The 72089-nt window shown below is 44.2% G+C and overlaps 1 protein-coding gene across 1 annotated transcript; it reads left to right on the forward strand.

Annotated features, from left to right (window-relative positions):
* The first annotated feature begins 3770 nt into the window (after nt 1-3770).
* Nucleotides 3771-45252, forward strand: LOC144681673 (ninjurin-1-like). The gene is made up of 4 exons (XM_078543492.1): nt 3771-3915; nt 35967-36192; nt 40718-40894; nt 45103-45252. Exons 1-3 carry the CDS (start codon nt 3847-3849, stop codon nt 40876-40878), a joined length of 456 nt encoding a protein of 151 aa, XP_078399618.1. The 5' UTR covers nt 3771-3846; the 3' UTR covers nt 40879-40894; nt 45103-45252.
* Nucleotides 45253-72089: the final 26837 nt, after the last annotated feature.

Here is a 72089-nt window from a genome sequence, read left to right on the forward strand (position 1 = left end):
ATACAAGATTAAGTCAGTTTGAAAAAAACCTACGTCCTTAGTTTATGTATCAAAATTAGGAGGATATAATATTCAGTAACACTGATTATCCAGCAGGGGGAGTGATATTTATGATTAGGAAGCAAACTTGCTGGATCTGGTGCTGGGGAATGAAGTGAGCCAAGTGGACCAAGTATCTGTGGGAGAACACTTGAGTATGAGTGATCATCATACCATATTTAAATTAATAATGGAGAACAGCAAAGGAACAATTTAAAGTCAAACATCTAAATTGGAAAAGGGCTAACTTCAATGAGATCTAATTAATCTAACCAGAGTAAAATGGAACCACAGTTTGACAGGAAAAGCTATCGTGGAGTAATGAATGATCTTTAAGGAGGTGTTTCAAGTACAGGCTAGGTACATGCCAACAAGAGGGACAGTCAGGGGAACCAAAGCCAGGGTTCCTTAAATGATGGCGGTGATCGAGAATATGATGAATCAAAAAAAAGGTGTATGATGTATGTCAGGTGAATTCTTCAACAAGAACCAGGCCAAATACAATAAGCTGGGAGGGGACGTGAAGAGGAAAATAAGACTGGCAAAGAGGAGAGAATGGCAGTTATCATGAAAGGTAACCCAAAAATCTCTACAGGCATATAAAAAGTAGATAGTAGTAATAGGCAGTATAGGTGTTATCAGGGGCAGAGGATAACATATGCTTAGAGGCAGCATGTACTGGAAGATTGGCTAGATACGTCATCTGGGTGGGTCGGGGGGGGGGGGGGGGGGGGGGACAGTTGGGTCGTGGTGGGAGGGTGTCTGGCTGGGCCCTGGGGGTGGTCAGGTCGGGCCCTGGTATGGGAGGTGTTGGCAGCCCGTGTGCATGCAGGGCGGGGGGGGGGTCGGGTCGGGTGGGATGAAAGTTGGGCAGGTGGGGGTGTTGGGGGAGAGTTGGCAGTCAGCCTGGCCCGGGGGGGGAGGGGGGGGGGATCACCATGGGGAGGTTTGTGGGGGGGAGGGGGGGGGATCACCATGGTGAGGTTTGTGGGGGGGGGTGCTGAGAGTTTACTGACTTGGGGGGGGTGGGGAAACAAGTTGGTGGGTGGGGGGAGGTCTTGGGTGGCAGCCTGGGTCTGTACAATAGTTACCCAGGAACCAGAAGTGGTTTTAATTTTTCAACTTTTTCTACGTAGCTTTTGATGCAACAAGAGAATCTAACAATCACCCCTTGACATTCAATTGCATTACCATTGAATTTCCCACTATCAACATCCTGTGGGTTACTATTGACCAGAAACTGAACTGGACTAGCCATATGAATACTGCCTCTACAAGAGCAGGTCAGAGGCTTGGAATCCTGCAGCGAGTAACTCACCTCCTGACTCCCCAAAGCCTGTCCACCATCTACAAGGCACAAGTCAGGAGTGATGAACATGATAGGGTCCCCTTGTCCTCACTTATCACCCCACCAGCCTCCGCATTCAAAGGATCATCCTCCGCCATTTCCACCAACTCCAGCATGATGCCACCACCAAACACATCTTCCCTTCACCCCCCCCCCGATGGCATTCCGTAGGGATCGTTCCCTCCGGGACACCCTGGTCCACTCCTCCATCACCCCCTACTCCTCAACCCCCACCTATGGCACCTCCCCATGCCCACGCAGAAGATGCAACACCTGCCCCTTCACTTCCTCTCTCCTCACCGTCCAAGGGCCCAAACACTCCTTTCAAGTGAAGCAGCATTTCACTTGCATTTCCCCTAACTTAGTCTACTGCATTCGTTGCTCCCAATGCAGTCTCCTCTACATTGGAGAGACAAAACGCAAACTGGGCGACCGCTTTGCAGAACACCTGCGGTCTGTCCGCAAGAAAGACCCAAACCTCCCTGTCGCTTGCCATTTTAACACTCCACCCTGTTCTCTTGCCCACATGTCTGTCCTTGGCTTGCTGCATTGTTCCAGTGAAGCCCAACGCAAACTGGAGGAACAGCACCTCATCTTCCGACTAGGCACTTTACAGCCTTCCGGGCTGAATATTGAATTCAACAACTTTAGATCTTAAACTCCCCTCCCCCCCATCCCCACCCCATTTCTTCCCCCTCCCTTTTTTTTTCCAATAATTTATATAGATTCTTCTTTTCCCACCTATTTCCATTATTTTTAAATCTAAAACTAAAACTTTGTTAGTCTTTCCACCCCACCCCTACTAGAGCTGTACCTTGAGTGTCCTGTCTTCCATTCTTAATTAGCACTTTTCTTAGACAATATCACCACCTTCAACACCTCTTTGATCCTTTTGTCTGTGACATCTTTTGATTATCTGCTCCTATCACTGCTTGCTTGTCCCTACAACCACCACCCCCCCCAACTTCTCTCCCCCCGCCCCCCCACCTTAAACCAGCTTATATTTCACCTTTGTCCTAACTATGCTTCAGTTCTGCCGAAGGGTCATGAAGACTCGAAACGTTAACTGATTTCTTCTCCACCGATGCTGCCAGACCTGCTGAGTTTTTCCAGGTAATTCTGTTTTTGTGATGGAATACTCCCCACTTGCCTGGATGAGTGCAGCTCCCACAACACTCGAAGCTTGACACCATCCAGAATAAAGCAGCCCACTCTATTGGCACCACATCCACAAGCATTCACTCCCTCCACCACTGATACACAGTGTGTACCATCTACAAGATGCACTGCAGAAACTCACCAAGGCTCCTTTGACAGCACTTTCCAAACCCAAGACCGCTACCATTGAGAATGACTGACTAGTGCAGCAGATAGATGGGAACACCACCACTTGGAAGTTCTCCTCCAAATCACTCACCATCCTGACTTGGAAATATATCCCCATTCCTTCACTGTCACTGAGTCAAAATCCTGGAACTCCCTTCCTAACAGCACTGTGGATGTAAGGACACCACATGGACTGCAGCGGTTCAAGAAGGCAACTAGGGATGGGCAATAAATGCTGGCCCAGCCAGTGAAATCTACACCCAGTGAATACAGTTGCAACCATCCAAAGTTTGTGATTTAAATTGCATTTTCAAGTGGTTCCCAGTGCAGGACAATTGCCCATCGGAAGTTTGCATTGCTCAGGCAATTGCTGTGCAAACCTTATCTGGGAACTTCGGCTTGGGGTAGGTGGATCCCTACGCATCTTTGAGGTTCTGCCCGCCCGCCAACAACAAAATTTGACGCTCCAGAGCTGGGAAGTTACGGCTCACACCGCCTCCCCGCAAGATTCCAGCTCTCCCTCCATCACCACCGAAAATTCGCTCCTTCTGCCGTTGCCCAGGACTAATACCCCCGAGCATTGGGTCCTTACCAAGGCTTTGAGCGACTGGCCAAAAAGGCAGGGACAACAACCACCACCCCCTCCCCGGTCTCGATTGACCTGTCTATCCTAAAAGGCACAGAACGTTATCCTAACGGTTTATTTCCCATTTTCAGACATGCGAATAGGTCAGAGGAATGATTCTGAATGACAGGCATGTTCTATAGGTTTGAGAAAGCACGATCCCTACAAGAGAGATTTGCATTTATATAGCGCTTTTCACGGGGACGACTCAAAGCAGTTTTTCAGCCCATGAAGTATTTTTTTTTAGGACGAGTGCAGTAGTTTAAGACTCACTAACTTCAGAAAAGTTTACACCGAGGCTTTATAACTTCGATTTGAAACTCAGTGGTGAACGGGAAGCTCCTGGTGGAATCGAGCCCACTAGGTGGAGTTTCCCTTTGGCGCTGGTCCGGCCACTGACTCCGGGGCCGCCCTCATCCTGTGGCCACGAGAGCGTTACTTTCCGGCCACTCGGGCGCCGAGCTTTTCCCTGCACGAGACACACATTCCCTGGGTCCCGGACAAAGCGATGGCAACTGAGAACCTGGAGCTGAACGGCGATGCTCTGAGCGGCAGCAGAGACGCGGCTGTGGGTGAGGTAGGAGCGGCGGAGTCACTGAGTACAACACACACACAGTCAGCCCGCTACACTGCGGCCGCAGCCAGAGCCCAGCGCAGCGCAGCCAGAGCCCTGCGGACCCACAGCCAACCCACTGCTGGTCACCGGCCGCACCACCACTGGCTGCTGCTGCTGGCCGAAGGTGGACATGTTTGGCTTTTGCTCCAAGAGTTAGGCCCCACTTCCTTCCATCCAATCTGCAAACGCTCCATTGTAATGTGCAGATTCTAAAAATAGCACCAGGGGGAATGTGAAAAACATACATGGAGACGCGTCCATAAAGTATTTCATTTGACACTCCAGAATGGACCAGTGGTGTTTGCATTCCAATCGGCTGACATTGGGAAGTACTTTCCCACATATCGGGGGTAAAGACAGTTATTGACCTCTCTGTCTCAATTTCTGGTGATAGACTGTCCACTAATATTCATTACAAGCCTACCGACTCCCACAGCTACCTGGACTCCAGCTCCTCACACCCCGCTTCCTGTAAGGACTCCATCCCATTCTCTCAGTTCCTTCACCTCCGTCGCATCTGTTCTGATGGTGCCACTTTCAAAAACAGTTCCTCTGACATGTCTTCCTTCTTCTTTAACCGAGGTTTTCCACCCACGGTGGTTGACAGGGCCCTCAACCGTGTCCGACCCATCTCCCATGCATCCGCCCTCACACCTTCCTCTCCCTCCCAGAACCATGATAGGGTCCCCCTTGTCTTCACTTATCAACCCACCAGCCTCCGCATTCAAAGGATCATCCTCCACCATTTCCACCAACTCCAGCATGATGCCACCACCAAACACATCTTCCCTTCACCCCCCCCGGTGGCATTCCACAGGGATCGTCCCTTCTGGTACACCCTGGTCCACTCCTCCATCACCCCCTACTCCTCAACCCCCTCCCATGGCACCTTCCCATGCAACCGCAGAAGGTGCAACACCTGCTCCTTTACTTCCTCTCCTCACTGTCCAAGGGCCCAAACACTCCTTTCAAGTGAAGCAGCATTTCACTTGCACTTCCCTCAATTTAGTCTACTGCATTCGTTGCTCCCAATGCGGTTTCCTCTACATTGGAGAGACCAAACGCAGGCTGGGTGACCGCTTTGCGGAACACCTTTGGTCTGTCCGCAAGCATGACCCAGACCTCCCTGTCGCTTGCCATTTCAATACTCCACCTTGCCCTCATGCCCACATGTCCGTCCTTGGCCTGCTGCATTGTTCCAGTGAAGCTCAACGCAAACTGGAGGAACAGCACCTCATCTTCCGACTAGGCACTTTACAGCCTTCTGGACTGAATATTGAGTTCAACAATTTTAGATCATGAACTCTCTCCTCCATCCCCACCCCCTTTCTGATCCCCCTTTTTTTCCCAATAGTTTATATAGATTTTTCTTTTCCCACCTATTTCCATTATTTTTAAATGTATTTCCATCCATTGTTTTATCTCTACCTTTTAGCCTATTTCGAACCCTCCCCCCCCCCCCCCCAAAACTAGGACTATCTGTACCTTGCTTGTCCTGCTTTCTACCCTTAATTAGCACATTCCTGATAATATCCCCACCTTCAACACCTCTTTGACCTTTTGTCTATGACATCTTTTGGCTATCTCCACCTATCACTGGCCCTCTATCCAGCTCTACCTGTCCCACCCCCCGCTTAATTTCACCTCTTTTCTATTTTTACTTAGTTCTGTTGAAAAGTCATACGGACTTGAAACGTTAACTGTGTTCCTCTCCGCAGATACTGCCGTACCTGCTGAGTTTTTCCAGGTATTTTTATTTTTGTTTTGGATTTCTAGCATCCGCAGTTTTTTGCTTTTATAAAGACAGTTATGTTGGTTAAGAATTGCTCATACTCCTGGTATGGAGTGAATGAATGAGGCTGAAAGCAAAATACTGCAGATGCTGGAAATCTGAAACAAAAACAGAAGATGCTGGAGAAACTCAGCAGGTCTAACATCTGTGGAGAGAAACAGTTAACATTTCGAGTCCATATGACTCCTCTTCAGAATTAAAGAGAAGTAAAAATGTGGTGAACTTTATACTGTTTAAAGATCAAAAATAGGATAAAAAGTGGGGATATAACATCTCTTCTCGACCCTCACCCCTTTTATCAATATTAATTTTAAAAAATTTTTATCCACTTATTTGTATTTATTTTCATTTTTATTCATTGTTTTATCCCCACCTTTTATCCTACTTTCAATATTTTCCCCCATCACTGTCCCCTCCCCCCACCCCACCCCCACAAGGGCTATGTGTCACTTGTTCATGTTGTTCTTTCCAGTTTGCTTACCCTTGTCCTGCTATTATCGCATTCTGCTTTCTTACCTTAATGCCACCATCAGCACCTCCTTTCACCAGTACCACTACCATTGACTCCCCTTTGTCCTTTTGTCCATGACATCTTTGTCAATCTCTCCTTTGTCCCCACCTATTGCTGGCCTTCTATCCAGCTTCACCTGCTCCAACCCCCCCCCGCCCCCCCACCTTAAACGGTATAAATTTCATCACATTTTTACTTCTCTTTAGCTCTGAGGAGGAGTCATACAGACTCGAAATGTTAACTCTGTTTCTCTCCACAGATGCTGTTAGACCTGCTGAGTTTTTCCAGCATTTTCTGTTGTAATGAATGAGGCTCATTTGGACAGCTTTGCTGAATACATTTCCATTTCTCACTAATTTCATCTGAAGTTTTAGGCAATTGATGAATGTTAACTGCAAACAATTCTTCCAAATTTGTGTAGATTTACATCACTAATTAATTTATTGTTGCATTATTTTGTATCTAAGGTATGAGGGCTTTTCAATAATACTTCTACTCGGCAGATCAATGCCGAATGGTCAGATAATATCGGATTAAGAATGCAAACCTGGAGATGTTTGAATCCTGAAAAATATTAATGATTCCTAGAAGTTGTTTTTTTTTTAAACAGTCCATATTCTGTGATCATAGCATTCAGATATCATTTTGTTGACAACAGGTGTCACAATGTGCATGTGATGTGTAGAATTATATTTTGATGCACTCAGGATGGGTGTGACTGGCAAATCTGGCATTTATTGCCCATCCCGAGTTACAACTGAGTGGCTTGCTAGTCACATACAGGTCAGACATGCAGCTAAGGACAGCAGGTTTCCTTTCCTGAAGGACATTAGTCAGCCAGTTTTTTTAAAAAATCATTTACCGGATGTGGGTGTCACTAGCTATTTGCCAAACGCTAATTGTCCTTGAGAAGGTGGTGGTGAGCCACCTTAAATTGGGAGGTCATTTCAGAGGGCAGTTAAGATTCAATCACATTGCTGAGAGTCTGGAGTTACATATAACCCAGGGAGGATCAGGATGGCCAATTCCCTTCCCTAAAGGACATTGGTGAACCAGATGAGTTTTTAATGACAATCAATAGTCACATAGTCATCATTACTGGTATTTACTTTTCATTTGAGATGTATAAATGAACTGAATTTAAATTCTGCAGCTGCAGTGCTGCTACTTAAATTCATGATCATTTTGTTCAAACCTCTGGATTACTAGTCCAGTTACATAACCACTGGTCACCATTCCCAGTGATCTAGCAATTTTATAACAATCTGACTGCTTCATAGTCACTTTTGCTGATAAGTTTTTTTTATTTCCAGATATGTTAAATTGAATTCAAATTTTTAAACTACCACATACTTGGGATTAATAGTCCAGGCTTCTGGATTACTAGCCAAGTGACATAATCTAAACAAAAGCACATCACAACCATACCCTGATCACAGTATGTTTAACCAAAGAATTTTGATTGTCATTCAATTGCTCCAACAGCACCTAGTAATCCACGAGTACCCAGTCAAAGAATAAAGTTGACACTTGTATAGAAAGGGACAACATGGAGTGATTCCAAGTAATACAGAACCATATGATTGAGTCCTGAAGAAGCCAAATTGCACTTGAAATGTTAACTGTTTCTCTCTCCAAATATGCTGCCAGACCTGCATGGACTTCAGTGGTTCAAGAAGGCAGGTCACGACCATCTTCTCAGGGGCAATTAGAAATGGGCAATAAATGCTGGCCCATCCTGTTAATGAAAAATGAAACCTGCTGTCCAGCACTTCCTGTTTTTATTTCCGATCTAGAATTCACAGTATTTTGCTTTTTTTAGCGATTGACTACAGTTAAAGGTCATGTGATCTTATGTTCTAACAGTATTGGGGACTCACAGATGAGATTGCAACCTCACAATTTTCTGAGTGAAGTGAATTATTTATAAATATGTGATTTGAATTTTGTGGGCATGGAGGTTTATTCTCTTCTGGTATTTTGATGACAGCAGCAATCCAGATCGCCGTCAAAAATCAGGGCAAAGGACTTCACCGACTATTCTGCAGGGGGAAGGGTGTGAGCCAGAAGTTGATGCACATCCGTACCAATGGCATAGGCAGGTCTTGAGGTCCTACAGTTAGACTTTCAGGAGCTAGGGAGGAAGTTTAAAAAGTGGGCCCTCTGGATTATTCCCACTGAGTTGAACTAGGAAGATAGGGAGGATCAATGCGTGACTTGAGGCATGGTGCAAGAAGGAGGGCTTCAGATTATGGGGTATTGGGATCAGTTCTGAAGCAGGAGGCACCTCAACAGGACTGGAACCGATGTCCTCCTGGGGAGGTTCACTAGTGTGATTGGGGAGGGTTTAAACTATATTGGAGGGGGTGGGCACCAGCATATAGAAGTAGAAAAATGGAAGAAGGTGCATAAAGAAGTGTGTTGGACAGTGCTAAAGAAGGAGATAGTACTATATTAGAACTAGGAGTAGGCAATTCAGCCCCTTGAGCCTGCCCTGCCATTCAATACAATCATGGCTGATCTCATTTTGGCCCCCACTCCAATTTCCCACTTTCTCTCCATAACCTTTCAACCTATTACTAATTAAAAATCTGTCTATCTCCTCCAATTTATTCCGTGTCCTGGCATCCACTGCACTCCTGAGGTCGTGAATTCCACGGATTCATGACCCTTTGAGAAAAGTAATTCCTCCTCATCTCTGAATTAAATCTACTGCCCCTTAGCCTAAAACTATGGCCTCTTGTTCTAGAATGGCCCACAAGGGGAAACATCTGCTCCACATCTGCTTTATTTATCCCCTTCAGCATCTTATATACCTCAATTAGATCTCCTCTCATCCTTCTAAACTCTAGCGAGTATAGCCCTAAACTGCTCAATCTCCTCAAGACAAGCCCCACATCTCTGGAATCAATCTAGTGAACCTCCTCTGAACCGCCTCCAATGCAACTACATCCTTCCTCAAGTAAGGGGACCAAAACTGTGCACAGTACTCCAGGTGATAGGACCAGAATGGTTATAAGCAACCCAAAGATAGATTTACAATGCGTGTATGTAAACAAAGTGTGGTGATAAGGTTGGTGAGCTACACACACAATGTGCATGGAAATATGAGGTAGTGGCAGTAGAGGAAACATGGCTTAAAAATTGTAAAGGCTGAGTGCTTAATATTTATGGATACAAAGTGTTCAGAAAAGATAGGGAAGGAAAAAAGGAGGTGGGGTGGCAGTACCGACGAGGAAAGATATTGTAGGGTTGGAAATACAGGATGTCCTTGAGGACACAAGGACAGAATCCATTTGTTTGGAGTTGAGAAGCAAGAAAGGTACGATCACACTACTGGGGATATTTTATAGGTCTCCAAATAGTGAAACTGATAGAGGAACAAATCTGCAGGGAAATCAGATGTGTAAGAACTATAAAGTGGTGATATTGGGTGACTTCAGTTGCCCAAATATTAATTGGGATCATGTTAGAGTAAGGAGGGGAGGGAATCTCTGAAAGCTGTTCAGAAGAACTTCCTTGACCGGTATGTTCTTGGTCCAACTAGGAAGAAGGCATTGCTGGGTCTGGTGCTGGGAAATGAGGTGGCTCAAATAGACCAAATGTTTTATAGGGGAGTCCTTGGGTAAGAGTGACCATTGTATCAGAAATTTTAGATAAATAATAAAGAGCAAGGAACAATCTAAAGTAGAACATCAAAATTAGAGGGCTAACTTCAGTGGGTTGAGAGGGGATCTAGCCAGAGTAAGATGGAACCGAAGAATGATGGGAAGAACCAGCAGAACAATGGGTGATCATTAAGGAGCAGATACAGGAGGTACATTTTCAACAATTTGGAAAGGTAGAACAATCAAAGCCAGGGCTCCATGGATGATAAAGGAGATAAAGAATATGATGAAACAAAAAATGGCACATGATGCATTTGAGGCAAATTCTTCAAGCGAGAACCAGGCCAAATATTATGGACAGCTGTAATTATTATGAACGGTGAGCATTAAGATCCACTTAATTCATCACTACTGCAATCCAACCTCCAGCTCAAAACATTCTGTCCAGACAAAATCCAGACTTGTAAGAAAAAAAAACTAAAACAGTGCTGCTGGGTGTTATTAACAGATCAATGAATGTAGTCTAAACATCTGGTATGCCCACAACTGTGCTTTACTAAACTCCCAGTGACATAATTGGATGAGATCCTAATTGCCAGCAAAAAATGACCCTCATCTGCAGAGTCAGGACTGAATTGAACATATGTTCCAAGGTGAAAAGACGACATTACTTAACCACTGCAGCATTTAATTCCCCAATAAGCTTCAGTTGAATAATAAGAGAGGCCTTAGTCAATTTGCAAAACCTAAATCTTTCAATGTACAAACTTTGCAGTGATGTAAAGAGAATAATTATTTAAAATGATGCAATAAACAAAGACCTCTATTTTATTACACTCCTTTTACAATGCACAGAATATCCATTATACTAGAAAAAATGTGCCGGGATAGAAAATGTTAGTGAATACACAAGATTAAAAGGAGAATTATTTCATATTAAACCAACTTCAAAAAGGTGCAGAAAGTTTGGTTTACATATGGGCTGAGGGGTGCTAATGATGGGAATGAAATACTTTACATTTTTTGACACCTTTAGAGAGCAACCCTTCCTATGCTAGTGATCATTTTTCACACCAGGCATTCTGTGACCTGAGTGAACTTCAAGCTATTTTGTTTATGCCGTTTATGCCAGTAGCAATTGTACTAACACTGCTCAAGTTTATATCAAATTAAGGTGATAGCGTAAACTTTCATCTCACCAATCTAGATGGGATGTGATCCAAAGTGCCAGGCTGAGTGTTCAACCAACTGTGCTAATAGATGCTGTCTATTAAATAACATTTGTCCAGCAAAAATAACAAAAATTGTGCACAGCATCGTGAATGCTGCAAAAAGAACTTTGGTTGATATTTTTTGGAGATGACAGTTCAACTGCCAGGGCCAAAAGGGGTTGGCAAGGGGTGGGGGTGGGGTGAGTGGCAACCCTGCATCAGTTGGCAGGAAGTTCTCGGCCACGTTTTACAAGCAACAGCCAATCAAATGGTTGCTGTCCCAATCAGAGGGCCCGCAGCCTCCGCAGTGTCACTGCTACAGGTGACCACTGCTCTGTTGCTTAGGACGCATCAGTGGAGATGCGCCCTCACAGACAGGTAAATGGGGGCACAAGGGCCAGTCAGGCAGGCCTTGGCCAAGTTGTTGCTGTGACCAGGCGGTGCTAATGCCGCAGGGGGCCAATTGCTGTTTGCTTTGTGGTGGGGGGGGGCCTTTGTGGGCCAAAGAGTGCTCAAGAAGGAGGGACCCTCCAGGAGCCTACTAGGAGGCTTCCAGGATTTACCTGGCAGTCTTTCCGCATGGCGAATCCTCACACCCCACAGGCTCCATTGGCTCAGTTGAGCTCCAGGTGGGTTCGGCCATCTGCCATCTTTCTCACCACAGAAAAAACTTGTATGGCAAAGGAAAGTGTCAGGAATGCCACCTGATGCCTTCTTGCCTCTGGTCTGTCCCCAAAGGCTCCGTAAAATTCCAACCTTTGATCCAGAATATAGATGATCGTAGAAACAAGCAGTATTACTGTTAAATGTGACTTTCTTTGGACATTTATGATCATATAATCAAAGGGAAAACATTGGAACATCAATATTTATATTATTTTAGACTCTGGAACGCAATGTAGAATAGAAATTTCAAGCTAATCAAACTTCCCTAAAATCAGCAGGACGATAACATACTAGCAGTAAAAGCCACATGATAATGTGAACAATTTCGCACTTCTGCAGTTTCAAACAGCTTTTTATTCACAGACAAATCTGGATGTTTAATGAAAGTTGTCTTTGAGACAAAATACTTCCTTGCGTCGTAAGCCACAAACTTGCTGCCAAGATAGTTGTACAGTCTTACCAGCATGCAATTATAAAATATAAAAATGTACAGGAGAAAGTATTAATATGGTTACAAGATTAAATAGGAAACCTGGACAGCTTTTCATTCCCAGATGCGGGTGAATATGGAGGTGGGAGTGCATGGAAATCCATGCCACTGGCCAGCATTTGCCGGCACCATCCCACCACAGGCCATTTTCCCGAGGGCAGGAAAAGGGTTAGCAGGATAGATAGCTAGTTAAAGGCCTAGTAAGGCCTATTGACTCTGGTCTTCACGAGGCACAGGGGACGAAGCCAACTGCCTGAAGGCGGCTCCTGGTAGTGAACTGCGGAGGGATGGGTGCCATCCTCCAGGCAGGCTTTGGGCCCTTCCCAGTTGCTTGACTTCAGCTGCAGCTGGAGACCACATTGTGGAAGGGTTCTAATGGGGAGCTGAATGATGGAAGTGCGCTCTCTCTCTCTCTTGCCTGAAAAGGCAGGCTGCTATTTCCTCTAAGCTGAAGGGCCCTAATTGGCCAATTTGAGAAAACTTACTGCCTGGTGACTCTTTCCTTCACAGTGCAAGTTTGCGACCCCCATTGTCCCCCAACATTGGGGTCGAGATCCAAAATCCTGTCCCATATTTCAATCGAAGGGGAAATAATTTTAGCCAGAATATTAAATCAAATGAATATTTTAAGTTTTTAAGCTGCTGTAGGCAAATTGCTACTTTGGTTCAAAAAGTCAACTTCACACAATATGTTGATATGAAAGGATTTACAGAATGTTTATAAATAACTATTTTGTCATGTTGGACTCTGGCATGAGGTTGGAGGAATATTTTGCAACTCCACATATAAAGTTAAGATAGAAGAAAAATAAGTGTAGTGGATGTTTGCAGTTTGTCTGTATGCCTACTCATGTAATGTCTTAATGTAACTAACTAACATAATGGGGATAAAGTCATAGGTCATTACCGGCCTGTCTCCTCCACGTCTGCATCGTTACCTCTGGAATTGATCTATGCTTGGCCCCCTCCAATTTCTCAGCTATCTGCTGTCCTCAGTGACATCTTCTGGGGACACAAAGCAACGTTTTACATGCATGCTGACAATACCCTGTTGTACCTCAACATCACAATTCTCAATCCTTCCAGTGCCTCTGTGTTGCCAGTCTGCTTGTCCAACCTGGGATTTTTTCCAGGTAAACATTAGGAAGACCAAATACATTTCCTTTAGCTCCAGCCACAAACTCCATTCCCTAGCCATCAATTGTGTCCCCCTCTGGTTCAGCCTGAGACAGTGGCCACAAACTGCTTTATGGCTTCACTGTCCTATTTGACTGAGAGCCAAGCTTCTGATCATATTCTGTCCATCACAAAGCCTGCTTTCTTCCACCTTCGTGATGTCATCCTCAGTATTTACCCCTGCCTCAGGTCATCTGCTTCTGAAACTCTTATCTCGTCTTTTGTTACCTCCAGATTCAACTATTCCAGTATTATTCTGACCAGCCTCTGATTTTCCATCCTCGAGTTTTGAACACATCCATAAGTCGTCTTCTTCTGCCCATATCCTAATTGGCTGTAAGTTCATCCCTGTATGTTGGCTCCAGGTTCAGCAATGTTTCAAATTTAAAATTCTCATCCTTTTTAAATCCCTCCACAGCCTCGTCCCTCCCTATCTCTCTAAGGTCCTCCAGCTGTACAACTCCCCAAGACCTTAGTGCTCTCCAGTTCCAGCCTCTGGACCAATCTCTTATTTTCCTTCATCCCACCTATGGCAGTTGGCCCTTCAGCTGCCAAGGTCATCAGCTTAGATTCCTTTCCTAAACCTCCCTTCCTCTCCAACCCTTTCCTCCTTGATAAGACATTTCAGAAAATATACCTCTTTGACCAAGCTTTAGGTTACTGTACCTCCCTTATGTGAACTTGGGGCAAATTCTGCCAGATAATGGTCCTGTGAAGTACCAAGGGACATTTTACTTTGTTAAAAGCACTATATATAAATGCAAGTTGTTATTGGTTTTGAAATTCTCACTTCCCATCCCTGTCTTCAAATCCTTCCATGGTCTCATTGACAAAGTCCCGCCCCCACTCCTCCAGCCCTAGACCCTCCCAGAACTCTGCCTTTTTCCAACTCTGGCTGTGGCTGGCGAGCATTTCTTCAGCTATCTCAGCCCAAATCTCTGGACTTCCCATTCCAAACCACTTTCCTCTTCCCTTAAGACTCTGCTGAAAACCTGCTTATTTGACCAAGCACAAAAGCAAAGTACTGCAGATGCTGGAAATCTGAAATCATAAACAGAAAATGCTAGAATCACTCAACAGGCCAGGCAGCGTCCATGGAGAGAAAGAGAATTCACTTTTCAGGTCACAATCCTCTGAGAACTTGAAACATAGGGTGGAATTTTCCAGCCTCACCCACCACCGGGATCGTCTGTTCCTGCCAGAAACCAATGGACTTTTTGCTGGGCTGCCGGATCTTCTGCAGTGGGTCCTTTCATGACAGGGCCAGAAAATCCTGGCCCTCGACTCTATTTCTATCTTTACATCTGTTGCCTGACCTGAGTATTTCCAGCATTTTCTCTTTGACTTGACTAAACATTTGGTCATCTAATCTACTGTCTCCTTCTTTGGCTCAGTATTAATTTTTATTTATTCTTGCTGCTGCTGTGAAATGTCTTGGATGTTTTGCAATGTTAAAGGTGCTATACAAATGCAAATTGTTATTAGTATACAAATGCACTTATTACTCATTAATTCATTGAACTAATTTACAATGCCTGAATTTAATTTGTTGCTAATCATTTCAGAAGAGAGATATAATTAACACTTTAGGTTACCAGGGTTTTAAATGTCTTGACAGCTTGAAAGCTCCCTATGTCAGGTGCTTTTGACAGGTCCTCTTGGCAGTTTTGACAGGTCTGTTGACCGTCCCAATGAGCTTGACAGTTAATAAGTTTATGCACTTTTACACATTCCTACTTTTAGCAATCCCAAAGGACACCTTACCTCCCCCAAAGGGTACCTGATCTACCCCAAAGGTTTTTGGGGACCAGATTGAAAAGTGCACCTCCTCAAAAAGGCTATCCAAAGATGCGTGTAAAAGTTCAGACCTGCTGTTACCAGGTCTACTCTGCACACTTCGGGCTTCACACTCCTGGGCTAACAAATTCCGACTTGAGTGCAGGCAACTGATGCTTTAAATAGCCAGCTGCTTCTGTGAACTGTGCATGTGCGAATTGAGAACCACCCCTATTCCTGCCTCCACGAAAATGGGCAGTGCCGCGTTCGGGGGCGGGACTTGCGATTTCTAAGCGTACCCGCTTTTTTCGCCACAACAGAGAAGCACTCTGTCGTGGCAAAAATCCATTCTGTAGTCTAATATTCTGACAATACCTCCCAGTATTTCACACTGACTAGACACACTCAGCAATTGTCCCCAAATCATTGTGGAAGTGCAAGATTTAATTCAAAGATATTCCAGCATCGGTGCTCTTCTGTGGCTTTAGGCACTATCTGGGTGGGAATTTCTTCAAACAGATTTAGGAAAGTTTTTTCTATGAATTGGCCAGCATATGCTGCAGTATAAAAATGAATGGATGTAAAAGAAGCAGTTATGAACATAGGCAACTAGGGCCTAAGGAACTAAAAAATATGCCTTCAGTTCCTCTTTATCTTCTTAAAAGAAAATTAAGTTTGAAGCATCTTCTCTGCAGAGTAAGAAAGAGGAATTTTGGAAACTTTTGACTTTTTAAAGTAGCAGATTCTGATTCTATTTAATTTTAAAAAAATCAAAGATGTAGCAAATACAGAGCTGGCCTCAGTAGGGAGAAATGCTGAGAGAAAAACACTAGCAATAGTGACTTTGGATTATGCTGCACCTAAACATATGGACGTAAGTGTTCCTTCTGTTCAGATTGGACGTATCTGCAGGAAATGTGCATTCTCAGGTCTTTTGTATGGTGGCACTATATCTCAATCAGCTAGGTGATTTTTCAGCAGATGTAACTCAGGGACGGTACAAATGATCAAGGAGATTAGTGAGTAGTGAGGTTCTGGTGTAAATCTGGCTTAAGTCACCTGCAGTGCGACACATCTCTTACACCAATCTTGACTAAAAATCATAAGAAAATCTGAACCTACTTGGCTAATTTTACAGAATTGCTTTCTCAGGAGAGCTTACCTATCTGGAGAACATAATAGAAAATTGCAGATGAGATCCCCTTGATTTAAAATGAATGGACAGAGGAACATGGAGAGCACCCCCTTATTTTCCTGACTTGCACTTTTTGCTGGGAGCATGATTTTGAAAACTCCACCTTTTACACTTTGGAGATACAAAGTCAGATTAAAGAATACTTTGTGAACTTCATTTGAACCATCTTGAAGAGAAAGTGGGAATTAGCAAGATATAGTATTCCTCTGCAACACTTATATGGCATCAAACCCCTTTCAAAGCTTTCAGCAAGCAACTTGCTGCAGAGTTATAGGGACAGGCAGCTTTATCAATGCAATCTGAGTTTTGTTAAAATGCCTGCATATCATTATAATTCAATTACAGAAGTGCATATTTATCTTTGGTTTTAAGATAGGAAATAAATGGGTTTTTCCTCCAGCAGGCATCATTTGTTTTTCCATGAAAATGTATAAATAGCCTTTAGCGCAGAAAGAATTTGGAAAACACTATCTATGAAGAAATGTTATTCCCACTGTGACTGGCTTTCATGGTTGCCAAATGTCCGTAGTTTTAAGTTTGTTAAATTGTTTGCTTCAAATCTGTTAGCAAAGCCAGGTGTTTCTGTTGTTCTGACAGATTTACCTCCACCTTGACATGGAAAACAGCAATTTTCAGAAAGTAGGATTAACTTGTATTTATGAACTTTTCATGAACTTCCTGAAGCACTTCACAGTAATGAGGCCAATGAGTGATGTGGAAAACCACTGAATTTGATCTACTTGCTGAATACTCCATGAAATAAATGTAATTCTGTGTAGCAAAGGAAGATACCCTACGAGAGATTAGGTAGCCTGGTGATGCAACAAGCTTGGGAAGTATTAGTACAATGGAGGTCATCGTTTTGGATTTTTATTACAAGGAGAGCGTTGTGAATCAATAGCACAGGGATGTAAATTTAATGGACCATTTGGTAGCTTTTTCACAAAATTTTATTGTACGGAATGATAACAGCTGCCAGAATAGTTCCACGAAAAGAAATCGTTATACTGTGTCGGCGACATATTAATTGTGTGAAGGGCTTTCTCATGGAGAGGTAGAAAGATGGGCTGGTGGAAAGCAAGCCAGTGCACTGTTGTGCCTTCTGCTAGCTGGATGCAGAGCACCATGGAAAAAGATTTGCATTTATAAAGCAAACTCAACACCCCAAACGTTTTACAGCAAATTGAGTTCTTTTTTGAAACGTAGTCACTTTTAATATAGGAAGCTTGGAGCCAACTTGGGCACAGCAAGTTCCTATAACCAGCAACATGACTGGTAGAAGCTGGGGTCAATTTGCTGTTCTGCTTTCTTCACTGAAGGCAAACTTGTATTAGCTGTTGACATGGGAGCTTTAAAGCTTGGGAAAATTAAGAAAACCTAAAACAAGAGCAAATGTCATGCACAGAGTCTTGCAAAAAGAGGTGGAGTTTCACAGCCCTTCCCACCGGCAGGATCTCCTGATCCCGCCGAAGTCAATGGACTCTTGAATGGCTTGCCGCATTTTACTGCCCTGCCCGCCTCCCTCATCCCATGACAGGGCTGTAAAATTCCACCCAAGGTTTCAAAGTAAGAGATTCACTTCAGTCTAACAAGAGAGGCAGATTATATGGAGTTGCATCAACAATTCTATTGGGCAGTGAGTTTAATATCTCCCAGAGGATGAGCTGACACAGGATAGCTTTCTATGTAAATCATACCAGAAAGCTCAAGGAACTAGATCAAAAAATATAACAGTATCTCTACAGTGATAAAATCTTAAAAATGACGCATAAATTGCAATAACAAAGTTTATTGAGATATCAAGTAAAGTATCAGCAAAATTAATCATTTTGTTCCACTGACACCATATAGCCTTTGAACTTGTGGATCATTTCCTTGTCTGGCTTGCATTGTAGAAACAAGGGCTAATGTTTCTCAGTAGTAACCGAACCCACTGATGATACCAGCGGTTCATTCCAACTCATTGTGTAGGGGGCAATTCTCAATGCTTTTGTTCTCTTATTTATATATAGTGGTAGTGATATTATAGGAATAGCAGAGATTTCTGTTACAATCTCTGTCGAGATTGATAACATTTTTAAAAAAAACTCAAACATCCAGTTAAAAAGATGACACAAGATTTCATGTTGTAAAATTTTTACTGAAACAAATAACCAAAAACACTATAGACTACATTTCTTTTTGGTAGGCAACTTATACTTTAAAATACAAAAAGGAATCTTCCCCTTTATACTTACACCAATTGCACTCTCCACAGAATTACAGGCCTCTTAGCAAACAGTCTACATTTGTTCCCAGTTTCCAATGGGTTCCTGTTCTGCTGTATATTAACTTTGAATGGCCGTCTCCACAGTTTTCTTCAGTTTTCAGAGAGTCCCTTAAATCCAGCAATAAAGCCCGTACTGATGATTCTTCTTCCCTGACCATGCCAGGATGAATCTCCTGGAATCTGTAGAAGGCTACAGGATGCGTCTCATCGACTAGAGACCGTCTCCTTCGTGCAGCTGACTGTGGTAGTTCAGAAAGCCATAAACAGCTTCTTTTCTCTATTCTTGACCCCAACACTCTTTCATTTTAGAAGTAAATGGACAATTTACAGCATATTGTTCACAACCCAATACCTATAACACCTTTCTGGAACTTTGGGAGATACAGTGTACCCATTGTGAACTCAGACTGCTGCCATTGTCTCCAAGCATAAATACCTTGCATCTTGCAGTTAAACAATCTGAGCCTTCCTTTGATCTCTAATGATCAAACCACCTAGGATTACTGTCAGGCAGACTTCAGGTCACTTGAACCCCTTTATTTATTTATAAATTTAAAGATACAGTTCTGAAACATCATAACTTATAAACCTTAAAATTGTAACACTTTTTGATTAGTAAGAGGGAGCCACCTCATCTTGGTTAGGGTGCTGCTGCTACGGGATAGGGCTTCTGCCCACCCTGGAGATACAGCATTCCCAATGCTGGCTCCAATTACAACCCTGGGGTCAATTACATGTGGCAGACAAACTGAGTGAAGAGACTCAGTAGACTTGTCAGGCCTCAGGTGACACACAGGCAGCCTGTGAGTTGTCCATAACACATTTTCACTTGCTGATGGGACCTGCACTTTTACAGGCCTTATGCCCTGAGGGCTCAGCTGCCAACTCTGAGCGCTAAACATGTTACAGAACAGCCCCGGCCCCAGCATTTGAAGGCTGCAAATGCCAGAGAATATGGCAGAGGCTACACTTCCTATATTTATATGTCACTATATGCCTGCCAACCTTTTGATGGGACTGGTCCCCAGAATATGCCTGCAAGTTATCTAGAGTAGCTTTCTGCTTCTGCTCCCATCAGAACTGTTTTTTAAAAAAAGTTGGTTTAGGGGGGAGTGGAGAACGGGGGACGTGCGTGATTTTGGTAGAGGCAGAAAGCCTCAAATCAAAAAGAACCTTGTATTCCACAATACTTTGGGAAGACCCTGATAGCCCTACTTGTAAATGTTAATGGTTAGTGATCTAAGCAATAGAATTCTGTAACCCTGTTTCATGATTTGCAGAAAACCTCTTTTTGCTTCTGGATTCAGTACAGTCCAAAGTTGTACAGATGAATGAACTTAACAGTTACCTGCTGCCAAAATTACTCTTACCTCTTGCAGAAATTTGGCAAGACTCTTTTAATGGAGATGACCTAAAGAAACACAAATGGCTAGAGCGCCAGACAAATCATATGTATCCCAGAAACATGAGCTTCTGTGGCTTCCCCTCAATGCCATTCATAGCAATGAGTCAACAACAGTTTTCTTTATTCTGGAAGATGCATATATAGTTAACCAATGCCTATGAACCAAGGGTTGTTGGAGTAGAGGTTGCACTCTGTGAGGTCTGTGAGTTGTCTGTTGCAATTCCAGTACAATTCCTCCCAAGTCATATTATGCTCCCAATTACTGACACAGTAAAGTTTGTGAGATGTCAGTATTCATCTCCATATGCAGTTCAATGAGGCTGTGCTGTCTAAAAAAAAATAAATTTTTGTTGCATATTTTATTGAGTTTTATATTTTATTGAGTAGTTGATTTCCCATTGCATTGCTCATGGAAAATTGTGCATCTTTCACTCAGTGAAACTGTGCTTCTCTCCCATTCTGTAATTCTTTGTTTTCTGCTCTTTCCAACTACTTTTCTCTCTCTCTCTTTTAAAACATCACCATGTTTCTCTGATAATTTTTCACTCTTGGGCAAATGCTGCTTAACTCCAACTTCTCTTTTACCCTCTCTTTCTGCATATGTCTCAGATTTTTTTTCTACTTTTGAGAGGTATTTCATTCCCTCAATAAATAAAGTGTCCCCATGTTTACAGCTTTTATTAACTTTCTTCCACATTGCATTAAGTAGCTACTGAATGAGCATGATATTTATCTGCCCTTCAAGGGGACCTGTATAAGTTGCATATAAACAAGTTGATCACATTAAAGTTCAGAACAAAAACAGAATTACCTGGAAAAACTCAGCAGGTCTGGCAGCATCGGTGGAGAAGAAAACAGTTGACGTTTCGAGTCCTCATGACCCTTCGGCAGAACTGAAGTATAGTTAGGAGAGAGGTGAAATATAAGCTGGTCTAAGATGGGGGGGCGTGGGGAGAGAGAAGTTGAGGGTGGGGTGGCTGTAGGGATAAGCACGCAGTGATAGGAGCAGATAATCGCTTTTTGTTTTTATTACATTAAAGTTCAGGCCTGGTCCCATGTTTGACAATTAAACCAAGAGAATCTCCCTTATAAAATTTAGACCATTGTCTACATGGCCTTTATTTAAGCTGCATGAAACACAATGAGAACCAACAGATACTTAAACTCATCAATCATTCATGATGGCATTAGAATTTAAAGAGGCCTCATTTCTTTTGGGTCTGCTGCTAATGGAAACCACAAGGCAGTATTGCTAGAGGAAGTAAGGACATTTAGCGTTCTTAAGAACATGAATGGGTAAAACAAAAAAGATTTAAATTCCAAAGCTAAGTCTTGAGACCAGAGTTTCCTTATATATTCTAAAATGATTTTTTTAAAGTTGGACATACAAAAATAAACACATTCCAGAATTACCATTACTTGTATTAACGTTTGAGGTGAGGGATGTTAGTGTCAGAGAATAGAATTTTTTTTACTTCATACGTCCAGTGACAATATCAAACTGACCACAGAGGCTTGTGCCACTGAGGGTTGAAGCTCGTCAAACTCGTATGGTTTCTTTCAGCCAGAGGGAAAGAGCCTGGACAGAAATTTCACCTAGAACATAAAGCAAATATTTGAGGCAGGAAGGAAAGTGGAAAAGAAGCGTGTCCCCTCTCAGTTTTATTAGGCACAACTTACGTCTTCATTTTCCCACCCCTCACCCTGTAAGCTGCTGAATTGCCCCAAAATATTCACCCCAAATTAGATAGGTGATGTAGCAGATTTGCATGCTACAGTTTAATATCTGGGAATGTGTCTTTGAATCTACTCAAAATAAATAAAAGAAGGGTTTAAACTAAAATGGCAGGGGGATGGGAACCTATGCAAGGAGTCAGAGGAGGGGGAATCATGGACAAGAACAAAAGACAGAAAGGGGAATAAGAAAAGTGATAGGCAGAGAAATCAAGGACAAGAATCAAACAGGGCCTCAGTGAAAATAAGTGGGAACGGGACAAGTAATGTTAAAAAGACAAGACTTAAGGCTTTGTGCCTTAACGCGAGGAGCATTCGCAATAAAGTGGATGAATTAACCACGCAAATAGATGTAAACAGGTATGATATAGTCGGGATTATGGAGACATGGCTGCAGGGTGACCAGGGATGGGAACTGAACATCCAGGGGTATTCAGTATTTAGGAAGGACAGACAAAAAGGAAAAGGCGGTGGAGTTGAATTGCTGGTTAAAGAGGAAATTAATGCAATAGTGAGGAAAGATATTAACTCCGACGTGGAATCTGTATGGGTTCTGAAAAACACTAAGGGGCAAAAAAATTGTTTATTCCTGTCTGGCGCAAAAGTTAAACAGGAAACGTGGCCAAACCATGGCTTACAAGGGAAATTAGACATAGTAGTAGATCCAAGGAAGGGGCATACAAATTGGCCAGAGAAAACAACAGACCTGAGGATTGGGAGCAGTTTAGAATTCAGCAAGGGATTGATTAAGAAGGGGAAAATAAGAGTATGAGAGTAAGTTTGCAGGGAACATAAAAACTGACTATAAAAGTTTCTATAGGTATGTGAAAAGAAAGAGATTGGTGAAGACAAATGTAGGTCCCTTACAGTCAAGAAACAGGAATTTATAATGGGGAACAAAGAAATGGCTGACCAACTAAATACATACTTTGGCTCTGCCTTCACAAAGGAGGACACAAATAACATACCAGAAATGTTGGGGAATGCAGGATTTAGTGAGAGGGAGGAACTGAAAGAAATCAGTATTAGTAGGGAAATGGTGTTGGGGAAATTGATGGGATTGAAGGCCGATAAATCCCCAGGGCTTGATAATCTACATCCCAGAGTACTTAAGGAAGTGGCCCTAGAAATAGTGGATGCATTGGTGGTCATCTTCTGAGATTCTATAGACTCTGGAACAGTTCCTACAGATTGGAGGGTAGCTAATGTAACCCCACTATTTAAAAAGGGAGGTAGAGAGAAAACAGGGAACTATAGACCAGTCAGCCCGACGTCGGTAGTGGGGAAAATTCTAGAGTCCATTATAAAAGATTTAATAGCCGAGCACGTGGAAAACAGTGGCAGAATCGGACAGAGTCAGCATGGATATACGAAAGGGAAATCATGCTTGACAAATCTACTGGAATTTTTCGAGAATGTAACTAGTAGGGTTGATGAGGGGGGGCCAGTGGATGTGGTTTATTTGGACTTTCAGAAGGCTTTCGACAAAGTCCCACATAAGAGATTGGCGTGTAAAATTAAAGCACATGGGATTGGAGATAGTGTATTGAGATGGATAGAAAACTGGTTGACAGACAGGAAACAAAGAGTAGGAATAAACGGGTCTTTTTCCGAATGGCAGGCAGTGACTAGTAGGGTACCACAGGGATCGGTGCTGGGACCCCAACTATTCACAATATATATTAATGATTTAGATGAGCGAACTAAATAAAATATCTCCAACTTTGTAGATGACACAAAGCTGGGTGGGAGGGTGAGCTGTGAGGAGGATGCAGCGATACTTCAGTGTGATTTGGACAAGCTGAGTGAGTGGGCAAATGCATGGCAGATGCAGTATAATGTGGATAAATGTGAGGTTATCCACTTTGGTGGCAAAAACAGGAAGGCAGATTATTATCTGAATGGCTATAAATTGAGAGAGGGGAATGTGCAATGAGACCTGGGTGTCCTCGTACACCAGTCGCTGAAGGTGAGCATGCAGGTGCAGCAGGCGGTAAAGAAGGCAAATGGTATGTTGGCGTTCATAGCGAGAGGATTCGAGTACAGGAGCAGGGATGTCTTGCTGCAAGTATACAGGGCCTTGGTGAGACCACACCTGGAATATTGTGTGCAGTTTTGGTCTCCTTATCTGAGGGAGGATGTTCTTTCTATAGAGGGAGTGCAGCGAAGGTTTACCAGACTGATTTCTGGGATGGCGGGGCTGACATATGAGTAGAGATTAAGTCGGTTAGGATTATATTCGCTGGAGTTCAGAAGAATGAGGGGGGATCTCATAGAAACCTATAAAATTCTAACAGGACTGGACAGGGTAGATGCAGGAAGGATGTTCCTGTTGGTGGGGGAGTCCAGAACCAGGGGTCACAGCCTGAGGATACGGGGTAGACCATTTAGGACTGAGATGAGGAGAAATTTCTTCACCCAGAGAGTGGTGAGCCTGTGGAATTCGCTACCACAGAAAGTATTTGAGGCCAAAACACTGAGGGCAGAATTTTTCCGTTGGGGGTGGGGCCCGCTCGCCGACGCGGGATGATGTCGGGGGGAATCCCCAATGTCATCCCGCCCCATTTAAATATTCAGGAAGGCGGGGGCACAGCGCGATCAGCTGTCCGCCCGCCGACTTGTCAAAGGCCAATTGAGGCCATTGACAGGGTAGTTAACTCAATTAAAGGCCCTGCCCGTCCAACCTTAAGGTTGGCGGCAGGCCAGGAGCCCCAGCGGGCTTCTGATACATGAAACCTCATCCACTGGAGAGATGAGGTTTCATGTCGGTTTTAAAAAACTTTAATAAAGTTTTTGTGATATTTATTAACAGGTCCCATCTCATGTAACATTGTCACATGAGGGGGACATGTTAATGAATTTTTTATTGTTCTATTTTTAAAGTTTCAAGAACTTTCAATGATCTCCCTGAGGCAGCACTTAGTCTCAGGGAGATGTGCTCTCTTTCACGCGGAAGTGCGCACTCTCGCATTTGGGGAATCCCCCCACACCCCCGCCCCCCCCACCCCGGTTCGCACAGGAGGCGCATAGCGCTTCCTGTCGGGCAGCCGACTGGGCGGGCCTTAATTGGCCCACCCACTTAAAATGGCGGCGGGGCCCATTTCAGCGGCTGGGATCGGCTGCCCGCCCGACTGTCAAGGGTAAAATTCTGCCCTGTATGTTTTCGAGAAGGAGTTAGATATAGCTCTTGGGGCGAAAGGGATCAAAGGATATGGGGAGAAAGTGGGAGCAGGCTATTGAGTTGGATGATCAGCCATGGTCATAATGAATGGCGGAGCAGGCTCGAAGGGCCAAATGGCCTACTCCTGCTCCTATTTTCTATGTAAGGCCTTCTCTCTCTACTTGCTTTAAGGATCATACATGAGCTAGTTGTCTGAACCAATTTCCTAGTGATGTGGACACTAACTGCTCTAATTCGCACGAATTGGTAAACCCACTTAATAACTGCTTTGGGAAATTAAACTGCCAGAAAGTGCAGAAAGGTATACTCTTATTGTTGGGCATTGCATCTAATTACTTTTGTGCTTTATTCAACACCTTTTTGGCTCTTGTTAATTGATAAAGACTAATATTTTATATTTTGTAAATATATATATAAAAAAGAGAAGTGAAAACCTAACCTGTATTAGCCAGAGGGTGCATACCATTCGGAGCATTTTAAAAGCATATTGTGCTGATGGAAATTCTGGTATCAAGAATTAGCTTTGGAATTTAAATCTTTTTGCTTTGTACATTCCTGTTCTTTAGAACTCTGAATGCCCTTCCCCTTTTACCAATGGTGCCTTTTATATAGGACAGGAAGTTATGGGAATTCAAGTTTTTTTTATTTGTTCGTGGGCTATGGGGTTTGCCGACAAGCCCAGCATTTATTGCCCAACCCTCATTGCCCTTGATGGTCGTGGCGAGCCACCTTCTTGAACTGCTGCGGTCCATGTAGTGTAGATACAACCACAATGCTGTTGGGAAGGGAGTTTCAGGATTTTGACCCAGTGATAGTGAAGGCAATAGAGTTCCAAATCATGATGGTGACTGAAGGGGAACATGCAGGTGGTGGTGTTCCCACAGTGCTTACTTATGTGTGTCCAAAGCAGTAAATTCAGTAATGCCAACAGGTAGAGTGTAGAGAAGTCACAGCAAGCCCATTAACATTTTGAGAACCATAGACACATTGGCCAGAAGTTTTAGTTCAGCGGGTTGGCGCGCGCCCGACCCGACCGAGCGTGAAGTGATACGCGTTGACGTCAGCGCGTAGTCACGCGATAGTTCAGTTGGCAGGCGCACGCTGGAGCCAGCAGTGTGTCTGCCGAAAATTAAAAGGCCATTAAATTATCAATTATCCTGAACTTTTCATTGCCCGTTCAACCTAACGGTTGGCAGGCGGGCAAAAAGGCCAAGCGGCCTTTGCATTTTTTTGGAAACCTCATCCATGGGAGGGATGAGGTTTCCAAAAGCAAATACCAATGAAATGAAAACTTTAATTTTTAATTAAAAACATGTACCTGCTCATGTGACAGAGTCACGTGAAGGGACATGTTTTATTACATTTTTCTAATGTTTAATAATGTTTTCAATATTTTCTTCTCCTCCCTGAGGCAGCTCCGTGCCTCAGATTATTCAGCGCTCTTTTGCGCGCATGTGTGAGATTCATGCTGGGCCGGCTCACACTCCTTCCCCCCGCCCCGCCCACACAAGCAGTACTCAGCGTTGCCGCTGGCATATCACACTGGGCAGGCCTGCCAGCATGAAATCGCAGTGTGCTGTGGATCGCGGGCAGCAGTCGGCTTCCCAACCGCCCCAGCTGATCCCGCACACCAAGGGCAAAATTCTGCCCATGAAGTTTTTCTGTCAAATAATCCATGAAATTAATTTTGTGCAGTTGTCTTATAAACTAGAAGAGGAAGCATCAATAAAGCTGAACACTTTTTCTTCTTCTGTGACCAGAAGCATTTAATTCGTATTTAGTGCTGTTGGTTTCGGAGCTGTGGGATATTTTGGAATGTCTCTAACTCTTGAGTGAGGATTAAGGAATTTTAAAAAACAAAAGTAATCCTGACTAAAGACTGTCCATGATAAAATGTCAGCATAGACTCACTACTGTCATTTACTGGACAGGCTGCTGTATCATCATGCAATACGCTGGCTGTCATTTCACTGGAATAACAGTTTCTATTTGTGGCTATGGTGGTGTTATTCCTGAAGTTAAATTTAAATCAACAATTTGGATAAACTTCTGTGTTTGTCCTGTGGCCGGATAAGGTAACCTCAGTCACCAATAAGGACTTCCCACTTGTGTCAGTCTTTCCATAGCTAGGTTTCAACACACAAGTTTTGCTATTTCCATGAAGGAAACAGTCACCCAGAACAGTTTTCACTTTCATCAAAATTTTGTTCGACAATCCACATTGTGTATTTTGTATATTTTTAAAGTGATTTGCAAAAGAAGCAGACATGACGTGAGAAAACTTTGTCACACAGCGAGTGGTTCAGGTCTGGAATGAACTGCCTGGAAGTGTGGTGGAGGCTGGTTTAATAGAGGCATTCAAGAGGGCATTAGATGATTATTTCTATTCAAACAACGTGCACAGTACGGGGAAAAGGCAGGGCAATGGCACTAGGTCATAATGCTCGTTTGGAGAGCCGGTGCAGACACAATGGGCTGAATGGCCTCCTTCTATGCCGTTAAAATTCTGTGATTCTTTATTAGTGAGGAGTGGGGTTGTTCTAAGCCCATACTCGTATTTCTTCTCTTACTCCTACTTGTCCTCTTCCCCATGAATTTTCATGCTACTGTCCCTAGACTTTCTTTTTCTTCTTCCTTTCCACATCGACCTTATTTGCTTCATTAGGAAAGTGGGACTGTCTAGCCCAAACTAACTGTCCACTATATGACATGGTCCCTACTTTCTCAGGCCAAGACATGAAAACTCCCGCCCAATAATTGGTGGGGTGGAAATAAGTTCAAACTGGAAGTTGAACTCCTTCCAATAACCTGCCATTTAATTGTAAAACCAATAATATTAGAAATTTATTTGTATAGAAAATGACATGGACTTGGATGCATCATACCAAGTGGCCTGAATGCTTGGCAGTTTGTGCAGTATACTTATTTGTATGGTTTTTATTTTGGACTTCAAATGAAATATGTGGGAGCTTTGAAGAGGCACAAGTCTTGGTGGAATTTCTGTTTGGCTACTTGAGACATCTAGTGCTCAAGGTTAAGGAGAGGGTATTACTGAATGTCATTGACAAAGTGAAAGGTGCAGTCAATTTTTTTTTTACAAATTGCATAAATCCTCAATTCAGGTGAATGTGTCTTCATGCAAGTTAGAATGGAGCATCCTCAAGTTCTGCTAATGCACAGGGTTTAATGCGAGGAACTGCTGTGCAAATTCGCTATCCTCTGAGAGTCACCATACACTGTTAAGGGAGAAGCTCAGTAAGAGGGGTGAATAGCTGTACTTTACTATTTTTGTAGCAATTCACATTTGGAAGCCTAGTGAAGATGCAAAACAGGGACATTTCTGCATAAAATAGCTAGAGTTGAAGTAGAAGATGTGTCCTTGTACCAAATTTCACAATGGAAGCCAGAAAATATGACATATATAGAATGTGCCAAATTAATTAGGATTTAGAGACTTTGAAGCGATTTTTGTTGTGAGCACAAGGCTAAAGTGGGGGCAGAAAGTTTAAGCTATAAAACTGGGATCAGGACTGGAAATTCCCCGCCCGAAGCCAACGGACCTTTAACTGGTCTGTCAAATTTTCTGTCCCACCCGCGACAATTCCTATTGCAGTGGGATCGGAAAATCCCGGCCAAGGTTTGCAATATCATTATTTAAATAAAGAGCAGTGATGTGTACGTATAAGAAATGTTCACACTGTCCATCTGAATAGTGAAAAATATCCAGTAAGTCATTATACGTTTTATCCCTTCCCTTGGGTTGTACCTGGTGGGAGCACATTCAATACTCCAGTGAAGTGTTGGTGTTCACAATGTCCGTCATTGGTAGCAGTTGTGCTAGGAAGCAGTTGAGGTGATGAATTATAATTACAGAAGAAATGTATCTGTGCTACAATAAATAATCTCAAATGTGATTTTTCCCTGTACCATACAAGCCAAATCTGCGCACCACCAGTTTGCACCTTTTACATTTTAGTTAGTTTGATTCATTTTGCAAAGGTACAAATATGGCCTAGTTTTAGTGGTTCTTACCATTAATTACTGAACATGGTAGGATTGCTGCTGTTTATCAGCCTGCTGAGTCAAAGTCATTTCATAAAAAATGGCAGCAAATCACACTGGTGTCATTTAACAAGTGTTAGCCCAAGGTTCCAAACTGTACAGCATGGCTGGAAAGATAAGTCAGAATGGTTACTCTTTGGGATTGGGAGGAACACTAATGAAAACAGAGTCGCAGTCTTCATTCTAGGGGTCCTACAATCAAAATGGGAGTAGTTTCCTTCCCTCTAGTTTTCTCTTCTGTTTTAATCTTTCGTGGGATGTGAGTGTTGCTGGGAAGGTCAGCATTTATTTCCCATCCCTAATTGAGAATCTCTTGAAGGTGGTGGTCAACAACCTTTTTGAACTGCTCCATGTGGTGTAGGTATACCCATATTGCTGTTAGGAAGGGAGTTCCAGGATTTTGACCCAGCAATAGTAAAGGAGCAGCGAATAAGTTCCAAGTCAAGATAATGTGTAGCTTGGAGGGGAACTTGGAGGCGATGATGTTCCCATGAGTCTGTTGCCCTTGTCCTTCTAGGCGATAGAGGGTTTGGAAGGTTCTGTTGAAGGAGGCTTGCTGAGCTGTTGCAGTGCATCCTATATGTGGTACACAATGTGCATCAGTGGTGGAGGGAGTGAATGTTTAAGGTGGTGGATAGGATGCTGATCAAGTGGGTTGCTTTGTTCTGGATTGTTGTTGGAGCTGCACTCATCCAGGCAAGGGGAGAGTTTCCCATCACACTCCTGACTTGTACCTTCTAGATCGTGGACAGGCTTTGGGGAGCCTTGCTACATATGGACACAGTTTGCTTACCTGAGGAGTCGCAAATGTGGACTCTTCAGTTCAAATGTGGGCTACACTTCCTTTTTGCTTTGGGATTTAAACATCAGGAACACCAATATACAATCCAAGCAATTTGTTTGCAAAAAAACTTTGTTTCACAATTTTTCTTAATAAATATCAAGTCTAAAATGTAATGTCAACAAGTTTCCTGCCCTTAGGTAAAAGCACAGATGCAAGCTGCACGTGAGAGATTGTGACAGACGACCATGCATCAACATGCTGCATTTTAAGAATCTCAGAATATGGAGAAGAGTGTATTTAATTTCAGGCCCTTTCTAGAACTACTGTGGTATTTCTGAACCAGTTATTGGCAAACACTTTCAAATGCTGAACGTTTTAACAAAAACAGTCAATATAAACATTTAAATTAGTCATTTAACTATAGTTAGGAACATTTTAACAAGAGTATTACATTGGGTTAATCTGCCAAAATTGCCCAAATATTAACCTGATCTATATAAATATTTGCATAAACTGCATTTCCACTGCAGTGTTTCAAATAGCCAAACCTTCAATCATCACACAATGTGCTCTAAATGATTCTCAATATTTCCTGACCTCAGACTAGAACCCGCCAGCATTGTTTTCTTTTGACTTATAAACAAAGTATTTCCTAAAAAAACTTGTTCTTCTACCAAGAGCATTTCCAACATCTCTTGAGCCTAAGCGTGCAAAGAGACCGTTAGGCACTCAGTAAGATTGTTGATTCAACATTTGTATTTTGGCAAAAAAAATGTTGGATGCATTTGATTTGACGTTTTGGTAATAGAAATGTTGCCATATTTAGTTTAGAATGAAGTGCTGAACAAAATGTTATTAAATAGAGGGGTAGTCAACCAGTCACAACAGTAACTCATGGTTAAGTAAATTAGAAACACAGAAAAATCCTTGATTAAAAATAGAAAATTCTAGAAATATTCAGCAGGTCAGGCAGCATCTGTGGAGGGAGAAACAGTGTGAACGTTTCAGGTCAATGACCTTTCACATCTTATAATAGTATTATTTAAATTGTTCCTTTTTATGAATCAACAGAGTTTCTGCAGCCATGTTTAAAAGTTACACTTCATGTACTATTAGAGCAAAGCAATTTTAGTAATTGTAACATTAATTAAAATAATTCTTTCCCAGTTACAGAAAAATAAAGAAACAATGTAGTTATGTGTGGTTTACATGCCAAAAAGCAAAAATAAAAGCAAGTTAATATAAAGTTCTCATTTCATCTAGCTACAAAGAATTTAATTATAAAATTTAGATTAATTGGAAACATTTCAGTTCAAAAGCTAAATATCCTAGTCTTACAAAAATGAAGGGATTAAGCCATTCTTCTATAAATCCTGAAATATCCTGACAATACGAATCACTTTCCTATGACATTGCTCACAGGTAGTGAAGACCAACTGTAGTCTTCAGATGAAGCGGTAATTAGAGTGGGGAATAATTGGACTACAGAGAACAAGTGTAATTTCATCTCCATTTTAAAGTCATACAGTGTATATCTATTTTTGTATTAATTTTGATTCTAGATTAGTGTATTTTTAGGCACTTTGGGAAGCAGAGTAGTGGGATCTGATTGCTTGACAAATTACCATCAGTATTGCAATTTTAGATCATAACAGTTTTTCCATAGTATAGATGGAGGAGAGAAGCAAAGCTGAAGTGTCACTGAACCACTACCAGTGGGTGGATATAATTACATTATGACAAGTTTGCATTAGGCAGTTTCCATTATAAATGTGGAATTATAATGGAGAGGATTGACATGAATTTATGCCAATAGGAATTAAGGGCAGAATTTTCCCGTTGGCATGCGGGGGTGGGCCCTGCACATCCGTTCTTAAAATGACGCGTGATGATGTCAGGCGAGCGTCCCGATGTCACTGCGCGCCATCGCGATATTTCGTTGGGCGGGCACGCCATGAAGTCCAATGCGCGCCTGCCATTTATTAACGGGCCACTTCAGGCCCTTGACTCATCAATCAACGCAGATTTTTCAGCACCTGTGCAATCTTCGGGTCAGCGCAATGGGCAGGTGGGTAGGAAACATCTGTATAAACCTCATCCACGGGTGGGATAAGAGGGCTCACTGGGGTCACAAGTGTGCTCTGTCAAATATTTATTTTTCAAAGTGATTGAAACTTGCCTGTGTGATCTGCAGTACTTCAAAACACATACCAGCTGCTTTGTCTGGACTCTTAACCTTCAGGTCAGCACACTGCAGTGAGGAATCTTTTCTGGGCATGCAAGTTTCAGGAAGCCTTCCCTTAGCCTGGGAATGGGAGCTGATCTGTCCACTGGAGGCAGCTCCTCTGAGGAGGAAGGGAGGGCTAGAAGGGGGAGGAGACCAGGAGTGCACATTCAGCCTCCAGGGGAGCCACCTTTGGGAGGACAGGCGCAGGCACAAGGGGTGCATGGCCAAGAGGTAGTCCAAGGCGGATGGGGCCGCAGAAGATGCCACTATCCTGCTGCCAGGGTTTACAGGCAGCGAAGCAGCTACCTCAATATGTCTGAGGTGCAGTGCCAAAGGAGGCTCCGTCTCTCGAGGGAGACAGTCAACTATATCTGTCAGATAATTGGGCCTGAGATCTCCCCTAACTGTGTGTGGGTGGACACCCCATGCTAGTGGCTCTAAGGGTCACAGCTGCCCTCAACTTCTATGCCTCTGGCTCCTTCCAGGGCTCGGTGGGTGATCTTTGCGGTGTCTCCCAATCAGCTGTCCACACTTGTGTCAAGCAGGTTACAGATGCTCTGTTCAGACGGGCATTGACCTTCATCCACTTCCGTTGGGACCAGGCAAGTCTGGTACAGTGAGCCAGAGGCTTTGCGGCCATTGCAGGCTTCCCCCACGTCCAGGGTACTATAGACTGTACACATATGGCCATCAAGGCACCAGCAGGTGAGCCCGGTGCCTTCGTCAACAGGAAGGGCTTCCACTCCATGAACGTGCTGATAGTGTGTGATCACAGGATGCTGATTCTACAAGTCTGTGCAAGGTACCCAGGCAGTGATAGTGGTTGCATGCTGCACTCTCCACAATCTTGCGCTGGAAAGGGGGGACGCTGTGGACGATGAAGGTGTAGACGCAGTGGCTGGGGCTGCACACGATGAGTCCAGCAGTGAGTCCGAGGGTGAGCACCCACAGGGAAATGATGACGGGATAGACACTGACTCGGGCATACTCCAGGGAGGCAGGGACACCCGGGAGGCTTTAATCCAACAAACCTTCAGCTCACACGGCACAGATGGACCATCAGGACAAGCCTGGGCTGTTGGCTCAATACTCGACACCTAAGTGCAAAATCTGCCAGGTTAGGAACAGTCACTAAGGGCCTTGTTAATAAAGCTGAATGTCCAACAAAGCACTTATTACAGTTTTGGAAACCATACACATGCAGAAGAAAAGAGGCACCCTCAGCCATGGTGACATATCTGAATTTAATATGCTAAGCAAACAAACTTATGCAAAAAAAAAAGACAATAGTGTTACAAATCAGAGCAAATCATAAGGACCTCATCTCAGGCCAACACAAAAGCACCAGTGAAAAACCCGTGGTGTGCCTAAGGTGCCTTATGTTTACGTTTCCGGGTGCTACGTCCCATTGCTTGGAGTGGCATCTGAGACAGCTGCTGACTTTGCTGTCCTGTTGGTCTCGATGACCTTGGTGGATGTCCTCTGGCCTGTGGAGCCTGCGTTGGCCCCGCCTGGGAGGGAGCTGCCAGTTCCACAGCTGGCATCTTCCCAGTCATCACAGCCTCACTGGATGCAACGATCACTGGGAGAGGGGCAGAGGAGCTGCCGCCCTCATCTGGAGCGCCCTGAGAGGTGCCCACGGAGACGACGGGCAGCTGCTGCGCCGGAGCTCCCTGCTCACAGTGGATGGTTGGGCACCGAGCTGGGAAACCTGATGCCCAGACCCTCTCCCACACTGGCAGTGACCGGCTGAGGTCAATACTGATGTGAGGGCTTGGTGGTCAGAGCACATCCCCACGAGAAAAGCCACTCTCTCCATGGAGGACGCAGGGCGCTCGGACATGTGGCTCATTGCTTCGGCAATCGTCCGCGTAGACTCCTCCACCACGGAGACCAAGCCAAGCATAGCCTCATGTATCTCCCCCAGATGCTCCCGCACACCCGGTCGCATTTCCTGCCCCTGCTGCGTCGCGGACGACTCCAGAGGCACATCATCAGGTATCGACTGAGCTTGTGCCTGACCCCTTGCAGTCCTCCGACTGCTGGTGCCATGTGCACTCTGTCTCTGCCAGCTCCTTCAGCGACTGTGAAGTGCCCTCACCGCTGTGCCCCAGGGCACTAGCCAATGTTCCAATTCCCACCGGGGTGCAAGTATCTGCGCTGGTGCCTGCCTCACAGAAATGGTGTGACGCTGGTGAGACTTCAGGCCCCTCAGGTGTGAGAGGGGGCCTCTGCTGCTCCTCCTCCCGGCCCTGCTCCACTGATGCTGAAAGGAAGAACAAGGACAGTGGATCAGTTAACATGGAGACAATGTCAATGTGCATCCCTGTCCCCTGGATCATTATGCGCTCATCCTTCCATAAATGATGGTCAAACCATGTTGCAAAATTAAATCAATTAACATTCAGCACTGCAATGGCTGTTGGGGGAACAATGCTGACCTCACTGTTGGGCATAAATACCTGGCTGTGGCACCCCAGCCTCACCGACACCAATGGACTTGGGTGCATGGCGCCTCTCCAGATCCAGGGCCTCCTCCTCCAAGTGGCTAAGAATGGTGATCTGCGCCTGGCCACCACCAGTCCTCACACGCTCTGCCACGTTATGAGCATTCTTCTCCTGAAAATGAGAGACGAGCATTGATTTGTGCAATTTGCACATGGACTCTCTTCACGCACGGCCCACCCCAACCAGAGCACACCCGCCGCCACCCACCCACTCCCGCTATGCACGGGAGTTGTGAAGTACACTGGGCTGGCCTTAATTGGCCCGCCCGTGTAAAATGTCAGCGTCGACCCGATTGCGAGTGGCTCCACTCCGCAACCCCCCCTCCCCCCCCGCAAAAGCGAACCAGAAAATTCAGCCCTAAGATTTTTGAGAGGAAGTGTACACAGATGTAAGGTTTTCTGAGGAGAATGTTCTGCATGTTGGGTGGGCCGGTCGCAGCCGTGGGCGGGTGTGGAGCCGATCGCCACCCGCGATCAGCTGCGCGCCCCCATTTAACATGGATGGACCAATTAAGGCCCGCCCAGCATGACGCACAGCTGGTAGTGCTCAGCGCTACCTGTGCGGGGGGAGGAGGGAGAGTCGGGGCCCACGCGAAAGAGCGCAGAAATCTCCCTGAGGCAGCTCCGCGCCTCAGGGAGATTAAGTTCATAATAAAAGGTTTTTATATCATTAAGTTAAAAATTATTTAAACATGTCCTGTCATTAATTAATAATTTTATAAAACCTTCAGGAAACCTCATCCTGCCCGTGGATGAATTTTCCTGAAAATCGCAGTGGTTGCTTGGGCTCTTCGCCTGCCCGCCGACCTTAAGGTTGGATGGGCGGCGTTGCTAACAACTTTAATTGTTTTCTTAATGGCCTTAATAGGCCGTTGACAGTTCGGTGGGCGCGCAGCCGCCTCCGGCGCACACCCGCCAAACATAATATCTAAATGACGCCGGGACGCACCCCCAATGTCACCGCGCGTCATTTTACACGTCAGCATGTCGGGCCCGCCCTGCATGCCGATGTCAAAACTCTGGCCTCTAGAATATTTGTGGATGTATACAGGTGTCAAATTCTGTTTGATGTTCTGTGAAGCACCTTTGGGCATTTTACTACTTTAAAGGCGCTATATAAATGCCAGTTGTTGTTGTTGTTACTGTCTTACTGATATGTGCAATTTGTCGATTCAGACTAATAAGAATTGCTTTAGCAAATCATTTATAACTTAAAATGTAAGGAGCCCTCAGTGTCCATTGCCCACATTCTAACCACTGTGTTGAAGAATGTTCTGTAGAGAAAAGCTTTACCAGGCTACGCTCGTAATAAAGAACTAGTCAGACTTTTGAGAATTACAGTCAAACAGCATAAAGTTTAACGTTTTACCTGTTCTACAAAACCTAACTTTGTTCTCAACATGTTTTTCACACAACAGAATCTGCGCAGGGGACGAAGACAGTCCATCAACTTTAATCACTATGCCAACAAGAAGAGTGCCGCAGAAAGCATGCTGGATGTTGCCTTGCTGATGGCCAATGCTTCCCAGCTCAAAGCAGTGGTTGATCAAGGGTCTTCCTTCAGCTACTATGTGCCACTCATCATTCTCATTAGCATATCACTCATATTTCAGATAATAGTGGGCATCTTATTGATATTCATTGGTGAGTTAAATGCTGAGTCACATTAAGATGATTGCATTTTGAATGAAAGGTCCAATTGTCTGTTATTAGTACTCCATATATGTTCCTAGTGTATCAGTTTACAGTATGGGATAATAGTGCAAGAGAATTTGCAGAAGGAAAATTTGTGAAATAAATGCTTTTAAAATCTTTGAAAAATAAGGGACACAGCATTTTTACAAAGAATTTCCAATTGAACATTTATTTGATTACAACTTTGTATAAATTTGCATGTTTTTGATGAAAAAACATTTTCATTGCTATGCTGTGAAATTCTAATGCATTCTAGGAGCCAATGAGACCCAAATTTTCAACCCCTCTCAATTTTTCTTCTTTCCCTTACTGGGGCAAAGTTCTACAGGTAGTGGCCGCCTTCTGCCACATCATCTGAGCTTTACCTTAGCAGTAATATTGCTGCTTCTCAGTCAGAAGGTAAAGGCTTCAAACTCCACTCCTGACGATGGCTGGCAAGTGGAGCGCACAGCTCTGGCTCTGAATCCTGCGTTGACATTGAGAGGAATGCTGGTGCGGTTGCCCTCCCTCCCCACTCCCACCCATTGTATGGGTTGTGGGAGCCCATAAAACCTTTCTGCGGTGCAGGACTAACCGCTCTATCACCGGGTCTGAGAAGATGGTTACGACCATAGAAGAGGCATTCAAGTCGTAGGTTGGCAGTCAGTGAATCCTTCCACTTATAACATTCTTCAAGCAGAGAGCACAAGGATACAAAAATGATCCAAGTGACTGTGATGTGAGCAACTGGCAAGCAATTTGAACACTGAGGGCATCATCAAGAGCCATGCCCTGATCAGTCCACATTCTCCTCCACCAACATCTTTCTTGGTAATTCGGAGCGGGAATCCTGCCTGAGTTGTTTTCCTTTCCAACCCATGTGTGCTGAGGCTATTCACTGGACCCTAGCTGATATCAACTAGGAATTAAACTTGGCATTTTGTGGGCTGCAGAGCCTGTAGCCCATCACTCACTCAGCCATCAGGAGAAACCTTAATTCTGTTGGAGTGGGAGCTGAATAATTGCAGTTTTAATTGATGGTGGTTGCATGGTGGAGTTAAAAAAAGTTTTTAAAAAACATTAAATTGATTGCTGTTTGGAAATATGAAGCGCTGTATTGTGAATTTTGTCAGTATGAAAGGCAGAATTACTCTATTCCAAACCATCTGAAAGCAAAGACTTGCCAATATGGATGAATTAGCACTTATAGAAACAGGAACACCACCAGCACACCCACAGCCCGCACTATACTCAAGCACTTGCTGTATTATAAGAAAAACATGGGAAAATATAGGCCTGTAACTTCTGAGCTCCCCAGAGTCAGATTTGGGGGGTACTCCAAAGATGTACTCGGAAATCTCTCTGGGAAGTTCCCAGGTAAAGGTTTGCACGGCGATTGCCCAGAAGTGCACACTTTCTCTGGACACTTACTGGGGACCATCTGAAAATGCAGCTTAACTCACAAACCTCGGATGATCCGCCAGGGTTTACCTATCGGTACCTGGAAAAAGTTAGAAGAATTGAAACCACTTCTAACTTCTGAGTAACTATTGTAAAGACCCAGAACGACCCCACGGGACTCCCCCGATCTCCAACACCCCCAACCCCTCTGACATCCAAACCCCAATCCCCCTGACCTCCAAATTCCCGACCTACAACAACCCCCACCTCCCTGACCTCCAACACCCCCACCCCCCCAGACTTCTGCCGGACCTCTGACCCACACCCCCACCCCCCCAAGACTGTTCCCGGATACCCCACCCCGCCACTCAAATCCTACCCAATTACCTTAGACACTTACATTCCCCTGGCCTGTCAATTTTCCTGGCTCTTTTATCTTACCTGCTTTACGGCAGCATGGAACCATTAAATAGGGGGAATGGCATCCTTGAATTCACTGGAGCTACACTTGGCTGGGGCCTGCGAGGGGACTTTCGATGCAGGCCCCAAGCAGCTCCGCCAAACCTGAATTGTCAGTGTAATTTTCAAAGGCAGGTAAGTAGGTATTTATTTCTTCTAATTCCTGTGGGCCAGCACTTTCCAACTCTAATCGGAAGTTACAGCCCATAATGTTCACTTGCACCTATATCATTTCCTATACCATAATGTCTGCATGGTTTCAATCTGATTAGGGAACCACTCCACAGTGTTGGTGCTACATCAATAAGGCTCTACCGTTGTGTTCAGTCTGCTACGAGGCCACAGTAAATTTATTGCTAATGAAGTAAACAAATACCACAGTTCAAGAGGTTTGAACTCGGAGCCAAACACAAGGCATCGCTTTATTCCTGATCTCAGCTGTGGTTTGGGGAGTCACTGAGTGGGTGTTATTTTCAGCGATAACAGCAACGCAATGTAAGCCTGCTCAAACCTGCTATTCTGGGGGAAGCTTGCCCATATTCAGTTGGAATTTTAACAGTGAGCCATCAATCGTTTGCAACTTGAATGACCGTATTGAGATATAAAGTCCACTTCACCTTATGAAATTAGCCCAACCACCTTTTGGACCTAAAAGCAGGACTTAACTATGAAGGGTCAAACTCTGTTCCAAGGAGCTTCAGCCTAAAAAAACGTCATGCTGTTAAAACTATTTGTAAGTTACGATAGTTAAACCTTTAAACTCCTTCCCTGGTATTTTATAAATTATGTATATAATCTCTCTATCAGTTAATTTCTTACTGAGAACAGGACAGTCTTTAAGCAAAAGCAGTACGGTAGCTCGACATTACTATTTCTCTATCACATTTACCTGATCCAGTGTTGCGTGTTTCCAGCACTAGTTTGTGTTTTGCTGTTATTGGCTCCCTTTTCTGTGGTGAATTTACAAGTTTAATCAGGGCATTGGGCATAGGAATGAGCATAACTCCTGTGAGGTTTGATCACATCATTTGACAATTAATGTCATGTGATTATTTTTCATACTGAGGAGCAACACACACAGTATTGATCACATAGTGATGTGACAGACCTTCATTTCTGACCATTGAGCCTATTGGCCCAGAACAGATTTGAGCAGGCTGTTGTCTGCATTGCTGTTGTCCCTGAAAACAACACCCACTCAGTGACTCCCCAGACCACAGCTGAGATCAGGAATAAAGCGAAGCCTTGTGTTTGGCTCCTAGTTCTAATCTCTGGAACTGTGGTATTTTGTTTACTTCATTAGCATTAAAATTTACTGTGGCCTCGTAGCAGACTGAACACAACAGCAGAGCGTTATTGGTGTAGCACCAACACTGTGGAGTGGTCCCCTAACCAGTTGAACCAGCACAGACATTTTCTATTTTTGTTTCAGACATTTTGGGTGTTTTTTTTTATTCATTCATGGGATGTGGGCATCACTGGCTGAGCCAGTATTTATTGCCTATCCCTAATTGCCCTTGAAGGTGGTGGTGAGCTGCCTTCTTAAACCACTGCAGTCCCTGTGGTGTAAGTACATCCACAGTGCTGTTAGGGAGGGAATTCCAGGATTTTGACCTGGTGACAGTGAAGGAGTGGCAATGTATTTCCAAGTCAGGATGGTAAGTGGTTTGGAGGGGAACTTCTGGGTGATGATCCCATGTGTCAGCTGCCCTTGTCCTTCGAAATGGCAGCGGTCATGGGTTTGGAAGGTGCTGTCTGCAGAGTCTGAGTGAGTTCCTGCAATGCACCTTGTAGATGGTGCTCACTGCTGCCACTGTGTGTTGGTAGTGGAGGGAGTAAATGATTGTGAGTGGGATGCCAATCAAATGGGCTGCTTTGTCCTGGATGGTGTCAAACTTCTTGAGTGGTGTTGGAGTCATCCAGGCAAGTGGAGTGTATTCCATCGCACTCCTGACTTGTGCCTTGTAGGTGGTGGACAGGATTTGGGGAGTCAGGAGGTGAGTTACTCGTCGCACAATTCCTAGCCTCTGACCTGCTCTTGTAGCCACAGTATTTATATGGCTAGTCCAGTTCAGTTTCTGGCCAGTTCCTGGTAAAGGAACTACGCATGTGCCTAGGGTGCATGTGAACATTATATTTTCCCATCTTTTTCTTGTAATACCTCTGAAAGGTAGTAATGCAATCAAGGACAGGTAGCTCTGATTGATTAGAAGCTCTTTCTGTGTTGGTATTAAGTCAAATGTGCATTTTGAAGGCTTTCATTTTATTTTGGCACCATACAGTTATTGCAACTAGACTTTCGATCACAGGAAATGCTTACAACATGACAAAACAAAACTGTCTCTTAAAATAAATATGCAGTGGAAAGCCCCTAGTAGTTTTATGTCTGTGAGCAGTCTTTGTCAACACTGTAATCCAGTCAGTCTTGAAGTGTCAACTCGGCTCTTAGTGTTCAGATTTAATGCCATAATTTGAATTGCAATTTGAAAATTGCATGGGAGGCACTTGATGATCATAAAGTATGGTAATGGCATTTGTAAGGTTTGATGTTTTTGTCTAGCCGTTATTATTTAATGATGAATGTTGAGTTTTTCAATTGCAATTACTCAATTATAGTTCTTACTCTCCCTTTCAGTCAAGTATAATCTGAATGACCCCAGGAAGCACACCAAGCTCGATATTCTCAACAACATTGCCACAGGCCTAGTTTTCATAATCGTCATTGTGAATATTTTCATCACAGCATTTGGAGTACAGCGGCCTCAATCTCCCCAAGCGGTTCCACAGCACCTTTAGCAACATGTAAAATAAGGTAGGTCCACCATCCAGCCCACTTTCATGTTGAATATAGAGCCTATAGAAATAGTTGGTATCCGTCTGGATGTACAAAGTTAAAGCAATTACCAGATAATCTCTGGCACAGGAATAAACAGATTAGGGAGCTGAACACGTGGCTGCCTCTCTTAATCTAATCCTTCTTCCCTTCTATTTCTCTTTTTTTGTTTACAGTACCTAATCTAATACCAATTTACCCCCACTTTCTCAGTCCTTCTACTGTTTCTTTTCCAATCCTTCAGTCTCACTGGCTAAGGAAGAACCCTGTTGATTGCTGTACTCTAGGCTGCCCGTTTCCTTCGTTGTGCCATAATTAATTGCACTTTCAACAACCTTATGGGCAAATTGGTGGAAGGGCAAACGTAAAAAAATGACATGGGATTAGCTGCCCGGCTACAACAAAATCTTGCCTAATTGCCTTGATAGCAAACCTCTGTACAATAGACAGTCAAATCCATGGGTGGAATTTAATGCCCTCTCCTGAGATGAGTTTGGAGGTGGGAGCCATTTACTTGGGTGGGTGAGTGCCAGTTTGGGACCCTGTACCTTCCCACCTCTGCCCTGCCCTGCCCTAAGTCTGCCCCATATTTGTGCAGTCAACATCAACTTTCAACTTGATCCATTAAAACTGTTTGATTATAATAATGCATATTTTTAGCATCTGTTTTTTGACTTAATATTTGAAGATTGCATATCTCAATTGACAGTGCCTATCCAGGCATCCTTTGAAAAACAATTCACATTCATTAAGACATAACCAAAAGTATCTCATTCAAAATGTAATATCTTTGGACAAAATGAATTGCATGTCCGGTTACAAAAATATCTTAATCTTTAAATATAAATTTATCTTTAGGCCATAACGTTAGAGAACACATTATAGATTTCCTTTACATAGACCTGTAGTTTGTATCAGAAAATGGAATAACAGACAATCCATGTAAACTCGCCATAAAGATAGTTGACACTCACTAAATTCCTTCAAAAAGGACCTGGATAAATGTCCATTTTCAATCAGGATTGGTGGTTTCGGGATCAGTTTTATGATCACTGTAAAGACCAATAACTTTGAAAAAGAGATCCGAACTTCTAGTTAGTAGCTGAAAGAATGACACAAAATTTTACTTTTACTGTAACAAATAACTAAAAGCACTAATTTTGTAGGCAACCTATACTTTAAACTACAGAGGAATGTTCCACTTTTATACTTATCACACATTGCATGCCTCATGGAATTAGTCATTTATAGCAAGCAGTCCACCACTTCCAGCTTCCAATGGGTTCCTGTATCCCCATTTTGCTAAGTAGCAACTTTGAGTGACCGCCCAAGGCACCTAACTCAGTTTTCAGCCTTATATCCGCCACCCACAGTAAAGCCTGTTCCAATGATTCTTCTTCCCCCGGCCATGCCAGGTCAAGTCTCCCGGAATCCTTAAATGGCTGCAGGATGTGTCTCTTAGACTAGAGACCATCTCCCTCCCGCATCAGGCTGTGGTAGCTGTCAGGCAGACTTCAGAACAGGTCACATGACCCCTCCCCCCCCCCCACCCCCACTCCGCAATCATCCTTAATTTAAAGCCACAATCTCAGTATATAATAATCCTATAAAACTTATAATTAAAACAATAGTCATATCTGGAGATAATCACGTATGGTGTGGAACACCATGGCTCGACTCATCTTTAGAAGACAGGCCTAGGTAGTGAGGTCATAAGGATGGATAGGTACTCTGGAATATTGTTTAATTGTAGCCAACATTAATAATACAGTTGGTGTGCTTTGCTGCATTGTTCAAAGTAGCTGAAATATCTCAGTTTATGGCAATAGATATATTAATTTCAGATCATTCAAAATTGAGGAAGCTTTCGACGCATGATTTATTTGTAAGGTTTACCCTCAACATTTCTGTATCTAGAATCAGCCAGACCCTCCCTTTGTTTGAGATCAGCTACTTTACAGTAAACCTCATGATCACCTCTTTTCAGGGCAAAAGATCAAATTCCATAAATAGTGCTTCTGCTTGAAGAAGTTACACTAATACTGTGTTATGCTGAAGATGCAGGATAACGGCCTGGTTCTACATCTTTCTACAGTTGGCATAAAAAAGAATGTTGGTTCCTAACCACGTGGAATAAAAACACCCATAACCGTTCTGATCTTACAGTAAAGATTCAGAAAGCAGCCCACCACACCAAAACACATTCAGAAGGATGAAGTACGTGACATGAAAATAATCCCTGTTTACTGGACTGTTTAAAAAGGCAGAGATCCTTCAATTATATTGGCATCTGTCAAATTATTTAAAGACAAAGTTTTGCCAATAATATATCTTCAGAATAAAAACAACCAAATCAACATCAGTGTGGGTCTTGGCATTAATTCCAACTTCATCAAACCTGTTAACTCCACCAAAATGATAAGTGAATGTTCCCAATGGAAACCTCATCAATTAAGATTTGAAAGTTTGTTGCATGTTCACCATTTTTCATACTGAGGCTTAATCATATAATCAGCTGTTTCATTTCAGGCATAATATGAATTATCAGCATATTGTTTGTGCTCCAGTATTTTAAGTGAAGTGCTTCATGGCCAGAATTTTGCGCTTGGCGCGTGGGCGTGCGCCCGAAATGCTCAAGCGTAAAAGGATGCACAATGACGTTGGGCAAGCGTCCCCGCACTTGTGTGATATTTCAGTCGGTGGGCACGTGCGGGAGTCAGCAGCGCGCCCGCTGACAATTAACAGCCCTATTAAGGCCGTTAAAGAAATAATTAAATGCACTCTGGCACTGCCCGCCCAACTTTACGGTGGACGGGCAGGTGAATCGGCCGGGCGGCCTTTGGATTGTTTTGTGAAACCTCATCCACGGGCGGGATGAGGTTTCCAACAGGAATTAAAAGTAAAATAAAAATGTTCAAATCCCATTTACAACACGTCCCTTCTCATGTGACAGAGTCACGAGGGGACATGTTTACCTTATTTTTGAAACCTTTATTTGTAATGTTTTAAATCTTCAGCTCCCTGAGGCAGCTCTGTGCCTTCAGGGAGCTTACAGTGCGCACACCCGCAGATTTCTGTGCTCGCCCTCCTCCCGCCCCCACCCCGGCAGCGCTGCAATGCGCGATTCATTCTGGCTGCTCGTCGATTGGCCAGCCAGCGTGAAATCGTGGTTGGGGCCCGATCGCGGGCGGTGGTTGGTTTCGTGGCCGCTCGCGGGCCTACCCCCCGCCCGGCAAGGTAAAAATCCAGCCCCATGAGATTTCAGTTCGACAAAAGAGCTGGACACCAAACAGGAAATGAAGGAATTTTGGGGTGGGTGTAAGGGAGAGAATGAAAGGCGTGGGTAAAAGTTACATTTTAACGGAGGACTTTGAAGATACAAAGAGAAAGAGAAGTGTACAAAAATTGCAGCATTCCATCAGTGCTAGACTAGACTAAGTACTCACATACTGGAGTTTTGTTTTATTATCAGAATGAGACATTTGCTAGCAGGGTCAGCATTTATTGTCCAAGTCCACTTGCGCTCAGATGGTGGAGCCTGCTACAGCCCATGTGATAATGCTGTCAGGTAGAAATTTACAGGATTTTGAGGACCTTGCATGCCTGCATTACTGCAATCAGCTTTGTGTTATGCAAGGCCCATTTTAAAAAGTCACTAAAGTCATGACCTCCAAGCCTCAACCCTAGTCACTCCCCACTAATACAAGCACCATCTCCAGTGTCACTGACTGATAGTGGTTGGAATCATTTTTTTTTCCTCCTTGTTCTCCAGGAAATAAATTCTGCTAACACAAGGGGTGGAATTTTACGTTGATGGTATTTTACATTCCCCCAAAGTCAGTGGAGTTTTGAATGGCTCGCCACATTTCATGGCCCCTTCCCTGCCGTGATGGGCCTGTAAAATTCTACCCAGGATGCTGTTCTTGCCATACCGGACTTGGCCAAACCACAACTGCTAAAACACATCTTATTTCCAATCAGCTTAAGACAAGATCCAGAAATAGCATTTTATGAATTGCCAATCTGCTATTTCTGATTGTGAAAGGAATTCCTTATGATTAACATTTGCTGGGCTGTTCTTAATGTAAAGAAGAAATCTGTAACAGGATGTCCATTTTGAACAATGTTGTGTTGGAATTAATCATTCTAATTGGGAACTCCCATTTGCTTTATTCCACATTTTCCAGCTCATAATGAACGACAGCCTGAACTACAAAGGAAACTGGAGATCACATGCATCACTGGCACAGTTACAATGTTAAGAAGAGAGCTTTTAGAAGGCAGGCCTCCTCATAAAATGGCTCTCTTAACATGTGACTGCTTGGAACAAAGCTGCCTTACTATTTAAATATTTTCCATTGGTGTCCTGTGTCAGTATTTGAAGTATATTTAAGGCGTTACAGTTTTATAAAATACAGCCTTCTACAATTTCTATCAATACAATTGATGAACAATATTGTGCATATCTGGAATAGGTGGCACATCTAAATTCAGCAAAAAATGTAATTGTTTTATTGCAAATGTTAAAAATTATAAAGAGAAGCAAATGCACCTTAATAAGCAGATAAATTATTTTGAAATTAGAGCTTAGAAATACAAAAGCAGTTATGAAATAGACCAGAAATGATTATTTAATAATTCGATCAACCGACCAAAATATGGGCCATTTCAGTAGTAACAGGTAAACCTAACACCAGATTGTTGCTACAAGATTAAAAGAATAAGAATGGATTGTTTCTATTTAACACAGAGCACACCTGGGGCATGCCTGCTTAAAGTGCAATTGCACAACTTGCATGCTTTTAAAACTGTTCTATAATATAAAACATTTGAAATGTTGTATTTTAGAAATTTAAGCCCTTTTGGAAATGGGACAAAATGGTTTTTTTTCAGAGCAATGTTGCTACATTTGTTCTCTAAAATATAGCTGTGCTTTTTTATCATGCTCGTTGTGTGTAACCATGCACCCTTTACATATCTCTGAAATGCAACCATAAGTCTCTGGATTCCCTGATCTCTTCTTCTGCTCTTATCATCATGTTTTGAGGGTTTTGTTTGGATTTAGTCCTCAATTTGTTTCTTCCTCTGCATTGTACCTTTTAAGTTTCATTTTGCTCCTTTTCCCCATTTTACATTCTTACCTCTGTGTATATTTGCTTGTATTTTTTGTTCAGGTTAAATTTCACCTTCCTCCTGCTCTGGTGAGCACCTTTGTATGCTTTCTTTGTGTCTGTCCTGCTGCTCATTAATAGTCAGTGAACTCTGCAGAAAGTATGTGTGTGGATATTGGGTAAGCATAGCATAGTTTAAGGCTTGACTCATACGAATATATGAACTAGGAGCATGAGTAGGCCACTCGGCCCTTCAAGCCTGCTCTGCCATTCAATAAGATCATGGCTGCTCTGATTCTAACCTCCCGCCTACCCCCAATAACGTTTCACCCCATGTTAATCAAGAATCTATCTAGCGCTGCCTTAAAAATCTTCAAAGACTCTGCTTCCACAGCCATTTGAGGAAGAGAGTTCCAAAGACTCACGACCCTCTGAGAGAGAAAAAAATTCTCATCATCTCTGTCTTAAATGAGAGACTCCTTATTTTTAAACCATGACTCCTAGTTCTAGATTCTCCCATAAGAGGAAACATCCTCTCCACATCCACTGTCAGTACCCCTCAGGATCTTAAAGGTTTCGATCAAGTCACCTCTTACTCTTCTAAACTCCAGTGGACACAAGCCTAATCTGTCCAACCTTTCCTCATAAGACAACCCACCCATTCCTGGTATTAGCCTAGTAAACCTTCTCTGAACTGCTTCTAATGCATTTACATCCTTCATGGCCTTCTTTTGAATGGCAAGTTGATACAGTGTCAGGATGGAATAATGGCGAATTAGGGCAAGAACTCACTTGGGTGGATTCACATCTACTGATTTGAAAGCCAACAAAGATCCAGAAGTTTAGGAGTAAGGGAAAAGCAAAACTGGTCAAGAGTTTTTAGCTGATTGACGCAATTTTGCAGTCAACAAGCAGTTGAGTCATGGGCATGATTGCTCCTCTATAATCTCTACCCTTTCATCTGAAGTTAAGCAGCACCAAAGGGTTATCAATACATGAAATAACCAAACAAAATAATTGATTCACTAATGAAAGATTTATCAACCTGGGATGTTAAATGTGTTTCTGTCTCCGCAGGTGCTGCAATTCCTGCTGGGTATTTCCAGCATTTTCTGTTTTTACTTATAATTGAGTCACTGCCAGGTGAAGTACATTTTACTCACACTTGAAATAATTTTGCTGAATTATGGTTCAAAAATATGCACAAACTTCAGAATAATTTTTTTTAAATTAATGTACAATTGTACATTAAATAGGAAAAGTAGTTCAAAAGCAAAATACGGCAAATGCTGGAGATCTGGAATTTAAAAAAATGCTGGAAATACACAGCAGATCAGGCAGCATCTGTGGAGACAGAAACAGAGTTAAACACTTCAGGTCAATCATACTTCATTAGATGAAAAGTATTTGCTCATATTGGGACATTTCATGTAGTTGAGAGTAATAGACTCGTATAGCTGGAGAATTGGTCAACAGATGGTCAATGGCTGCCCTGTGGCTTTGGGCTTGGAGGCAGGGAGTGCTGGGAACAAAAGGGGAGCCATGACAGCTTACTGAGGCCATGGGTTCCACAGAGGCCTGCAGCTGGCAGGAGGGCCATTGGAGCCGCAGGCCACACATTGCTGCTGAAGGGGTTTCCACACCTCTCCAATTCAATTACCTTTCCATTTGTCGGCCATTTATTCATGGATATGTAGGCCAGTGTGGGTTCCTCCATGTCGAGCCCCCCTGCCCCTGGCCTGCATCAGCAGCACCCAACTTTGCCAGTGGGACTGCTGAGCCTCAAGTGCTGTCTGCACTCTGATTGGGCCTGCAGCATCAGGAGCCCTATTGCTATTGGCGAGCTGGGAGGCAGCCAATAGGAGGCTGCTGCTAGAAGATTGTGTCACAGCCTCGCCGCCAGCAAGTATGGGTTTGGAACTCTTATTGACGTAAGGGTCCTGAAGCATGTAGGGAAATAATGCCCTAAATGTTTTTTCTGCCCAAAATTAAAATTGCCCAATCAATGAAATCACCTGGGTTCTAAAAGACTGCATAACAGATGTGCAACCTGCATTATCTCTTCCTCTATAAATAATTAACCACAATTATTTCCAGCATATGCAGACAGTATGAGCCAGCTTGTCTAATGTAAAAGGTGTCAAAAATTCTCTCATCAGTTACAAGCAGGAACATGTATTAAATCAATGATGTGATCACCAGTGATGGGATGTTCTCTATCCCAGAGGCTGGCTGGCTGGATAAGAACAGATAAAATAATGTAGTTAGAACTAATTGTCAGCTACAGCTTGTACCTCAAGCCATGACCACAGCACTGTGAAGCATGACTACCATAGTAGGCTACTCTTCCTTCATTTTCATTATACCTTGTCTATATCACATTACAGCACAGACGGTTTAAATGGGTAAAGTGGTTAAAGGGTGGGGAATAAACTACTGCCTTATATTTTGAATTTTACTGTTTAATTAATGAAAACAATCAAAACAGATTTTAAATCAGATTATTAACTGTATTTTGACTTTGTCTTTTCTACTATTATGTACAATTTATATTGCACATAAAAACTGTATTCTTAGACGGGCAAATCTTAATATTCACAGTCTTTTGTCTATAAATTGAGTGTTTAGATTTTTGGGGAGATCATTGTATGCTAGTGTACTCTACTTAGTTTTGTTTTCAGTATATATTAGTTTTTTAGTTTAACACTTCCAATTGTGTAGTCTGGTTATAAAGTAAAAAAGTAATTGGATTTATAATTAAGATAGTGAATGGTATCAACTGAGAAATTCCCAAAAAAGAACTGTGTATTAATGAAGGAATCATGACTATAACCCTGTCATAAGATCACTCTAGGACCTAACTCAGAACAGACAGGTGACCTTTTTTTAAAAGAACAGCTTCGCACTTCCTGAAGAGGGTATTTTATGGGTATGTTATATATTATGACCCATTACTTGCCTCCTAGAAAGGTTAGAGTTACAGTGGGGTCGGAGATATGGGTAGATTTCCCGCCCTGTTACTAGCCCACCAGAAAGAGGGAAAGCATCACTTGCATAAAATAAAGGGCATGCGCTGGGGGACTACTGAATTCCACTACTCAATGAGTGTTGTGACCACGTAACTCATACAGGGCAATATCATGAGTGGTGGTCAAATTAGGAGCCAAACGTTTAAAGTATTTCACCGTTCTAATCAATTAGTGCTGTGGAGGTACTTGAATGTGGGACTCCTCTCCTTTAAAAAAAAAACTCTCTCAAAAATAGGAGTATAAATTTATCAAGGGGTTATCGCACTGCAGGCAATAGCAACTTGGAAGCCTGCTTTACAGTGCATCCCTCAACAAGCAATAGTGAACTGGGAGCCTGTTTTATACTGCACATCAATTTCTTTTCAATTGTAGTCAATTGAAAAACAATTGGGTGAAGTTGGCTGCTGATTTGCCATCAGTCATTTTTCTCACTATGATCAAAGATGGATTTATACCCCCATTGCCCCCTTTTACCAATAGTTTCTTTTCCAAAGATGTGACAGCATCCAGCTTTGTCATACACCCCACGTTGAATCAGATCCATTCATATTCAGCAGATGTTACCTCTATGCTATGATGCTGATGCATTGATGCATCTTTCAAAACAGGTCTAAATTTTTTAAGAATGCTCAACTAACAAAGCTAGAGATCAAAATTAAGTTATTAATGAGGTTCTCCTCTTGTATTATAGATCCAGTATTGGTATATACAGCAGCTGTAAACATTTTAAACATTTTAGTTTCTATTTCATATGACTGTTTAAATACATTTGTTTTAAACCATGGCACTTTACAAATAAAATACTCACTTTAATAAAACTGTATCCATTTTTGAATCTCTAACCTCTGCCTCTCCATTTTGTTTTGAATATGGCCTTTAACTTACAACAATTTTCAACGTACTTCTTCAGCTCCATGTCAAGCAACACAAACATCAGGGACATTTAGAGAAAGAACCAAAGATTTTAAAATGTAATCCTGTTCCCTCTTCATCTACTTTATGCATTTAATTTCCCATGGAAAGATTCTGCAATGGTTTCTCCTGTTTCTTCCAAAGATAAATCAAACAGAACTGCACCATGGCCAGGATTTTCTGTGCCCGTTGGGGTCAGGCGTATTTGGTGGCGTGAATAGACAATATGGCAAGAAGGCCAAAAATCGTTTTCATGACGTCGTGTAGCCAGTTTGTGATCGCCCACTCAGCCTGTCAATGGCGGGCCACGTTTCCCGCCATCGGACGTCAGGAACCTCGTTATAATACATCAGCGAATCATTACAAGGCCAGCCTGCCAGACTCATCCCCCTGTAAACCGCCCCCCCTTCCCACCCCACCCCCCCACCCCACCCCAACTCGCCAGCTGGATCATCCACCCAGGTCGGCGGGAAAACACGCCAGTGTAGAACTGTGACGTGCAGAAGTCGAGACTTATCGCCAGGGCCTTGCTCTCATCGTGGACACCTGGGGAACAGAAGGTGCTGGAGCCCGACAGCAACAAGGATGCTGGAGGAACGTCCACGGCATGCTGGGTGGATTCTCATGGACATGGCCCTGCTGCGAAGAGCTCACGGAGGTTGGAAAGTCACCGTTGAGGTTCTGCTCACAACGGGTGATGGTTGAGGGGGTGGGAGAGGAACAGGTGTTGGGGGGTTGAGTTTGGTAGGGGGGGAACGAAGGTGTCTTGGGGGTGAGGTTGGGAGTTGTGGAATGAAGGTGTCGGGGGGTGAGATTGGGGGGTGGAATGAAGGTATCGGAGGATGAGGTTGGGAGTTGTGGAATGAAGGTGTCGGGGTGAGATTCAGAGGGGGAAATGAAGGTGTCGGGGGGGGTGAGGTTGGGAGGGGGGAAATGAAGGTGTCGGGGGGTGAGGTTGGGAGGGGGGAAATGAAGGTGTCGAGAGTTCAGATTGAGGGAGGAAATGAAGGTGCCGGGGCGGGGGGTGAGGTTGGGAGGGGGAAATGAAGGTGTCGGGCTGTGAGGTTGGGAGGGGGGAATGAAGGTGCCTGGGGGTGAGGGAGTAATGAGGAGAAGATGGCAACTGGGGAGGTAGGTGTAATGGAAGGAGCTTGGAGGGGGAAAGGAGTCCAGAAATGAGAAGGAGTCTGGGGGGGTGCTTGGAGTGTGGAGGAAGTGAAGGGGGAGATAGGAAGGCAGAGAGGGGAGGGAGTCCAGGGAGGAAAAGGAGTGCAGGGAGGGGAGGTAGTCCAGGGGGAAGATAGAGTGCGGAGAAAGGAGGGAGTCCAGGAGGAGGAAGGATTGTGGAGAGGGGAGGGAGGAAGGAGTCGAGAAGGGGGCAAAGCTGGGGGAAGGTGTGAGGTTGTCTGAGGGAGTCAGGAAGGGGGAAGGAAATAAGGCAGAAGGAAGAAGTGAAGCTGGGTGAAGAGGTAAGGCTGGAGGAAGGAGTCGGGAGGGGGAAGGACTAAGGATGGCAGAAGAAGAAAGGGTGTCTGAGGGAGTCAGGAAGGGGGAGGGACTAAGCGGGGTTGGGAGGTGGGCGGAGTCCCGGGTGGGTACGGGGTGATAGGACTAAGGCGGGGGAAAGTGGTTCCGGGGACAAGGGGTTCAGAGTGGGGAGTTTCCAGGTGAACGTGCAAGGGAGGGGTCTGATGGGTCCATGACTGCCTCCTGAGGAGCGAACTGAGGGTGGGCGTGGTATGAGGGAATGGTGAGAATGACCGAGGGCAGAGTGAGCTGGGAGGGTGAGGGTTCGATGGTAGTGGTAGAATGGACGGTAAGGGGCTCAGAGGCAGACACAGGTCTTGGGGATGAGAAGGAGGTGGTCAGGAATGTGATTGTGGAGGGGGTGGGATTTTTGGGAAGGAAAGGGACGTGCAAGTTCACCTGGACGTTCCCGAAGGAAAAGGGTTGTGGCTGGTAGGTCACAGAGGGAGGTGGAAGGTGATGCCGGTGGGGGGGTCAACTGTGATGGGGGAAAGGAAATGGGTGACTGGGGGAGGGGATAAGACTGGGGGAGGGGATAAGACCGGGGTGTGCAAGAAAAACCAAATCCATACCATGATGTCCAAATCGAAAGTGAAACGACAGTTGTGGTGGGCGAGATCAGGTGCTGCATGGGTGATCATTGGATGGGCGGAGATGCAGGTCAGCTCAGATGGACAACTGAAAGCAAACCCCAACAACCAGCATTCAAAATGCTCAGGACATTGAGGTGAGTGTGAAACGTGAAGGATCCATGTGTGTGGGAGAGTGCTTGCATGAGGCTCTGAAAGGCCCTGCCACACACATACTTCTCTCTCCAGAATCACTCGATGGCCGGCTGCTCCCTCTGCACTGACAGAGGACAAGGTTGAGGGGCTCACAGGCAAAGGGAACTCTGAGGGCAGGGTCAGCCCCTGAGATTCTTGAGTGGATGAGCCAGAGGTGTCCAGCTGCCATTCCTCCTCCCTTCGTGTGCCCGGGGGCCCCAGCCTGACTCCTTGAGGGGAAGGAGCACCTGGAGGGATGCCGAGGTGCTCCGTTTCCCCTTCGTGTTGCCACTGCAGGAACTCACCCTTGGTCACCATGATGGAGTGCAGGTCTGCGCACATCTCCGCATTCTGCTGGACCAGGGTCTCCATGGCATCTGCCATCCTCCCCATGGAAACCTCCATGTGCGCACATGTGGGCACCACTGCATCAGAGAGCAGGCAGAAGGGCTCCTCCACTTGCACGCCACTCTGATAAAGGCTTCCAACAGCTCTATGTGATGTTCCAATGCCTTCTGCTGACTTTCCAGGATGAGTTGAAAGGCCAAATCCAGAGGCTGATCATCTCACTCAGACCTCACAGGTGCCTGATCCCCAGCAGTCCTCCGAGTGTCAGGGAACTCGGCCAAACCTGATTCCTGCTGCTGTGGACATGTGTCGGTGCAGTGACCACCAGGCTGTGAACCTGAGCCTGCTCTAGATCTAGGTCCCACTGAGGTGTGTGTCTCTCAGCTGGTGCAGGGTGTGGGTAAGCGCAGTGATGGGTCTTCCAGGCTGCTTATTTCCAGCTCTTCAGTGGAGGAGGTGCCCTCTTGGCTGGAAATGAGGACCCGGATGGAGCTGAGGGACTGTCTGGCTGAGGATGTTGGTCACTTGGCAGAGCTCCCTGTGAACCAAAGTAGGGATAATTAGTGCATGGCAGCAGAGTCAAAAGCAGGAGAGAGAGCATCACATTTGCATTGAGAGGGATGATGTGGTGCAGGATCCTTATGAGGGTGTTCACCGCTGACCACACCATCACCACAGGCTCGGTCCATGTCCTCACCAGTCCTCCTCACCAGGCCTAATGTGGGCCACTCCACCCCCTGTCTGGGACCTCTCCCTGCTGATGTGAGCAGTCTTCTCCTGCATGAAAATAGATGGAGAGTGTGAGAGCAGGACACAAGGCACTGCGTGGAATATTTGTGTGGTGAGCGGGGCCAGGAACAGGAATGAGGACGTGAGCTCCAGAGGGTATGAGCCTGACCAAGATGTGAGGCTGTGTGTGAAAGTTAGTGGTGTTGTCCCTTGAGGTGTGAGATCCTTGTGAATGTGTGATGGGTTTGTGAGTATGTGAGTTGAGAGTGATGAGAAGAGTGAATTACCCTGGCAGAATGAATAAGACCATTCATCCTATAGTGGCACTGGGTGGGTATCCTCTTTTGCAGGGCACTGGTGCTGACCACCGCTGCCGCCGCCTCCCAAGCTGGATTAGTGAGGTTGCTGCCCATCCTGCGGCCAGAGCGGGGGTAGAGGACATCACGGCGAGCCTCCACTGCGTCCAAAAGGCACTCAAGGGACATGTCATTGAACCCGGGTGCTGCTGTCTTTTTGCCTTTCGGGGCCATGTCTTCTTTGCAGCAGTCATGGGCTGGAAGCACTGAGAGGTGTGCGCGCAGCTGGACTTTAAATATGGTGCCTGGAGTGATGAAGCAGCGAGATGATAGCTTGGTGGGCAAATGAGAGCCCACCTGCCATGGAAACGGTGTGTTCCCTGGGACTACATAATTAATGTGGTGGGTTTGGGACGATACAGCGTGAAAAGCTGCCATTACGGCCAGAGGGTAAAACGTCATTTTACCCGCCCACTACTGCACTCAGTGCAAATCTGGGACGATTTTGTCCAATTTTTCTGATGACATACTCTGCATCATTCATCCCTGCCCAGATGCCTTCTAATTTAACAGTTCAGGAATTGTGCAAGATTTAATTAAGGGCCACTGATTACTCAAAACAGTTGAGGAGTCACAAGCAGTTTACTGAGAAGCGACAGTTCATATACAATAAACAATAAGAATAGACATAATCGACATACGACAAGTAATGGGTGAGGAGTTTACCAGTCCCGGATAGCATGGATGAGGTGGAGTTGGCGTTCCAGTTGCCTCTCAGATTGACAGAGGTGTAATGCCGAAGTTAGCCTGGATCTACCTCCGGGATCCTTCCCCCTGTTCAATGTGATTTTCCCTCCTTGCTGCCTGTTTATATGCTATAATTTTAGGAGCTGGTGGATACCTCACATCAATCATTTGTTTAATTACTTTCACCCATTCAATTGTTCAGTTACCAAGGGTTAGATATTGAAGATGGACCCCTTCTTTCCTAGTCTCCAGTCCCATGAGATCAATCCTTTGCTTAATTCCTGTATGATCATCATGTTACCTTCACCCAGGCCAGTGCCAGGGACACAAATCATAGGCCCTGGTGCTTCTCCTGTTTCCAGGCCCCTATTTCCCACCCCCCTCCACCCACCTTTAACCCCCCACATTATTTGGGTGTCCAGAATTGAAAATCATAGTCACAGGGTCAAACTGTTTCATATAGGTTTATCAAAACTTCTCTTTACTCAAGACTTCTTTTGCACTCTATGTCCCCATTTATAAAGTCCAGCAGGTTTCAGTATGATACCCTTTGCAATCACAGCTTTGTCAGACATTTACACACAACTTGGTCCTTCATATTATGCAACCAACTGTGCTTCTTTGAATCAGGCTGTTGGCTCCAGTGTCCTGGTTTGTTGGGGCTAAAGGATCGGGTTACACGCTTGTTTCAGGGTGACCAGGTTGGTACCAAGACAAAGAAGATCAGAAGACCGTTCTTAGAAGAAACACATACTGTTTATTTACAAACGGAACTCAGCAGCTACACTTGTGTGCTTACAACTCAAAACTCCGTCTTTACTCTTCAGACTCTAACTGAAGACGACTGACTACAGAGGTAGCTCGTGTTACTCTGCTATTGGGTACCAAGACCGTGTGATCTTACGTTGCAACATTTGTCTTAAGGGTATATTACACATCGGATTACTACACAGGCCTTATGCAACATCCAAATAGCAACATCCAAAAGACTTGAACCCCAAGCAACGTAAACAATAATCCTGTGTACAAATGAGAATATCTTGAAGTAGCAGAGACATATTCTATTGACTCTTAACTCCTGGTTTCACTTCCAAGATTAAAAATGGCAAAATCTTCTAAAAATTTAGCACTAACCAATGTTAACAGAAAAATTACATTTTGCATTGAATGATAAATATTTTCTCATTTTAAATTGAAACTAACTGCACTTGTAAATGCCCAGCGTGGAGCGTAAAATAGGAATGCAAAGTGCCGTAGATGCTGGAAATCTCAAATATAAACAGGACAGGTTGGAAATACTCAGCAGGCCAGGCAGCATCTGTGGAGAAAGAAACAGAGTTAACATTTCAGGTCCATGATCTGCACTGGTTCTGACGAAGGGTCACTGACCTCTGTGCCTCTCTGCACAGATGCCGCCAGACGTGAACATTTTCAACACTTCCTGTTTCTAATGGAGCAAAATTAAACCCTTTTGCCAGCTCTCCAAGAAGCAATCAGACTTCTTGTGAGCCTCTCGTTCCCCTTCTGTAAGAAACCCTGCAGCAGCTGCCTGAATTTAAAAAAAAAATGTTATGGAATGAAGAAAACATAAGCCGCTTGCTTAGTGAAAAAATGTCAAAGCAATAAATCATCTAAAAATTAGTAATAATAAAAATGATCATTAAAAAGTGCCAATCAGCAGAGCTAACCAATACAACCTTTTTTGCCTTTTCACTTAAGACGCAGAGCTACAGAGAGACAGACTAGGCCCCAAGACTTGGTCACCAGGGAAAGTGGAGAGAATTGACGCCAAGCTAAGGAGTTGGGTTTAGCTAACACTGACCTTTCGTTCGCCTCTGGTGCAGACTCCTTGCTGGCCTTGGCGGAATTTATATGAAAGTGGGGGTCAGAAGCAGGTTGACATTCATCCTGGATTTTCCTCCTCTCCCTGCCTGTTGTAGATAGGTTTTTGGGGAGGGGGGTGCGGTGTGCATGTGCCCAGGCAGCTTGATTAGAAATGGAAGTTTGACTTCATTTCCCAATCTTTTCTCAGACTTGCACAAAGCTTTGTTTCCATATGCGGTCCTTGGCTAAGTATTGACCTCTTCTGAAAAAAAACTTATTTACCATGGCTAACATTGTTCCAACTCAGCTGAAGCAGACTGCTGGGGACCTTCGAACCAGAGAGAGACCTATTTCTATAACACCCAATTTCTCAAGATTTTATAAGGCTATTGGACTACCATTTCTTACAAGCATCATATCCCACACAGTATTCAATCATTGCTGGCCATACTTACTATAGTCCTCAATCCCTTTCCCAAAAAGAAATGCTTTGTTTTATTTTTAAGTACTCAACACATTAAACGTTTTGACCAGGAGTCTACTTCATGATCATCTGAGGGGGGAAAAAACATCAAATTTTGCCTGAGGTTTGTTAATTTTATAGCTGCACCTTCCAAGTTCTATGTTCACAGTCTAAGGTAAATTACATTTTTTCTATAAGATTAGTTGCTATCATAGAACCATAGAACACTACAGCACAGAAAACAGGCCATTCGGCCCCTCTAGTCTGTGCCGAAATAGTCCATAACCCTCCAGACCTCTCCCATCCATGTATCTATCTAATTTATTCTTAAAACTTAAGAGTGAGCCCGCATTTACCACATCAGATGGTAGCTCGTTCCACACTCTCACCACTCTTTGAGTGAAGATGTTTCCCTTAAACCTTTCCCCTTTCACCCTAAAGCCATGTCCTCTCATGTTTATTTCTCCTAATCTAAGTGGAAAGAGCCTACTCACATTTACTCTGTCTATACCCCTCATAATTTTGTAAACTCAGCTTTGCAAAATCTGGATTATAACTTCTCATCTTTTTTTGTAAAATAAAATATGTTCAGTGAACTTCATTTCGTAACTTAGAACCTGATATTGTACACATTGTTTATCACTCCCTAATGTATAGCGGACATAGAACTCGTTAATCAATCTGTGAGGACACCATCTCTTCTTTGTATGTATGACCTCCATAGTCTGAATTACAGAGGGTGTCAGATGGAATGTAACATCTTCTCCTGAATTTTTTTCAGACACATAACCAGTTTCGTTCTGCATATTTGCTGTCACTCAGCATCATTTAAAATAAGCTATAGTTCCGTTCTAGCACAGTCTGAATAATTTTAATGGGCAAACAACTATTTTCCTGGCCTTCCTAACTGCAGTAAGTCAATGTAAATTGAATGATTGCTCTGTTGTTTGGCTTTTTATAATCTGTTGTCTGGTTTTCCAACCAAGGTGTTTCATGCCCCATAGTGACTACAACCAAAATTTGCAATGGAAACAGGAAAAGAAAGTCTGATAACTCAATGAGTAAATGTATTGTGTGGTGTATTACTAAATTAGCTAGACAGAGGTCCCAATTTTGATTCACGATCTAGACTGAATTGACTGAAATTAGGGAGGCATAAATTGCCCCCAATACCTTTTGGGGGAAAAATCAGGCAGCAATACTGATCCTGGTTTTAATTAATTGGTTGTAAAAGTACTCGTGCAGTACTCGTATTTTTGGTGCTATGGGCGTCATTTTGAGCCCAAAATGGCATCCACAGTGCACACTTTGTGTGGGCTGTGGTAGACACCATCTTGGATTGTTCATTAGCATGGTTACTGGAAACATGCACCAACATATGCAGAGTAGGCAGATTGTGATGTCTGTAACACTGATTCAATGCTGGTAGTGCCATTTTTGACCTCAGCTCCAGTTAACGCCCTCTTTTAACCTTGCAGAGCTAAACATGCAAACAGCAGCAGGAAAGACACAGTGCCAGTGCCAATAAAGGAACCACAACCACTCCTAGGTTAGCTGCTGATTGATTTCTATAGCGTGTTGCTAAATGAGTAGAAGTGTTTGGTGGTTTATGCTCTCAGTTAAAGTTGGTGAGGTGTACAGAAGAGGTATGTGGTGAAGGGCATGCTTTGCACATCAAAAGTACTTCTTTTCAACCCATTTGCTTCCGGGCATGGGTGCTGTAGTTTTCCATCCCCCTTGGCCTGCAGCATGACATGGAGAATGAGCAGAGGCAACACAGAGAAGGGCGAGATGCTTGATGATGGAGGAGGGGTAGCAAGAGGAGGAGAGGGGCTCTCAGTAGGAGACATATCCACTCAAGGTCTTCAGGGATCAGTTCTCTTGCCTTACCCTCAGTGAGGAACAATGTGTGCGACGTCTCTATTTCACTAAGGAGCTGCTCACTGAACTCTGCATCTGTGACAGGCAAACCTGCAGCCTCAGAGAAGGCCAAGGTTATGAATATTTTTGCAGCAGACTCCTTCCAGACTGGAGCTAGTGATACTTCCAACACTTCACAGCTTGTTGTCCAAAAGGGAGGTCACTGACACTCTGTATGCAAGAAAATCTGAATACATTTCATTCTGTCCTGCCAGAAAGACACAGGAAGAGTGAACGCCTGGTTTTGCTGGAAAAGCAGGCCTCCCATGTTGCAGGTTGCCATTGACTGCACACATGCCAGTCTGCAGGCATTGCATATAAGTTTTCAGATGTGCTGCAACCACTCCTTCAATGTCCTGCTGATGTGTGACCACACTCAGTGCATCATGCAGGTGAATACCTGGTATCCTGGCAGCCGTAATGGTGTCTTCATTCTGCCCCAGTCCAATGTGTCATCAGTATGTGAGACTGTGAGACACCACAAGAAACCAGAGGGTGAATACTGGTGACAAGAGCTATTCACTGACCCAGCTCATTACTCTGGTGCACAACCTGCACAGACATGAGCAGCATGCAGATAACAAGAGGCATGCTGCTGCACAAAATGTCATTGAGCAGACCATTGCAGTGCTTAAGCAATGCTTCTGTTGCCTGGATTGCTCTGGATCAGCCCTGCTGTATTCACTCATCTGACTGCAGAACCAGTGAATGCAACCCCAATTCCCCATTCAAAAACAGTCCCACACCTTACCTTCTCTCTGTTACTGACCTTCACAGTGTCCTCATGGCCACAATGCTGAAATAAAAGCAACCACCAAACAAACACTCTAAGTCAACTTTATATAGCAAACCATTCAAAATTCCATGCAAAACGCAATGCTCATCCTTGTGTATTTCCTTTATGGCTGTCTTCCACATGCTTTTGGTTTCTTAGTGCTCCAATACAATGCTAACCCAAGTGATTGTACCATGGCAGACAGAAGGCTGCTGACTTTCACTTGGGGGGGACTGTAGCTGACTTTGCAGGATGCCCTCAAGCAGCTCTGTTCCTAGAAAACCCCACTTTGGAATGCACCACCTCAGCCTGGGTCATAGCAATTGGGTTGGTTTACTGACAGGCAACAGTAAGGGTACTGGCAGAGAGACAACAGTGGGATGACCAACACCATGCAACATATTACTAGGATTGCTGAGGCATCACCTTGGGGTGCTGCCTCAGCAATCCTAGTAATATGTTGCATGACAGATTCCTGGGCTGCTGTGAGAGTCTGCAAGCCCCGGTGAACACTGGTATCGACAGCCAAGATGGCAGCAGCCAGAGTTTTGGCGGCAACACACTGACCTTGCATGACTTCAATCTCAGATTCCGCGGCAGCAACCAGATGCTTGGTGGCTTCTCCTTGCACTGCCGTGGAACCTGAGACAGTGGCCATCAGATGCTGCATCATAGTTAATTCCATAACTGTTCTATGAAGTTACCATTTCTACCTGGAAAGTATGGGCTCCAAGCTTAGTGCTGAACTCCTTTATGCTCCATGACATTGTACACAGGCTTCCTGGCAGGCCTGCCAATGCACCAAACATTTTATAGTGCATACCTAACAATCTTCTTCTGTAAGGCGCCTCATTGAAATCCTCATTTGAGTCTTCTGCAGCAGAATGCATGAGCAATTTTATCCCCTGGAGAACAACACCTTTGCCAGCTAGCTTTGTCCCCTCCCCTGGCTGCAGGCCAAAAGCGCCATTCACGATGTTCAGATCCCACCCTTAAGCTATCCTCCACAAATTATGTGACTGTCGGTATCTGAGTTGGCAGCTGTGTGTGAGCAAATGACAGTGTTCCATCATCAATCGCTTCTTCTTGTTCCATCTCTTTCTCAGTCGCCACTACCTTGCCAGTTTGCAGTTTTTGGTTATCTGAAAGTAGAAAGGCACATGGCTAAGGTTGTGATGACAGGAGTGTGGGAAAGCAAGTGGTGCATTTAACATCATTTGCAGCTATTAACTCAGAAGAGACAATGAGATGAAGGTGAAGTGGGATGTGAGGAGGATTAGCTATGTGCTTGCCATCATATTCAATGGTTTCAGCCTTACTGCGGCCCATGGCCTCAGTCATAACTGCTCCAATGATGAACTCTGACTTCTCCACGGGTCTAAGGACATGCAGCCATACGTGTCCCTGCTGGTTAGACCATAAGACATAGGAGCAGAAATTAGGCCAATCAGCCCATCGAGTCTGCTCCGCCATTCAATCATGGCTGATAAGTTTCACAACCCCATTCTCCCGCCTTCTCCCCATTAATTTTGATCCCCTTACCAATCAAGAACCTATCTATCTCGGTCTTAAATACACTCAATGACCTGGCCTCCTCAGCCTTCTGTGGCAATGAATTCCATAGATTCACCACTCTCTGGCTAAAGAAGTTTCTCCTCATCTCTGTTCTACAAGGTCTTCCCTTTACTCTGAGGCTGTGCCCTCGGGTCCTAGTCTCTCCTACTAATGGAAACATCTTCTCTACGTCCACTCTATCCAGGCCTTTCAATATTCTGTAAGTTTCAATCAGATCTCCCCTCATCCTTCTAAACTCCATCGAGTATAGACCCAGAGTCCTCAAACGTTCCTCATATGTTAAGCCTTTCCTTCCTGGGATCATTCTCGTGAACCTCCTCTGGACCCTCTCCAGGGCCAGCACATCCTTCCAGAGATACGGGGCCCAAAATTGCTCACAATATTCTAAATGTGGTTTGACCAGAGCCTTATAAAGCCTCAGCAGCACATCCCTGCTTTTATATTCTACTCCTCTCGAAATAAATGTCAACATTGCATTTGCCTTCCTAACTACTGACTCAACCTGCAAGTTAACCTTAAGAGAATCCTGGACTAGGACTCCCAAGTCCCTTTGCACTCCAGATTTCTGAATTCTCTCCCCATTTAGAAAATAGTCTATGCCTCTATTCTTCCTACCAAAGTGCATGACCTCACACTTCCCCACAATGTATTCCATCTGCCACTTCTTTGCCCATTTTCCTAACCTGTCTAAATCCTTCTGCAGCCTTCCTGCCTCCTCAATACTACCTGTCCCTCCACCTATCTTTGTATCATCTGCAAACTTAGCCAGAATGCCCTCAGTTCCTTTGTCTAGATCATTAATGTATAAAGTGAAAAGTTGTGGTCCCAACACTGACCCTTGCAGAACTCCACTCATCACCAGCCGCCATCCTGAGAAGGACCCCCTTATCCCCACTCTCTGCCTCCTGCCAGACAGCTAATCTTCTATCAATGCTATTACCTTGCCTCTAACACCATGGGCTCTTCTCTTACTGAGCAGCCTCCTGAGTGGCACCTTGTCAAAGGCCTTCTGGAAGTCCAAGTAGATAACATCCGTTGGCTCTCCTTTGTCTAACCTACTCATTACCTCCTCAAAGAATTCTAAAAGATTTGTCAGGCATGACCTCCCCTTGATGAAACCATGCTGACTTTGCCCTATTTTACCATGCACTTCCAAGTATTCTGAAATCTCATCCTTAATAATGGACTCTAAAATCTTACCAACAACCGAGGTCAGGCTAATCAGCCTGTAATTTCCCGTCTTTTGCCTCACTCCCTTCTTAAACAGGGGGGTTACATTAGCGATTTTCCAGTCCTCTGGGACCCTCCCTGATTCGAGTGATTCCTGAAAGATCACCACTAACGCCTCCACTATCTCTTCAGCTACCTCCTTCAGAACTCTGGGGTGTAATCCATCTGGTCCAGGTGATTTATCCACCTTCAGACCTTTCAGTTTTCCTAGCACCTTCTCCTTGGTAATGGCCACCATACTCACCTCTGCCCCCCGACTCTCTTGAACTTTGGGGATGTTACTCGTGTCTTCCTCCGTGAAGACTGACGCAAAGTGCCTATTCAGTTCCTCTGCCATTTCTTTGTTCCCCATTATTACTTCTCCAGTGTCATTTTCCAGCGGCCCAATGTCCACTTTTGCCTCTCTCTTAGGTTTTACTGCCTTTCCCTATGAGTTACCATGTGATGCAAGACAGAGAGGGAAGTGCATTAGTGAGTGTGGTGCAATGTGTCTGGGTGTTGTGGTTGCATAATCAATGTGTTAATGGCAGTGTATGCAATCTGTCAGATGTGGGCACGAGACTTGCAATAGTGCTGAGTGAGTGAGAGTGAGGTAAAGCTATTAATATGAGCTCTGAGTCATGGTTACTTGAGATTGTTGGTGGGGAAGGGGCTGAATTGAACAGAGTGTGAGGCTCATGGTTCATTTATAAGAATATAACATGAGAATGAATTCACACAAATATAGGAGCAGGTGCAGGCCACCCTATCAAGTCCACTCAGGATCTTATATGTTTCAATAAGATGATAAGATCACCTCTCGTTCATTTAAACTCCAATGGGCATAGGTCAAACCTGTTCAACCTTTCTTCATAAACAACTCCTTCATCCCAGGAATGAATCCAGTGAGCCTTCTCTGAACTACTTCTAAAGCAATTATATCTTTTTTAAAAAAGGGGACCAAAATTGCATGCAGTATTCCAGATGTAGTCTCACCAAGGCCCTGTACTGCTGAAGTAAAACTTCCCTACTTATATATTCCATTCCTCTTGCAATAAACGTCAACATTCCATTTGCCTTCCTAATCATTTGCTGTACCTGCATATTAACTTTATGTGATTCATGTACCAGGACACCTAGATCCCTCTGCACCACTGAGTTCCGCAATCTCTCTCCATTAAAATAGCATGCTACCTTACTATTCTTCCTGCCAAAGTGGACAAGTTCACATTTACCCACGTTATACTCCATCTGCCAAACTTTTGCCCACTCACTTAACCTGTCTCTCTCTCTCTTTGCAGACTCTCTACCTCCTCTTGACAACTTACTTTCCTACCTATCTTGGTGTCATTGGCAAATTTATCTGCCATACATTCGCTCCCTTTATCCAAATCATTGATATAGATTATAAATAGTTAAGGCCCCAGCACTGATTCTTGTGGCACTCCACTAGTTACAGCTTGCTAATCTAAAAAAGCCCGATTTGCCCCTACTCCTTGCTTTCTGTTAGCCACCCAAAACTTTATCCATGCTAATGTGTTACCCCCTATGCCATGTGCTCTTATCTTGTACAGTGACCTTTGATGTGGTACCTTATCAAATGCCTTTCGGAAATCCAAGTACACCATATCTACCGGTTTCCTTTTATCCACCTTGAATGTTACTTCATCAAAAAATTCTAACAGATTACTTAAACACAATTTCCCTTTCACAAAGCCACGTTGGCTTTGACTGATCAAATCGTGATTATTTAAGTATCCTGCTATAACCTCCTTAATAATTGATTCTAGCACTTTCCCTATGACAGATGTTAGGCTAACTGGCCTATAGTTTCCTGCTTTCTACTTCCCTCCTTTCTTAAATAAAGGTATTAAATTAACTATTTTCCAATTCGCTGGAACTTTTCCAGAATCTAAGGAATTTTAGAAGATTATAACCAATACACCTGCTATCTGTGCTGCCGCTTATTTTAAAACCCTAGGATGCAGGCCGTCTGGTCTTGGGGATCTGTCAGCCTTTAGGTCTACTAGTTTTCCCAGCACCCTTTCCCTGGTGATAGTGATTGTATTAAGTTAATTCCTCCCCAACATCTCTTGATTTTCAATTATCTTTGGGAAGTTTTCTGAGTCCTCCACCATGAAGATGGACAACAATACCTATTCAACCTGTAAGGGTTTTTATCTCTGTTGGACTGTTGTAAAGAACATATCTTTTTATTTTCTTTTGGGCTGTGTATTAAAATTACAATGGCTGCAGTTTGAAAGACATGTCCACTGGAACAGGATGAGAGATATATACAATGTTGCAGGCCTGGAACATAGTGTGCGATGAAAGACAGGATGGTGCCGGAAAGGGGTCCTGGACCAAGGGAGCTGCCTGGCAACAGCATTTTAATTGGCTTCTGACCAGGTGACCAAGGTTTTGTGTGAAGAGCAAGGCAGCAGAAAGCTCCTGGCCTGCAAAGAGAAAACATCTAAAATCCCTCTTCCTCATATCTCCATTTTTTTTTTATTCATTCACGGGATGTGGGCTTCGCTGGCTGGGCCAGCATTTATTGCACATCCCTAGTTGCCCTTGAGAAGGTGGTGGTGAGCTGCCTTCTTGAACTGCTGCAGTCTATGTGGTGTAGGTACACTCACAGTGCTGTTAGGAAGGAAGTTCCAGGATTTTGACCCAGTGACAGTAAAGGAATGGCGATATATTTCGAGTCAGGGTGGTGAGTGACTTGGAGGGGAACTTTCAGGTGGTGGTGTTGCCATCTATCTGCTGCCCTTGTCCTTCTAGGTGATAGTGGTCATGGGTTCAGAAGGTGCTGTCTAAGGAACCTTGGTGAATTCCTGCAGTGTAGATGGTACACACTGCTGCTACTGTGCATTGGTGGTGGTGGGAGTGAATGTTTGTGGATGTGGTGCCAATCAAGTGGGCTGCTTGGCCCTGGACGGTGCCCAGCTTCTTCAGCGTTGTGGGAACTGCACTCTTCCAGGCAAGTGGGGAGTATTCCATCACACTCCTGACTTGTGCCTTGTAGATGGTGGACAGGCTTTGAGGAGCCAGGACGTGAGTTACCCGTTGCACAATTCCTAGCCTCTGATCTGCTCTTGTAGCCACAGTATTTATATGGCTAGTCTAGTTCAGTTTCTGGTCAATAGTAACCCCCAGGATGTTGATAGTGGGGGGTTCAGTGATGGTAATGCCATTGAGCATTAAGGGGCGATGGTGGATTCTCTCTTGCTGGAGATGGTCATTACTTGACACTTGTGTGGCGCGAATGTTACTTGCCACCTGTCAGCCCAAGCCTGGATATTGTCCAGGTTCTGTTGCATTTGGACATGGACTGCTTCAGTATCTGAGGAGTCGTGAATATTGATTAACATTGTGCAATCATTTGCGAACGTCCTCACCACTGACCTTTTGGTGGGAGGACGGTCATTAATGAAGCAGCTGAAGATGGTTGGGCCGAGGACACGACCCTGAAGAACTCCTGCAGTGATGTCCTGGAGCTGAGGTGACTGACCTCTAACAACCACAACCCATCTACCTTTGTGCTAGGTATGACTCCAACCAGCAGAGAGTTTTCCCCCTGGTTCCCATTGACTCCAGTTTTGCTAGGGCTCCTTGATGCCATACTCGGTCAAATGTTGCCTTCATGTCAAGGGCAGTCACTCTCACCTCACCCCGGGAGGTCAGCTCTTTTGCCTATGTTTGAACCAAGACTGTAATGAGGTCAGGAGCTGAGTGGCCCCGCCAGAACCCAAACTGGCCATCAATGAGCAGGTTATTGCTAAGCAAGTGCCGCTTGATAGCACTGTTGATGACCCCTTCCATTACGTTTCTGATGATCAAGAGTAGACTGATGGGGCGGTAATTGGCTGGTTTGGATTTGTCCTGCTTTTTACCTACAAGACATACCTGGGCAATTTTCCACATTGCTGAGTAGATGCCAGTGTTGTAGCTGTACTGGAACAGCTTGGCTAGGGGCGCAGCAATTTCTGGAGCACAAACCTTCAGTACTATTGCCGGAATATTGTCAGGGCCCATGGCCTTTACAGTATCCAGTGCCTTCAGCCGTTTCTTGCTATCACATGGAGTGAATCGAATTGGCTAAAGACTGGCATCTATGATGCTGGGGACCTCCGGAGGAGCCCGAGATGGATCATGCACTTGGCACTTCTGGCTGATGATTCTTGCGAATGCTTCAGCCTTATCTTTTGCACTGATGTGCTGGGCTCCTCCATCATTGAGGATGGGGATATTTGTGGAGCGCCCTCCTCCTGTGAGTTGTTTAATTGTCCACCGCCATTCACGACTGAATGTGGCAGGACTACAGAGCTTAGATTTGATCCATTGGTTCTGGGATCACTTAGCTCTGTCTACCACTTGCTGCTTATGCTATTTGGCAGGCAAGTAGTTCTGTGTTATAGCTTCACCAGGATGACACCTTGTTTTTAGATATGCCTGGTGCTGCTCCTGGCATGTTCTCCTGCACTCTTCATTGGAACCAGGGTTGATCTCCTGGCTTGATGGTAATGGTAGAGTGGGGGATATTTCAGGCCATGAGGTTACAGATTGTGTTCAAGTACAATTCTGCTGCTACTGATGCCCCACAGTGCCTCATGGATGCCCAGTCTTGAGTTGCTAGATCTGTTCAAAATCTATCCCAGTGGTAGTGCAGTCTTTTGTCCTTAAAGTTTAACAGCTGCAGGAGTGGAGCCCAAATCACAGGAACCTCGATCAGCACTTTAGTCCATTCAGCCACTCACTACCACGATGGAGGGTATCCTCAACGTGAAGGCGGGACTTTGTCTTCACAAGGACTGTGCAGTGGTCACTCCTACTGATACTGTCATGGACAGGTGCATCTGCGGCAGGCAGGTTGGTGAGGATGAGGTCAAGTATGTTTTTCTCCCTTGTTGGTTCCTCCACCACCACAGACCCAGTCTAGCAGCTATGTAATTTAGGACTCGGACAGCTCAGTCAGAAGTGGTGCTACCGAGCCACTCTTGGTGATGGACATTGAAGTCCCCCATCCAGAGTACATTCTGCGCCTTCAGTGCTTCCTACAAGTGCTGTACAACATGGAGGGGCACTGATTCATCAACTGAGGGAGGGCGGTACATGGTAATCAGCAGGAGGTTTCCTTGTCTATGCTGGACTTGATGCCGTGAGATTTTATGGGGTCCGGAGTCATTGTTGATGACTCCCAAGGCAACTCCCTCCTGACTGTATACCACTGTGCCACCACCTCTGCTGGGTCTGTCCTGACGGTGGGATAGGACATACCCAGGGATGGTGATGGTGGAGTCTGGTAACATGACCTGTAAGGTATGATTCCGTGAGGATGACTATATCAGGCTGTTGCTTGATTTGTCTGTCAGACAGCTCATCCAATTTTGGCACTAGGCCCCAGGAGGACTTTGCAGGGTCAGCAGGGCTGCAATTGCCGTTGTTGTTTCCGGTGCCTAAGTTGATGTCGATGCCAGGTGGTCCGCCCACTTTCATTCCTTTTCTGTGACTTTGTAGCGGTTTGTTTTAACTGAGTGACTTGCTCGGCCATTTCAGAGGACATTTAAGAGTCAACCACATTGCTGTGGACCTAGAGTCGCATGTAGGCCAGACCAGGTAAGGACGACAGATTTCCTTCCCTAAAGGGGCATTAGTGAACCAGGTGGGTTTTTACAACAATTGACAATGGTTTCATGGTCATCATTAAACTTATAATTCCAGGTTTTTTTTAAATTCAAATTCCACCATGGCAAGATTCAAACTCAGGCCTCTGGATTACTTAGCCAGTGCTAATGCCACTATGCCATTGCCTTCCCCTAACCTACTCTTTCTGAGGAAACCCCTGTAAAAAGGAAAAGGAGAAAATCACTGTTAGAGACATTGAAAAGCAAGTTCCCAACCAGTGAACTAAATATTGAAAGTGCTGGAAGACCTCCTTGTGTCATCAACAAGAACTGAAAGGAATTTGGAAGACATCGATCAAAATCAGCCCATCGAATTCTGTACTCCAGAATTGGCGCTATTGAACTGTTTTATCCTACCCTTAAAATCCATGTTTTGTGTGTCTTACGTTTCTTGTGTGTATACAGGGATTTAAGAAGGGGGTAGAGTTTAAGTTATAGTATTAGAAATTAGCAGTTCATATTTCTTTCTTTTGTCACTAGTTAAAGACAATTTGATCAATAAACAGTTATGTACTTATTAAGTTTACAAACCTGGTGCTCATATTCTGTTGACCTAAATTAAACAGTTCGGTAGAATTGGGGCAATCTGGTGTTTGGTCAAACATTTGTCGTGGCTCGGGGACCAGTGGGGCTGATATTATAGCGCGCTATCCCCAGTGAGTCATGACAAACCCCTCTGCCATTTCTTTGTTTTCCATTATCAATTCCCCAGATTCACTCTCTTAGAGGACCAACACTAGTTTTAGTTACTCTTTTCCTATTCAAATGCCTGTAGAAACTCTTACTATCAGTTCCTATATTACTAGCTAGCTTTGTCTCATACTCTGCTTTCTGTCTGTATTTTTTTAGTCATTCTTTGCTGGTTCTTAAAATCTGTCCAATCCTCTCACCTACTGCTATTCTTTGCAGATTTGTAAAGCGTTTCTTTCAATTTAATCCTATCCTTAACTTCCTTATTTAGCCACAGGTGATGCATCCTTCTCAGAGTCTTCCTTTCTCATTGAGATAAGCCTTTTCTGAGCATTATTAAATATCCCCTTCAAAGTCTGTCACTGCATTGCTACTGTGCTACCTTTTAACCTAATTTCCCAGGTCACCTTAGCCAACTCTGCTTTCATACTCTCATGGTCATCTTTATTTAGGTTTAAAACACTAGTCATGGACTCACACTTCTCCATTTCAAACTGAATATGAAATTCTATCATGTTGTTATCGCTATCACCTAGAGGCTCCTTAACCACGAGGTTATTGATTAATCCTGTCTCATTGCACATTACCAGGTCCAGAATAGCCTGCTCCCTGGTTGGCTCTTATGCTGCTCTAGGAAATTGTTCTGAAAACACTCAACAAACTCATTTTCCAGGCTACTTTTGCCAATCTGATTTTCCCAATCTACATGTAAATTGAAGTCACCCATGATTATCGCGGTACCTTTCTTACACACCCCATTTATTTCTTCCTGTATATTCTGTCCTACAGTGTAACTACTGTTAGGGGGCCTGTAAACTACTCCCACAAGTGACCTCTTACCTGATCTTGAGTACCTGCACTTCTTAAACTTCTTCCAGCACTCCATCCAGCTCCTCGGTACTAAACCGCTTGCAGTGGCAGCAATGGCAATCTGCTCTTACTGCCTTTGCAAAGTCCATCTGCGATGTTCTGGCCCCCATTCAATAGACAACCTCTCTTCTTCAGTTCACCTCATACAATAAGACCTCTGTAACGGTGCTAAAAGCTCACACTATATTTTTATAAAATATTATATATTTTATATATATTATGTATATCTATATATATGTATGTATATATCATAGCTAATTTCTAAAATTTTAAAAACCAGACAATGACCTTTTAAAATGGCAGAAGCCATGTCTGGTTGTGACCCTTGAACAATAAAAGCTATTTGGCAGTGTCGAAAAAGTTTGTGCCTCGTTATCTCTGAAGAGACGCTAATGACCCCTGAGGGCTGCAGAGACCAAATTCAAAGCGAACTATGCAAAGACCATTTGCATTTCAGAACCCAGACTAGCCAACTGGAGTCTATTAGTCTGCTGGGACAAAGAACCCTGCGATCTTCCTTTCAAGTTCTTAATGGCTAAGACATTTAACAATCCTGGAAAACCAGACAAGGAATACACGTCCTTTGTCAAATGTGGTGTGGAGAGGTGGGAGTTGTATGACATCACCCCCCTAGCTGGGACAACTTATAATATTGCCTTGTGGAGCTGCAAATGTCAGGATGCCATCTTCCGTCTAGCAAGCATAGAAAAGGGGTCCTGTCCAGCTTTGAATGCCTTGCCCCATCTACACTGTTTCTACTGGAACTTCTGAACTTCTGTACCATTGCCTACAAGACTGATTCATCTCCATGATGAGATAGTGCCTATCTCATAGTGGAAGCCATCTCTACTGGGAAAGTGAATTATTCAGCATCAGCTTTCAACCTGCTGACTTCTGTGAAGGATTACATCATTGGACTTTGATTCCAGACTCTGGACTCACATGAAACAATAATTCTTTTCTCTGTGGCCTTTGCTCTGTAAATCTTTCTTTCTCTATTCCTCTTTACTGTATAAATGCACAGGGGGATATGTGGAACTCTCCCCCCACCCCCTGTACCCTCCCTGGAATTTGATTGTCTGTAAATAAACCAACTCTTTGACAAGAACAAAAATTGCCGTAAAAACTCAGCAGGTCTGACAGCATCTGTGGAGAGGAAGACAGAGTTAACGTTTTGAGTCCATATGACTCTTCATCAAAACTAAAGAGAAATAGAAACGTGGTGAAATATAAGCTGTTTAAGGGGGGTGGGACAGGTGGTGCTGGATAGAGGGTAGTGATAGGTGGAGGCAAAGGAGAGATTGCCAAAGATGTCATAAACAAAAGGTCAAAGGGGTGTTGACGGCAGTGATATTAGCTAAAGGAGGTGCTAATGGTGAAATTAAGGGTAGAAAGCAGGATGAGCAAGTGACAGATGGCCCTAGTCGGGGTGGGGTGAGGGGAGGGGATCGAAATAGGCCAAAAGGTGGAGATAAAACAATGGATGGAAATAAATTTTTAAACTAATAATAGAAATAGGTGGGAGAAGAAAAAAAATATATTAAAAAAATTATAATTATCAGAAGAAAGGGGATCAAAAAGGGGGTGAGGATGGAGGAGAGAGTTCATGATCTGAAGTTGTTGAACTCAATGTTAAGTCCGGAAGGCAGTAGAGTGCCTAGTCGTAAGATGAGGTGCTGTTCTTCCAGTTTGCATTGAGCTTCACTGGAACATTGCAACAGGCCAAGGACAGACATGTGGGCATGAGAGCAGGGTGGAGTGTTGAAATGGCAAGTGACAGGGAGGTCTGGGTCATGCTTGCGGACAGACTGAAGGTGATCCGCAAAGCGGTTACCCAGACTGTGTTTGGTCTTTCCAATGTAGAGGAAACCGCATTGGGAGCAGCGAATGCAGTGGACTAAATTGAGGGAAGTGCAAGTGAAATGCTGCTTCACTTGAAAGGAGTGTTTGGGCCCTTGGACGGTGAGGAGGGGGGAAGTAAAGGGGCAGGTGTTGCACCTTCTGAGGTTGCATGGGAAGATGCTGTGGGAGGGGGTTGAGCTGCAGGGGGTAATGGAGGAGTGGACCAGAGTTCCCAGAAGGAACGGTCCCTATGGAACGCCGACAGGGGTGGGTGAAGGGAAGATGTGTTTGATGGTGGCATCATGCTGGAGTTGGAGGAAATGGTGGAGGATGATCCTTTGAATGTGGAGGCTGGTGGGCTGATAAGTGAGGGCAAGGGGGACCCTACCATGCCTCTGGGAGGGAGAGGAAGATGTGAGGGTGGATGCGCAGGAGATGGGCTGGACACGGTTGAGGGCCCTGTCAACCACCGTGAGTGGAAAACCTCGGTTAAGGAAGAAGGAAGACATGTCAGGAACTGTTTTTGAAAGTTACATCATCAGAACAGATGCGGCAGAGGTGAAGGAACTGAGAGAATAGGACGGAGTCCTTACAGGAAGCAGGATGTGAGGAGCTGTAGTCGAGGTAGCTGTGGGAGTCGGTGGGCTTGTAATGAATATTGGTGGATAGTCTATCATCAGAAATTCTAATTCTTTGAGTTCATCCTATCACGAGTTTGCTGTGGGTTTGTTAATAGAAATTGGATCACACCAAAACTGAGGGATTGGGATAGACGCCACCACTTATACGGGGGGAATCAAAATCAAAAACACATTTCTGTTCACGGATGGGTGGTGAGAGGATAAATCAGGGCTGT

Source organism: Cetorhinus maximus, chromosome 6 (genome assembly GCF_964194155.1).
Source record: "Cetorhinus maximus chromosome 6, sCetMax3.hap1.1, whole genome shotgun sequence".
NCBI lineage: Eukaryota > Metazoa > Chordata > Chondrichthyes > Lamniformes > Cetorhinidae > Cetorhinus > Cetorhinus maximus.

Excerpts from the sequence above, each read along its gene's own strand:
- LOC144681673 (XM_078543492.1), top strand. The coding sequence starts at position 3,847 with ATGGCAACTGAGAACCTGGAGCTGAACGGCGATGCTCTGAGCGGCAGC. Across the intron at positions 3,916-35,966 it reads GAGACGCGGCTGTGGGTGAG|AATCTGCGCAGGGGACGAAG; the intron begins GTAGGAGCGGCG and ends TTCACACAACAG. Across the intron at positions 36,193-40,717 it reads CATCTTATTGATATTCATTG|TCAAGTATAATCTGAATGAC; the intron begins GTGAGTTAAATG and ends TCTCCCTTTCAG.